At 35.7% G+C, this 72,089-nt stretch overlaps 1 protein-coding gene and 1 pseudogene across 2 annotated transcripts; one reads left to right on the forward strand and one right to left on the reverse strand.

The window, feature by feature from the left end:
- Positions 1–21,526: 21,526 nt before the first annotated feature.
- On the forward strand, positions 21,527–50,525 carry LOC149542092 (uncharacterized). 2 transcript variants are annotated; one of them, XM_089797141.1, is made up of 4 exons: positions 21,527–21,821; positions 47,700–47,987; positions 48,820–49,213; positions 49,345–50,525. In XM_089797141.1, the coding sequence occupies exons 2-4, from the start codon at positions 47,819–47,821 to the stop codon at positions 49,709–49,711; spliced, it is 930 nt and encodes a 309-aa protein (XP_089653267.1). In that variant the 5' UTR covers positions 21,527–21,821; positions 47,700–47,818; the 3' UTR covers positions 49,712–50,525. The 2 variants fall into 2 exon arrangements, with proteins under 2 accessions (XP_089653267.1, XP_089653268.1); XM_089797142.1 differs by having other exon boundaries at positions 21,538–21,821; positions 47,709–47,987.
- On the reverse strand, positions 41,855–45,175 carry LOC149542093 (putative cysteine protease RD21B; annotated as a pseudogene).
- Positions 50,526–72,089: the final 21,564 nt, after the last annotated feature.

Raw genomic sequence — 72,089 nt, forward strand, 5'->3', positions numbered from 1 at the left:
TTCACCATTCCAAATTCATCAAATGGCATAAATTCTTGACTTTGACCCTGGAGTTTGACTTTATTCTTTGACTTTTAGTTGAGTTGTCTTTTTTGGTTTTGTGGGTATGTGATGATTTTCTATTATAATTAAATCAAATTAAAAGATAATTCAATGATTTAATTTAATGGAAATTTTATAAAGAAATTTGATATTTAATCATATTTAATTAATTGAGAAATTAATTAGATAAAAGAATTAAATTTAAAGATTTTATTAAAGTTCTATTTTTGGCGTATTTATATTTATTTAATTTAATAATAATTACTTAGGAGCAGGCAAGAGCCTACAACACAATGGTAAATTGTGAGCCTCTTATTTGAGAGATCTTAGGTTCGACTCTACACAAGCTTAATAAATAATAATAATTAATTACATCACATGATAATAATGAATCTTGGCTTCGGCCTCTTACCAATAAAAAATAAAAAATAAAAAAAACTTAGGAGTTTTATTTTAAATAATACACTCTAAATAATATTATTAGTTGAATTAATAAAAATATTATTAAAATGTCTCGTGAATTAATTAAATAAAAGAATTAAATTTAAAAGATTATATTAAAGTTCTATTTTTGACATATTTATATTTATTTAGTTTAACAATAATTATTTAGGAGTTTTATTTTAATAATAAACTCTAAATAATATTATTACTTGAATTAATAAATATATTATTAAAACGTCTCATAATTAACTTGAGAGAGCAAACATAAAATTTATAAAGTTTATTTTTATTAAATTGCATGAAGCGTATGCAAGAAATTTAAAGATAAAGTTATAGTTCTAATTGTGGCATAGTTGTATTTATTTAATTTAATGATAATTATTTAGGAGTTTTATTTTAAATAATAAACTCTAAATAATGTTATTAATTAAGTAAATAAAGAACACAAAGGTTGCCTCCCTTTGGTGCTGAGCGTGCGTTCAGCTTGGGTGTGGCGGGTGAGGGGACGTGACTGGCGTACAGGGGGTTTGTGCTGTTCTTGACCACGAGATTAGGGTCTGCTGCAAGGCGTCGGGGTTTTTTGTGGCATCGTGAGTGGCTGCCCACAGCTGTGTGGGATTGAGGGGCCTTTGTCCCTTCTTCCCCTAGTTGATTTGCCAAGCCCGGGCTCGGGGTTTATGGGGGATCACGGGGTCGCCTTTGCCCGGCCTTCTGGCGAGGATTTGGTAATGGGTGAGCTAGGTTCGGGGGGTGCATGTCAATAGTAAGGGTTTGAAGGGCAATTCCCAATCAATGGAAGGAGAGCCCTCTTCGAATGGAAATTTCCAACTTCAAAAAATTGATGGATGTTTACAGAAAGCTGAGGTACGCCCTATTCTTGTCGTTCAACCTGAATAGGTTTCAGAGGATGTCGAGTATTGGAGAATTCATGCTCTTATATGCAAATTTTTGGGCCTTCGTCTTTCATTGCCGGTGTTGGACTCCTGGGCCCGTAGGGTGTGGAATCCAGAAGGAGATATGGAGATTCTGATTGCAGCCAATAATTATTTTGTGGTTATATTCTCTTACATGTCGGATAGAAATAAGGTGTTTGAGGGTGGCCCTTATTTCTTTAACCAGGTGGGGTTATTTATCAAGCCCTGGCACACGGGCTTTAATTCTGCTAAGGAAATCCTCTCTTGTGTTCCTATCTGGGTTCGCCTACCGAGATTGAGTCTGGAATTTTGGAGGGAGAATATTCTTCATTCAATTTCGATGCTTCTTGGAAAACCTGTGGGATCGGCTACTCAGACGCAAGATCGTAAGGTAATTTCTTTTGCTCGTATTTGTGTTGAAGTTGATTTGAATAACCCATTGCCAGATTACATGGAGATTTGTATGGGCTCAGTTTCTTGGATTCAACAGTTGGATTACGAGACTCTCCCATTTAGGTGCAAAATCTGCCATGAGTATGGTCACCTACTGCGCCGTTGTCCCAGATATAAGAATCCTTCCTTGGATACCCCAGCTCCCCCTAGGGAGGACAAGGGTAAGGCTAGGGCTTCCAATGGAGCTGTTGATAGTGAGGGTTTTACATAGGTTAAATATCGGGACAAGGGCAAAGGTAAGAAGAGAGCCTGGATGGACAGGCAAACATATGACACCTTTAACAGGTTTGATGCTCTCGGTAGCATGGCCCAAGAGGAAGGTATCCCAGTTGAGCCCTCTTCTGAGGCCAATATTTAGCAAGAGATTCATGAAGATGTAATGCAGAGAGAGGATCAACATCATAATACAGGTGACCTACAGACCGAGCAGGTAGATATGGATGTGCCTCATCCTGCTCAGATTATTGGGGATCTTTGTGGAGCACGGGGATCAGAGGGACCAACAGGGGTGTCCAATGACTCTCATTGGCCTAAGGGGGCATTTGGCTCTAGTAAAGACAATAAGGCTCCTCTTGCTTTAGGCATTCATCAGAAGCCCTTCAAAAAGGGGCCTCTAGATAAGCCGATAAAAAGTGGTAGAAAGACTGATCAAGAGAAAGTGAAGATAATGGGTGAAAATTTGGTGGAGTTTGGGTCAGTGCGTCCCATGGACTCACATTTCTCTCACCCCCATAAATGATTGTGATATCATGGAATGTAAGGGGATTGAACAACATCCCCAGGCAAAAGGCTGTTCGTAGATTAATTGAATCTCAATCTCCTGATATGGTTTTTATTCAAGAAACTAAACTTTCTTTGGATGGTTTGGCCAAGTGTGTAGCATATATCTGGCCTCATGGCGCTTGGCAGGGGGTGGGTGCTTTGAATAGTTTTGGAGGGGTGGCTTGCTTCTGGGACCCAAGGAAAGTCTCCCCATTGTGGTGGTTATCCAGTCGGTCTTCCATTTCTTTGATTGCTACTAGCTTTGAGAATGGCGAAAGGTGTTTCTTATCCAACATTTATGCTCCAATGGACTTTGCAGGTAAAGTTCTGTTATGGACCCATATTAGATTCATTCGCTTCCTGGAACCTTTTCTTCCATGGATTATGGCAGGAGATTTCAATGCGGTCATTAGCCTTGAGGAAAAAAGAGGCGGGCTTGCTAGGCTGGATCAATCATCTAATCTACTCAGAGAAATGATTGGCTTTTTATTTCTCATTGATGTGAAACCAAATAATGGAGTCTTTACATGAAATAACCGAAGATGTGGTGGTGAGGCTATCTCGAAAAGGCTTGATAGATTTCTGGTTTCCTGCTACTGGATGGACAACAGGTGGACTACCAGCTCTGAAATTCTTGACTGGAGGGGATTAGATCACTGGTCTGTTAAGCTTTCCATCACTTCATACCGGGTCACCAAGAATCCCTCTTTCAAATTCTAGTTGATGTGGCTAAGAGACTTGTCTTTACCTTATCTAATGGTCGATTGGTGTTATGAGGGGATGTCGGATCATGGTACAGCTATGTATACTTTCAGCAAGAGACTTCAGCATGTGAAGTACAGGCTTAAGGGACAGAACAAACAATGTTTCAGTTATCTACATGTTCAGAAGAAGGCTGCCCAAACCAAGCTAGATAACATCACCCGCCAGATTCGGGACCTTGGGTTGAGTTTTGAGAGGAGTGAAGCTGAGGTTCTTGCCCTTAAGGAGCTGGATGAATGGGAACTTCGTGAGGAGATTTTTTGGAAGCAAAAATCTCGTATTGATTGGCTTCAGGAGGAGGATAGGAATACTACTTTTTTCCACAACTCCGTTAAGGCACGATGGCATGGGAATTCTCTATCCTCTCTTGTCTTATCAGATGGATCCCAGATCTTTTCCTATGATGCTTTCTTTAGGGAGGCAGTCAAGTACTTCTCTGCTCTCTTTTCTAGGGAGGAGCCTGGAGCTAGGCCTGAGGAGCGAGACATCTTGGAGTGTATCCCTCATCTTGTTTCTGCAGATATGAACGAAACCCTTCTAAATCCTATCTTACTTCCTTAATTGGAGAAAATTGTGTTTAATATGAAGAAAGGTAAGGCCCCATGGTCCAGATGGGTTTCCAATTGATTTTTTCCAAGAATTCTGGGAGATAATAAAGTATGATCTTCTAGATATGGTCCAGGAATCATACAGGAATAAACAGATGTTGAAGTCTCTGAACTCAACCTTCTTGGCTCTCATACCTAAGAAGGAAGGAGTTGATAGGTTGGATCACTTCAGACCCATAGCATTACGTAATGTGGTATATAAGATCATCACCAAGCTAATTGCAGAAAGGCTCAAGCCATTCCTTGGCTCTTTGATTTCTGCGGAACAAGGTGGCTTTGTAGATGGAAGACAAATTTTGGATGGAGTTGTGATAGCAACAGAGGCAGTCCACTCTATGGCTAATTCTAGGAAGAAAGCTATGTTTATAAAACTTGACATGGCCAAGGCTTATGATTGGGTGAGTTGGGAATTCTTACAAAAAATTCTTTTGACTTTTGGGTTTGCGGCGGAATGGGTCGAATGGGTTCTTAGCTGTGTGACCTCGACCTCTTTCTCTGTACTCATTAATGGAGAACCTTCTGAGTTGTTTGGGGCCTCTCGGGGTCTTCGACAAGGTGACCCTTTATCTCCCTACTTATTCATTATTATGGCAGAAGGGCTTGGTAGATTTTTAAAAGCTCAGGTTCAGCAGGGTACTATCCATGGATGGAGTTGGAGTAATAAACTTCCTTCTTGCTCTCATCTTTAGTTTGTTGACGATATTGGTCTTATGGGCATGGCTACAATTAGTGAAGCAGTTAATTTCAGGAAAGCTTTGGATATCTATCTGAAAGCCTCAGGTCAGAAAATTAATGAGGATAAGTCTTCTATTTATTTCTTTAACACTCCTCAAAGTATTCAGAATAGGATTGCTAGAGTTCTTAGATTCTAGATCAACTCACTCCCCCTGATGTATCTTGGGATCCCTTTGGTCTTGGTGCTCAGAAGAAGGATTATTGGTAGGGGATTTTGGATAAATTTAGGAGTAACGTGAGTCATTGGACATATAGATGGTTATCTTCTGCTGGGAGATTGGTTCTGCTTAAGATTGTGGTGCAGTCCCTTCCCATTTACAGGTGTTGTATCCAGGTTCCTCCGTCTAGTTTTGTGAGCGACTTTGATGTTGTTTCTCGGCAATTCCTCTGGTCTGGTAATCTACTTTCTTCCAAGTGGAGTCTGGTTAAGTGAGAATCGGTGTGTAGGCCAAAGCATGCAGGTGGCCTCGGGCTTCGGTCGATGACTCTTGTTGTCACTGCGTTGGCTCCCAAATTATACTGGCATTGGTGTATTAGCCAAGATCAAGAGTGGGCCAAGATTCTTTCCCATAAGCATCTTCTTGGTGTGGACTGTTTCGAGGTACCGCGACTTCCTTTGATGGGGAAAGGTTCCGACATTTGGAATACTCTTAAGAGGGGAGCTCAACTTGTTAAGGAGGGGCTTTTCTGGATTTGTAATAGCGGTTCAGATTCTTTTTTTTGGCAGGACTCATGGGATGGCCATCCTCCTATTCTTTCTAGCTTTCCCCAACTTCTTCCTCTTTCCCAATCTTTTGTTGATGCTGGTTGGCTTAAGGTGGAGGATTTTAAGACTGTTAAATGCCTGGGCAATGTTTTGGAGGACAGGTTGTGTAGCTCACTCAGTGGGAGGGACAACCTAGCTTGGAGTCCAAGTCCAAGGGGTAAATTTACAGTGGCTCAAGGATATGCTATTCTGGACAGGAACCTTCATGGTTTGGCTGAAGTGTACTGGTGGAAGAAAGTTTAGAGCAACTATTCGTGGCCCAAGTGTAACTTTTTCTTATGGTTGTTAGCTCAGAGGAAATGCCTTACTTGGGAGAATTTGCGCAAACGAGGTTTTCAGGGTCCCTCGATTTGTGTTCTTTGTTTGCAAGATGAGGAGTGTATCTCACACTTGTTTTTTCTTTGCCCCTTCTCAAGAGAGATATGACATAGATGGTGGGAGGCTTGGGGTCATGGTTGCATCCATGCTAATTCCCTTATTGATTTCTGGGAGAGCTTGGGCTGACCTCCAGCGAAGACTTCTTTCCTACAGGTGGCCTGGTTGGTCGGCCCAGTCTTTATTCTATGGAATCTTTGGCTGGAAAGGAATCGTAGAGTTTTCTATGATGTCAAAACTGGCAACTCCCAATTGTGGAAGTTGATTCTTAATAGGCTCCAGGAAACGATATATGCAAAGTGTGATATGGTAGTTAATATTGATTCTGGGGATCAAGGTATTGTGAGGAATTTGCATCTGAATGATAGCTGGTGGGGAGGCAATCCAAGCAAAAGATCGAGCCATGGTAAGCAGTGGGTGTGTAGAGATGGGAGATGGTCCCCTCCCCCGATAGGTCTCTTGAAGATCAATACAGATGGGTCTTCTCGGGGGAATCCTGGGCATGCTAGTATTGGGGCCATTGGTAGAGGCGATGATGGTGGTGCAATGTTTCTTTTCTTTGCTTACAAGGGTCAACATTCTAATAATTTGATGGAGGCCCTGGCTATTAAGGTTGCTATTGAGTGTGGCCTCTCATTAGGATGGCAGAAGATCATTTGTGAGTCTGACTCACAGATTGTTGTGGATATGTTGCACAACCAGAGAGTGGAAGATGTTAGTTGGCAACTTGCCTCTGTAGCCAAACAAATTCTGGATCTTTGTCAGTCGCTAGAATCTATTGCCTTCCATCATATCCCTCGGGAATGGAATAGAGTGGCAGATTGTCTGGCTAAGCGGGTGTCTAAGAATGAGGGTAAATGGGATATTAATAGTAGGGAAGAGCTACCCACTGAGTACCGTGAGATTATTGATCAGTTGATCTTGGAGGACAGTTGTTTATAGTGTTGTGCTGGGCCGTTTGGTCTTTGCCTTGTATCTTGATTGTGATTGAATAAATTTTTACCCCTCTTTTTCAAAAAATTAAGTAAATAAATATATTATTAAAAATGTATGTGAATTTGATTAATTAAAAGAATAAAATTTAAAGATAAAGTTATAGTTCTAATTTTGACATATTCATAATTATTTAATTTGATAATAATTTATTTAGGAGTTTTATTAATAAACTCTAAATAATATTATTAGTTAAATTAATAATTATAATATTAAAAACGTCTCATGATTAATTAAAGTGAGAAAGAAAATTAATTTAATAAAGATACTTTAATTTAAATTGCATAAAGTTGTTGCATGAAAATTGTATATAGAAAATTCAATATTTAATTAATTGAGAAATTAACTAAATAAAAGAATTAAATTTAAAAGATTAAATCAAAGTTCTAATTTTAGCATATTTTTATTTATTTAATTTAATAATTATTATTCAAGAGTTTTATTTTAATAATAAACTCTAAATAATATTATTAGTTGAGTAATAAATATTATTTGATTAAAAAGAAAATAGAGGTCTAAATTTAGAAAATTGGTTGAAGAAAGATTTGCATATGATGTTATTTAATTAGAAATTAATTAAATATATACTTTAGTTTAAAAATATTTATTTTAAAAGTCTAATTTAAGAAGTTGGATAAAAATAGAATTAAAACATTAAAATATTAAAGATTTAATATTATTTTATTATGATTATTTAATTAATAATTATTACTTATTAATTTAAATAATAAACTATGCTTTAAATAATGCTTACACTAATTAATAAAGTGGAGGAAAAGAATATTTTAATTAAAAAGTTCTTTAAATGTGCATGAAAGAATTAAATTTAAAAGATTTGATTAAAGTTCTAATATAGGCGTATTTATATTAATTGAATTTAATAATAATAATTTATTTAGAAATTTTATTTTTAATAAACTCTAAATAATATTATTAGTTAAATTAATAGATATTATATTAAAACGTCGCATGATTTAATAAGGGAGAGAAAGCTTTAATTTAAAAAAGTTTATTTTAATTAAATTGTATAAAGTGTGTGCATGAAAATTAAATTATAGTAATTAAAGACAAAGGGTTTTAGCATAATTGCATAATCAAAGCCTTGATTTGGGGGAAAAACTCTTTATTAGAGAAATTAGAGCTCATTTCTAGATAGACAGGTTTGGAGGAGCCAATTTCTGAAGAGAGGGTTTTTTGAAGGAAAAAGAAGATTCTTGCGTGTCTGTACGTTCATTGTTTTAGCATCAGATCTAGGTAGGATCTTGTAGGTTTTTGCAATAGTTGCTTGTTCTTTGAATTCTTCTCTTCTCCCTGTCTATTGTGTTTTTGTTTTCAAAATTTCTCTAGGTTGAAACCCTTGTTTGAGAAAATTGATTTTCATTATAGAATTATCTATGATTTATTCTAAAAACCTTTAGTAAATATTGAACTTTAGGGTTTTTAAAACCTAATGAATTATGAAATTCACTTTTGTATGCACTTTATGTGATGTGTGATTTATTGGTGTTGGGGTTTTCAGGTTTGACTTAGCTTTGGCCAGTCAAAATGTTTACCAGAAGCTCAAGAGTTATGTTTTGTGATGTCATGATGATGTTTTGATCTTGATCTTTATACTCAACCATGGTAATGTGTCTGGTATGCTTTATGAGATGTTTTGATGCATTGACTGTCATTGCTTTCTAGTGTTCTTGTGTGAAACTGAGGTGAATGGTGTGACCTATCTAATATAACCTTTGAGTCTTTGATTAGTTATTTTTGGATTGCTTTCCAGTCGCTTGTATAGGAATGAGGTGTTTGTATAATTTCTTCTTGGTGATGTCATGTTGTTACATGGATTGGTTTATGTATACTTAATTTTGGGATCAGTCCTATTAGGATGATCATTTTGGTGGAATCTGTGATTATGATCAGTGATTTTTAGTACTTGTTAGTTGCTTGTTTAAGAACTAATGTATGGTATGTGGTCTTTTGTGATCTTTTGATTTTACTGAGCTTAGGGTAGGTTATCTATATGTGATGTCGAAAGTGGCTTGCAATAGAGGTCGGGGCCCAAAGTGGTTGCCATGGTAACCCATTGTAAATTTTTTAATAAGTGAAAACACTACACTAAATGGGAATAAAATGAACCTAATAAGAGTCTTTGTATGTTCTCACCCATGCCTCGAGTGCTAGTACAAACTAGGATGGGAGTAGAGGGAATGTTTGGTTGTGACCATGCATTGTTAGTATGCCTTGTCAGTACGGAAGGATACTAGTGCCACATAAAGTCACTAGGGGGCCGAGGTCAAGTTAGAGTGCCAGGATAACTCTAGCATTGATTCGTGCGATGACACTTGCCCACTTGCATAGTAGATTTCCTACGTGTTGTTGTTGCCACTAGGATTAGTTGATACTCGTGTCTTGGTACCCTTTGAGATAGTTTGCTTTCAAGTGATTCCTTGAACCTACATGTTGGTTTTTGACTTTTGAGTTTGTTATCCTGTTTGGGACTTGAGACTATCTCCTCAATGCAATGGGAGTGGGCCATTTAGGTTCCACCACGGTTGGGTGGTAGTGCTTTTTCTTATACCATTGAGATCTGACTGTCAAATGCCGCTGCTGGATGTGTTTGTGCAGATGTTCCTTTCTATCTGTTCTTGTATTTTTTTGATGGATGGTTATACTTAGTGTATTGTATTTGATTTCATAGATCTTACAAGATGATGTAATTTATTTCATGATGTATATTATTTTGGCCTTTCATACCCTGTGACCTGTATAGTGGATGATTGTGCATTCTGTTTATTGTCAAGTGGCATCATATATAATTGTATATTATTTAAATGGTTTCATACTGATATATTATTATTTAATGTGGATTTATTATTAATTAAAATTAAATGTGACTCAACATCTTGGGATCCTTAAAGAATGTAATATGTTATGTTTGCTTATGTATGATTGTTTGTAATTGCTTTCGCTATGTTATAACTGTTGTTGTTAAGTTATTATCTTTAACTTTAAAAAAAAAATGTTTGGCAAACTTAGTAAAACTTTAGGTTACTTCTTTTGGGTCACATGACGGGGCGTTACATAATCTAGTTTGGATCATAAGTAGATCATATTTGGAAATTCCCATCTTTCCCTCACACATATATTTGAATAGCTTAGTGACCCCGTAAAGTGGAAACCTACATCATATTAAAGTGCTTCCATTTTACCACTAAACATTATGTGGTTAGATAAGCTATATAAAATTGTAAAGTCACTAATACAAAAGGTAATTGATTGAACGCTACTAAAAATGAGCTAACCATGAGTTTAATTTTGGCAAGGCAAGTTGCAAAGTTCATAGCAGTACATCTGTCTCATAATGGAATGGTATGTACAGTAAATGACATCTTGAATCCTAAAGTAAGATATGTGGAGATGATAATAGGACATATAATCTATCACTCAGGAAAGGTAAATGGTATCCCTTGAAGAGAAACATGTGGATCTCATCAAATCATACATGAAAAAGCTAGACTTGACCTAAGTAGATGGTTGAATGGCCAAATTATGGAGAATGTAGGTATGATCAAGACAGATTTTAGTAACAAAGTTCTTAGGTTTGGTTAAATATTAGTATGCATATTCTTTTATTTTAGAGGAGAATTCCCATGGTTTCAAACCTTTAAATGGTCAGTGAAGCAACCAATAACTGCACATATTAGCATAATGTACAAGAGACACAAGGGAAGAGGTAACACTACTCTATGAGAGTATTTCAAGAGCTTTCAATGAGAAACACATAAGTGGGATAGAATTCTTGCTAGTTTTGTGGAGAAATACAAAAAAGATGTGTGTTTACTTATAAACACAGACAAATGTATCATATAATTTGTGCAATCAAGGATTGACTAGTTGACACATTTTCAGTATGAGGTGAGTGAAGAAGTTGCAAGACCATGCATAGAGCAGTTGTTGGCTGTGCTAGAAAGTCCAAATCTACCAAGGTTTGACACCTACATGGAGATAAAAAACAAGCTTCTTAAGCATAAGAAGGAAGAAAAGAGTATGCCATAGAGGGTGACACGAAGTCAAACAACGATGTCATCCAAAGCCATAGAGATTGAAGAAATGGGTGATGATGAGATAGAGACTGAACTTGCCAAAGAATCACCACCAAAGTCTCAAGCATGGATGGAATAGAAAGAATAATATGATACTTCGACTAAAACTGAGGTAAAGAAGATAGCAAAGAAAGGTAAGATGAAGAAAACCTCACCCTCATTGGATGACATTCTTGATAAAATAACAAAAAACAATAATTTTTCTATATTGAAAAATAGTTAGCTATAGGATATGGCTAGGAAAGCACTCATGGAAGGAAGTATAATAGGAATTCATCTTACACTAGTTGCCATCATGATTAGTAGGATTATAAAGATTAAGAGCTTTGACATAATTTTTCATAGACATGATAATATCATTCATATTATGAGAGACATTGTGCAACACATCCACAACATGTTCATTATTTTAAATCATTCTACTCAACACTTCAAGGGGATTTCTTCATTCTTTGAATGTCCTTGACCAATCCATTCCTCAAACTTTGCTAAATAATTGACAAGTTTTTATAATTTATTTGGAGACATTCATTTTAGAGAGTCGTCATCATTATAAGAAGTGTTGGAAGAATGGTTCTCAACAATGTTAGGTATTTCATGTGTAGGCATAGAGATTTCAATTGAATTCCTAAGAAAAATTCTAGACGAATCAAACCCTATACCTTTAGAACTTAAATCTTAGGAAGTTGTAAGGATATATTTCTTCTCATAGGGATACTAGATCTATACAGCTTGTGGTGATAAACTTACACACAAAGTTAAAGATGTCTAAATAATGCAAATTCTCAACAAATTGACATTTAAACATTGCATGGAGTAAAATTTGGATTTCTATATGCATGAAATGTAACAATAAAAAATGTATATGTATGTATATGTATATGCGTGTACATATGTTTATGTACATGTATATGTATATGTATATGTACATGTAATGCATATACACACATACATTCATACATATATTATGTATGTATGTATGTATATTAACATCCAAATCAAAAGAAATATGTAAGTAGTCATGTTCATCAAAATGTATTGTCCATAAATAAGTTCACTAACTTGTATGGAGAAACTAGAAAGCTTAAGCTTCTTTACTCCTTAACTACCGTTATCAGCTCAAGAATTCCTGAGAACAAGGCAAACTCAGTAATCCTTCATGGAGAGTGGAATATTATTATACATATATGGAAGATGGATGAAGAAGCTACATCAAAATGAAGAAAATATGACACTTCTACATATACAACAAAATATAGAATCAAAAAAATTGTGGCAAAAGAATTCCAAGAGCAGGTCACCCTCACGAACTGAGTTATTCCACTCTTTCTCAATTTTGAATCATAGGTCAGTTATATTATGTATGTTTTCAAGTCACCCCAACCAATTAAGTTTGTACACTATTGACTGAAATTTTGATCACAAGTTAGTTATAGTTTATATGTCACCCCAACCAATCGAGTCCCTCCACTTTTGCCTAAATTTTTGATCGCAGATGAGTTATGGTTTATACTTCCAAGATATTCTACTAAAATTTGTATCTTAGTTCTTTGTTTTCTCATATAGGCATAATTGTCAAGTTTTCTTCTCATCTTGACCTAGCTTCTTCATTCATCTTTCACTCCCCAAAAAAGGATCAATGAATCCACCTTGTGCTTAAGAATCCTCGAGCCAAGTGGATCATTCTTCTCATAGTTAATTAAAGTGGAAACAATCCTAAGCTTCATAGTTTTCCCACACAAGCTAGTGTACCCCATTTCCCCACATTACACCATGCAAGTAAAAGATGCCAATACGAGGTTAGATTAATTTTCATTAGTAGCATGGAAGTGATAGATATTAGGATACATTGAATTGAAAGGTTTAGCAGATCAAAGAAATCTTATTGATGGTCTTACGTGTTGTATGTTACACACATACCTTTGCTAGGGATTACAGAAAGTGGTATAGGATTTTTTCTTGTCTTTAAATTTGGTAGTAAACTAAAGCAAAAAAAGAGAAGATGAAATCCCTAGTGTAGTATGAGATGCTTCGGCATTCCTTTTTCTAGTTTGAAAGAAAGGTTTTAGTGAATTAGGCTATAACAAGATGCATATGGTAGGGTACATCCACTTCCTATGTCTAATTGGTCTCTATGTACATGCCTTAATCAATAAGCACTTGTATAGAAACTACCTCATTTTTTGAACATGTTATAATTATGTTCTTGTCAGTGATGAAAGCGAGTAGTCTATAATGCTTTATTTTCATCATGGATAATGATGGATTAAAGGATAGATCCCATGGCATACATGGCATATTATGTGATATGCCAAGTTTATTCATTTGGTTAAGATGTACTTCAGGGCTTATGTGTTAGAGAAATGAGTATCACTTTTTTGTTAGGATTAAGCTCCCATCTATCTTGTAAATCTTATGACATAGTTACAACATCCTTGGAAAGTGTCCTAAGAATCTTAGGGTGTATTGGGAAAATATTCTATACTATTTATTCACACTATTATTTATAATAAATTCATAAAGGGCACGATGGGTTCCACTAGAAACAATTAAGGAAAAATGAATACAATTATTTAATATTGTATTCCCATCATGTGAATGTCTAGAAGGATCTAATCACAACTTTCTACATTAATATGATTTATTTTTAGATTTACATATAAGTTTAAGATTTTCATGTTATAGTTGTCCAAATCTTGTCTCTCATTCTTTCATTAACTTATTGCATAGAGATTGAATTTCACAACCTTTGGTATTGAATTTGTATATTTCTCAACATTATTTTATGTTTGGGTGATCTCCATGTTAACATCTAATGTCCAAGTTATTCACATTGTGTATGTGTGGGGTGCTTGAGATAGCATTATGTATATGCATATATAAGCTATCATATTGTATATATATTACATGTGTATGAGCTAGTCACCCTATGTATAGGTAATGTATGAATGAGCTAACCTTCGTTTGTACTTGAAAGGTATATCAATTAATCACTCATATACATGTGACATAAGAGATAACCAACCATGTTATGTATAGGTGTTGCATAGTTGAGCTAATTACTATTTAATCACATGACATAGTCCCTTTGTATGTGCTATGTGTTGTGCACAAATATTAGCACGAGACCAACACTTGATTGGAATGTGTTTGGTGTCATTCTATTATAATTGGTTTAAATTTGAAAGTATAAATTGTATTTTAAAAGCAAGATCAAAGATCTCATATAAGAGGAGAAAGAATGAATTACTCAGTCTCAGATTTACAAAAAATATAAGTAGACAAAGAAATTATAAATTCTTTAGGTATAAGAGTAGGTTTAGACGATTTGAATATTCTATAAGAGATTGGCATATTTAATGTGAGTATTAGAAATATGACATAAATTTGATGCCATAACCATGAATGATAATATTAATAACCTAAAGTTTATACATTGGATAAAGATAATTGAATTATTTTGTTTCACTAATTTGGATTTTCACTTTTATTTAAATATTTATGATTTTAAAAATAAATATTTATTAATAGTATTAAACAAGAGCTACACAAGTTGTAGCTGGAGTCCCTACCTTACATAGGGAATAAAAAGAAAATTGGGCAATTGTTTTATGGTCAAAAACATTTGAACAATACATAGGAAATAAAGTAGTGTTGCACATCCCTCATTTTTTAGTTTGAAGACAATCTCAGGTTTCATTGAATTCTTATTTGAAGAAAGACAATTTGCAAAACTAAAACAACAATGCCCCATCTCTACCCTGCTTTTGTTAAAATTAGAGCTTCTTCTGGTTTATACTAAGTTTAATATAATGGAATCTATATTGTTCTAAAGTTCTACAAGTAACTTTGAAGCTCACTGAATCCCATTCCTATCGAGCCTCTCATAGAAATGGATAATTGCCAGGTGCACCTATGAACAAAACCTAGAAAGATCTATTTCCACTCTTTTCAAGGTGCACCTATAAAGAAAACCTAGAAAGATCTATTTCCACTCTTTCCAACGTGTAACTAGGACACTTGTAAGCACTTCAAGGTTAGTTCTAAAAAATAGTGACACCTCTCTTATCCACTACAATAACATTTTTGTTCTCAACAGATACATCCTACGATCTTGTCATGACTATGTGTACATGCCAATTAACGCCTTCAAATTGAATAGAAGCTAGACATTTCGATGGCCAATATCAAGTCTTTTGTTTGTGAAGGAAATATATTTACTAAACCACTATAAAGCTAGACATTTTGATGGCTAATATCAGGTCTTTTATTTGTGAAGGAAATATATTTACTAAACCACTATAAATATTTATTATTATTTTAATGAATCTAACTATGTTAACAAATCATTTTCAAACTTTATATATGTACACATATATAATAAAAGTATTGATGACATAATACATACATACATACATACATACATACTGTTGAGATAATGGGTGTTGCACACATTGCATAATATTGTTATATTTTATTATTTTATTTTATTATGTAATGTTGTGCCTAGATGGACGTGCAACATGTAAATATTCCCATGGAATATTCTTGATGAGTTGTATTGTAACATTGTGAAAATATTTCATGTAATTATTTAATATTGGGGAAAAGAATTAAATGCCCAATATTAAATGTGGGGTCAGTGGGTTAGGTAGCACATGGTTTTAGCACATGGTTTATGTAATAACACTTAGTGGTTTTGTGGGACTTGCTACTATATAAGTAGCCACAAGGATCGTTGTTGAAAAGGATAGAGTAAGAGTGACAAGGAGAAGACAAAAGGCAAGAGTCGAGCGGGACAAGGCTTGACAGGTTAGCCAAGGGAGCATTTGTGAAGGTTGGAAGCATGGCATGGGATGTGTGGATTCATGCTTGTTCACATAGTTTGCTCGGTTGTGGCTATGGCCATGAAGACTTCCATGGTTGTATGGCAATGGTATTTTTGCTAAATAATACATGGTGATGGATGCTTTTGGAGGCTGGGTTTTTTCCTCAATGAGGGTTTCCCAGGGTATATCTTGTGTCACATTTTGTGGGTATGTTGTCTATTCTCTTGCATGTGGATTTTAATTCCGTATTTATTTTAGATCTATTATGGGTTATGTGGAAATGGTTATATTCTTTGTTGCCAAGTTTCCTTACACATACATACATACATACATACATACATACATACATACATACATATATATATGAAATAAACTTAAAACCCAAGAAAGAAATAAGATAGATTTGAATTGATTCCTGGGTGATTGAGTAGAGGTGGAGTGCCCATGGAGCTTTGTTTTGCCCGTAGTCCCCAGGATTTGTGATTTCCCTGCTAAGTAAATTACTTCCCAAGTATTGTTTTCTTCAAAGCCTTAGGGTGCATATGGGATAGTGTTTTGCACCATATCAAGTGTCATCCAACTCGCAAAAATAATATTTCCCCAAAAAAAAACCCTCTCTGCTTCATCAGATCCTCTGCTACATCTAACTTTGGCCTCTGAGTGTTCCTCTAAATCCTTCATATTTTCTATCTTTAACCCAGATTCCATTACTTTGCATGGTTTGCAGAGGTTGTAGCTTAGTGTTATTCTTACAAAATACTTGCAGTGAGTATCCACCTTGGCTCTTTCTTGTATTTCAAGTAGATTGTTAGTTTTCAATAGTTCGGCCACATCATTAGTTATATTCTATTTCAATAGTCATTTCCTTAGTAGAATAATTTGACATAATAGGAAGCGTTGCATACAATTGTTGGAGCCTAGTGAGTTCTCTGTCGAGAGCCATATTGAGTACATCAGTATTTGTGTGCAAACTATTGTCTTGGAAGAAAGAATCACTTCCCTCAAGAAATGTGAGGAAATCCCAAGCTTTATTGCAAGTACTAAAAAGCTTTTTGAGATGATATAAATTCACTATCATATGGATTTCCATCATGAAAAGAATGGAGGACACCACCGTCATCTTACCATAATAATTTTCTAGAACATTGGGGTAAGGTTGATTTCTTGATGCCTTTTGGAGTTTATTTACAAGCTAAAAATTTTGATCCACGCATTCACATGCCCTTTTCCTTCTAGATTTAACTATTCAATTTCTTCCAAAACTCGTCAAAATTAAAAGCCTATCTTCAGTTCCTTTATATAATTTTCTTACAAATTTGATTATTTTGATGTGTGTCATTTTGTATCCTCTGTATGTTTCTAGAAATGCTTCATAAGTCTCAAGAAAAATGTAATTATCGAGTATAAAACCAAATTCATTGACCTTTGCTAGAATCCTCTTTGCTAGTGTTGGAATGATGCCTTGAAACATGGTGTGGACATATATGAAAAGATAACTTAAAAATTACTTTTTGTTTAAAAAAAAAGTGCATTGCCAAGCATGTATGTGAACTGTACAAGATAATGGTCCTCCCTTGAAAAATGTATCCCTAATCTATTACTAAGATAAAGGGCATTTACTCTAGTTCGGCAACAAAATCTTTGCAAGAAAATAAAGACAAATCTATATAGTGAAATTTGTCAGGGTTTTGAATAGGATTTAAAGGAGAATTTAAGATCTTTCTAATAAGACAATTGACATTCAAGAAATACAACCCTCTTAGAAAGAGCACTAACCTTTGGACCTAAAAACCACTAGGACAACAGAGCCAACATAAAGGAAAATCACTATTTATGTACTTTTGAGCACCTGTTGTAGGGTATTGTCACATTATCCTCCTTGCAACTACCTGGTAGAGATGTAAGCAAAAGGTGGAAATACAGATGAGGTATTATGTAGGCAAAACTTGGAAGCAAAGACAAAACACGATAGGTATATCACTGTATCCTCCAAATTGCTATCTGGCCAACTTTGTTAGAAACCCTTAGAGACAATGTTTTGAAAATATGAGATGTTTTAAAGAGAACATCATCATTGATATAGTCAATCTAAGAAAGCATTTATTTGACTAACCCTACCAAAAATGCATGCACAATGTGAAAGCATAGGTGAGAAACTTGGATATTTTGAACATTAGCTTGATTTGATAGTTGCCAATGTTAAAAAGGGCTTGATCAGACATTGGAAACACAAGCTAGTGAATATATTAGATTTTTTTGAAAAAAAAATCCATCTTTGCAAGCTACCAGCAAAGACCTTAGTGTTGCTTGAAGTAGACAAGTCCATATCTAGGAAATAGTTGTTTATTGCCTATTTTCTATCAAATTTTTTGAGCATATTTTGAAAATACTATAGGAAAAAAAACCAATTATAAAAATTGAGAATTGAAATATAAAAATTCCACTTAAATAGGAAATCTAGCTCAAACTATAGTATAAACAGGATTTGTTTCCAATTTTCTCAAGTTCCAATACAATAGAAGAGAAGCATGAAAATGTTAGTCCCTAAAGGCAAGGACTAATAATCAAGACTTTAGAAGCTGGTGCTTTTGTTCTCCATCATGGTGCTACTCTAAGATGTCGATGAGAGAAGTAATGAATCCTAAGATTTGATATGATTGTGGTACTCAAAACCTTGTTTGCCACTAGAAAAATAATTAGAAGGTAGTTCTCGATTATCAACAAACTACAAATGTCAATGCAATTTTTTTTCCAGGCAGAAAGGTGCGATATCACATAAAATAATGACCCATGGTCCCAACCATGGTGGTGTCAATATTTGATGTACCTCCTTTTTGTCACTTCAATGTAGTTCCCCAGGTGACACTACAATGATTGATTCCTCTTTTAATGAAAATTAAAAAGGAATAATTATGCCGAGACTTTGAAATCAATATTTTAGGCAAGGAATTGAATGCCATTTGGCTCACCCCTTTAGACTTTGATTCATTACCATACAATGGTTTAATTTGTTTTCTTGAGCGAAATGAAATTTTGTTGGTGACTTTGTGCCCTTGTTTATAAACATGAGGCAATTTACTAGTGAGAATCTTAGGACCGAATACTAAGGGTAGAGTTTATAGAGGTGCATTTGTATAAAAAAAAAGAAATGTCATTTATTATTATTAAATCAATGTTCCCCATATTTCTTTTAATTGAAAGAGGTAAACATCAATTTCACTACTAGCAATATGTATTTGAGGACAGGAAAATAATTGGACTTCAATTATTTTGCAAACTGCGAACCACATTAATTGCGTCTCTGAATTAGTAAATTGACAATAAAATTATTTAATAAAACAAATAAAATCAGAATTTAGAAGCCATAAATTCATTCATCACTTAAATGTAAGAGATTGATATTCGACTTTTGCATATCATAGGAGATAAACACAAAAACTAAACACATCATTATATTACATTATAGGATAATATCATGACCAAATCAAAGTGGGGAGGAGATCCATCAAATTTCGATGCATTAAAAATGTTACATCTTCATAATATTACATGATAGGATAATATCATGGCCAAATGAAAGTGGGGAGGAGATCCATCAAATTTTGATGCATTAAAAATGCTACATCTTCATAACAATAAAGAAATAAATTTGTACATGTAAAATGAAACAACTTTCCCTACGTTATTAGGTTCCTTAGAATCTACCCCCTCATGAATACCATGCATTCTTCAAGATACACACATGTGAACTTGACAAATCATTATTAATCAAAAAAGTTGTTGAGATAACTACAATGCACCATCTCCACCATAATATGCGCCAATCTATGTGCACCCACTACTATTGTTGTTTATTTGATAACTTAAAGACTGCCAAAATTTACAACTAGAAAACTTCCAATTTAGCAACTATTAGAAATTTCCAAATATGGCGATTCCTAAACTTTGCAATCCCAAACACTTTGACAAAATGGAAATCTAATTTCAATGCAACATGTTTCCATATGCAATTAAAAGAAGACTTTGGGTTTTGAATTTCAATAATAATAATAAATAAGGGTTGCACTGCAAAAATAGGTAGAACAGGTAGAGAGACGAGAAAAAAATGATCATCTGACTTGGATGTAAAGCAGAAAGACAAAGATTGGGGGAATCAAGAAAATATAAATAATTATGTTCCAAACTATGGGAAATGTAACGATTAATAAGTGGGGCTGATTTACAGGAAAGAAAAAAATTGAATTCAATGATGTCAACACAAAAGTCTCTATCTATAAAACTAGAACTGAAAAAATAATTGCAATTAAGGATTTTGAAAACTATTGACACTTGATTTGGTATCACAAATAAATATAATTTGTAACATAACATATGGGGAAGTGTTCATGTCTAGTTAATGTAGCCAAACATAAATAATGAATGATTTGTAAAATAATTTTTGCGCTGTTCAACATGGAAATGAACAACGTAGTTTTATAGATTTGAAGGATACTTCAATTTTTAAAAGATTGGCAATATCATCTATTTCTAACTATTCCTGCCCATTCCCTTTCCATGCATACGGCTTCTAATACAATTAAAGAAAAATAAAATTAAAACATCCAATATATTGTAAGAATAGCAAAAGATAGGCATTGCATCATGCTGTAGCCATTTCATAATTACTTACGATTGATGAATGTCGTCACTTGGACTCAAAAAATTAAGTTATATCCAAACATTGTGGCAGGCATGTGGCCACAAAAATAATTCTAAAATGGAATTCTAGTTATAAAAACAACTTATGAAATACAAGTGAGATGAGCTCATTGGAAATTGAAAATTCTTATTGGAGATGCCTTAAATTAGAAAAAGTTTAAAGCTACAAAACGACAGAAAGAAAAATATATTTTACTATACCAAAGATTCTAAATGCCCGCACACCTGAACCAATGTAACTGCTAAGAAGTGATAATATGCACCTATAGATTCAACATGAACTTGAAGCACTTGAAAAGAGGTGGGTATCAATGTATTATGTTCTAAGTTAGAAAACTATTTTATGATCTAAATTCTAAAAGTAAATCACAGAACCTAAATCAATGTCATTCTGAGAATTAACTAACAAAGTAGAGAGGACTGAATAATAGTACATTAAAATTCAAATCATAGTAAAAAATTTCAAAGAACAAAAGCTAGAATGTGAAAACTATAAGAAAGAAAGGAACCCTTCTTGATGGTAACAAAGCTATAAAGGATGATGTCATGCATGTTAAAATAACCTACAGAGGCCACGTCTCTCCATAAGACTCCCTCACTTGCCACTTTTTACTACCATTTGCACTCTTGCCACCACTCCCTAATTTAATGCATATTTCCTTGAGAAGAAAATTAAAAAGATCACAGGAAAAAACAATTGAGCCAATGAAAAAATAGAAATAAAACAATCGAAAATCATTTTAATAGGAAAATGCAAAAGAACCTTAGGTTAAATGATTGTGACACAATTTCCAAATCTATATTAGTGCATAAGATGCAATTGAAAACTTAAATCTCCCTAATAACCAATGAATAATACTAAATAATATAATAAAATTATGTAATGCAATCATTCAAATGTCCATTAATGATACCAATATAAGTAAAACGTAATAGAATGACATATAAATCAAAAGAATTTATTTAATTTAATTTAATTTTTATCAAAGTTAAAAGTTATTAAACTTTTTTTATTAATAAATAAATTAGACTATTGCCCAGCCGTCAAACTCCTCTAAAATATTGAACTTTATATTGGAAGGCAAAATATGGTGTGCAGGTAGAACTGGAAGGGGAGGAAATGTAGCGGTAAGAACGTGGCTTCATTTAACAAGAATTCAGAATAGTAATTGGCGTGCGAGGTTGAGGATGGAAGAAAAGAATCGGATTTGGATTAGTCCTGAAACCGACGGGAGATGGCGTAAATGGGTATGAAGTCTGTATTTTAGGGATTACAGGGCATATACGGCAGGGGATTTATCAATGGTTAAGAGTCTTTTCATTCAAGCAGGAGGAAAACGAACCAGGTATGGCTCAAATTTTTATTTATTTCGGAAACCCTTGTTCAATCTCCCTTATAGTTTTCTCTTTAGACTGACTTGTAGTTGTGAAAGGGAAAATGACGTGCATTTAGAATTTAGGAATGCTGAAAAAAGGCCTTATTGCAGCACTTATAAGTTTTGTGACTATCGTATTTTGTTAATACAGTATCTATGAATTCTAAAATTTATGTGCCTATCTTATTTCTATTATTTTCAATTTTTTTATATTGTTTGGATATCTGATGTTCCAATATTAAATATGTTTCTAAATTAATAGTGAATGGGAAACTTTGTCTTGTCATTTCAAGATTACAGCTGCTAAGATTGTTTGTTGTATGCCTGCAGTCCTTACAACAGTTGGGTATACAACCAACAATAAGAATAAATCATACAGCTAAATTTACAGCTGATAAACTTACCTTCCCTTAGTTTCAGATATACAATAAAAGCCCAAACTGTATATACAAAAGAATAATCAAATAGGCTATGAGTCTGCTTGGTCGGTCAAAACATGGACATCATATGTTTTAAATGCTTGATTTAGCGGTGCCTTGTAGGGATCGAGTTGTAACAATTATACCCTTTACTACACACAACATTAGATATGACATAGTTATATGTTAACAAAACATATGCTGGCTAAAGGCGGATGAAGTTTATTTCCAGATTAAGGGGCACTTTGCAGATTTTAAATTACAATAAATCATTGTATGAAAGACTTGATACTTAGTTATATTTGTTACTGTGTGACAAGAAGTAATAGACCTAGAGTATTAGTACTTACCTGTACCACTTATAGGGCCACAACCCATACTTAGTAGTTGTACAACCTTGGGGCCCAGTCCACTACATGCTGGCTGAAAGGGTATGAAGTTTATTTCCAGATTAAGGGGCACCTTGCAGATTTTAAATTATAATAAATCGTTGTATGAAAGACTTGATGCTTAGTTATATTTGTTACTGTGTAACAAGAAGTAATAGAGTATTAGTTATTACCTGTACCACTTATAGAGCCACATCCTGTACTTAGTAGTTGTACAACCTTGGGGCTCAGGCCACTGTATCTGTAGTTAGTTACACTCCTTTGTATAAGTCATAGTGATCATACAAGTATCAGTTTAGGATAGGGTAGTTAGAAAGCTGATTAATTTATTTACTGAATGATGAATAGTCTCATGACATCGTTATGTCAATATGAACCTTCCACAATTTTACATTGTTCGAAATTGGATTAGTGCAAAAAAAAAGTCTTATTTCCACATTGTTGCTTGTAGCAGTTTATCTTAACAAATAAAAAATTGATCTCTGATGATACAAATAGTAGACAGAGTGGTTAGCTGCAATACTAAGTCCATCACATAGAGGTCTCAGTTAATCATTTTTGCTCACTGGAAATATAAGATATTGGTTATATGTTGATGCTGGTTATTTCCAGAACTCCAATACCTTTCGGGAAAGACTTGAATATTTGTTAGATTACCATTGAATGCAAATCCTCAACACAAGATAAATGTTATTCCCAAACATTACAATCCACTTAGCCAACAGCAAAGAACAGGTCCACCGTGGGGACAGTAGGATAGAATGCTAAAACACACACACACACACATTTAGTTAAGAAAAGTATCCTTATATTGCTATCATTAAAATCTGAACAGTAGGACAGCTAGAAGTATGTGTAATATGGAAAATAGGTAGATATCGTTTAGTAAACTTGGGGTTACAAACCTCATTTCTCCATGAAATGGGATATAATAGTTCAATACCATAATATTATCTGATGTTTTGTTGAGATGTGAGGAGCAATACTCTTAAAAGACTTACAAAATGGGACATAATAGTTCAATACCATAATATTGTTTGATGTTTTGTTGAGATGTGAGGAACAATACTCTTAAAAGACTTTTACAAAAGAAATTGGACAATATCATAGATTGTGATGTACTATTGAGAGAAGACTCACTAATATCTAGGTTGTCATGTTGAGTTGTAGTGAACAGTTAGTTAACTCAGATGGAGAAGGTAATAAATAAATTGTGACAAGGAGAGGAGAAGGATGCATATGTATGGGAATATAACACGCTTGGTTAAATTGTAACCTTGGAACTAGTAATGTTGATTTATAGTGGATGCTCAGGGATGCCACCTCATTTGCCCGTGTGGGTGTATGACGGCGAAGAGCTATTAGGGACAAAGAAAACCCCAAAAGGGTTCCGTTCCCACATCAGTTACATCCAAACAATTAGAAAACCACAACTACATACGAAAAGTGAGCAGTTCAAGGGTCTTGATCTTGTGGATATAGGTATGTAGGCAACCTCTTAGGTGAAGAGATACCTCCAGAGTGCAAATGTCTTGGACATAGCTAGGTAGTTTTTAATTATTATCATCACATTATAAGTTAACGCAATAAATGAATGATTCTCAGGAGGCACCTATATTTGGCTTGATGACTAAAAGGCAAGGGAGTAGTTTGGGACTTAAAAATTCTATAGGTAGTCTACACCTGGCTGTAAGCCCAACACCCAAGGAAGGGTGTAGAGCTTACTTATAACTTGCTAAGAATCCTTGGCACAGGTCTTGGGCAAACTGCAAAACTTCTGGCAAGTCACTCTAGACTCGGATGGTCCTGAAGAGTGTAGGTCTCTAATCAGAGCCTTTTTTATTTTCTATTTGTTTTAAAAATCCATTCTAGATGGATGGACGAGATGTTACATTGTTTCCTATTCCATATGGATAGAGGCTAGGTTTGGATGATCCTCTTTTGTCTTCCAAGACAGAAGAGTCCAGATGGCTAAGTGACAACATTGGCTTGGATGGACAATATTCCTTGAGTATCCAATGACTAACTTTGAAAGAGAACAATTTTTTTAACCTTTGCACTTTGAGTTGATATGCTATGATTCTTTTTAGATTGTTTGTATTTTTATTTAATTAGGACATGATGATCTTTGCATGATTGCAAGGACCATCATGTTCTAATTAAATAAAAATACAAACAATCTAAGGTTGCATGGGGACATTTATGACTATTTTTAAAATAGGGGACGGGGGTACTTGGGTATGTCAAACTTGTTTTTAATTATACTTTTATGTTTATAGAAAATCTGAAACTATTGGTCATGACAATGGTTTTTCAAAACAAGAACAGTGATAAAGTTTACAAGTGTAATGTATTGGTTTCATTTTCAAATTTGCTATGTGTTTGTAATAATAATATATGATGAATGTTAAGATGCATAGCAGAGAAGGCAGACTTTAAACATGAACAAGATGATCATAAATCATATGACAATGACATATTGCAAATGATAAACTTCTAACTTGAACAATGATAAAGTTTATTGTTAATCAATATTGTATCAAAGTTTCAAACTGATTAGGTATTGAATTAAGTTTGATAAACAAGAAGTTGATACGAACAACAACCGTTTTTTTTTCAGAAATCTTAATCAAGGTCCTTAACCAGGATGCTCTCCACCGAGTACTTGGTACTTGGGATACATGTACCTGGTACTTAGGTACATGTACCAGGGGTGTGGGTAGGAGTACCCATGCAACCTGAAGTAATCTAAAAAGAATCATAACATATAAGGGCCATTATATCCTAATTAAATAAAAAAATAAAATCATAACATACCAAGTTAGAGTGCAAATGTTAATCTTTATTTCTCTTTCAAAGTTGGTCATTGATTACTCAGGGAATATTATCCATCTGGGATAGTGTTATCACTTAGCCATTCGAGCATTCGAGCTCTTCTGTCCTGTGCAACTAAAGGGGATCGTTCGGACCTAGCCTCTATCCATACGAGATAGGGAACAATGCCACATCTCGTCCATCCATCTAGAATGGATTTTTAAAAGGACAAGAAATAATAAATGATTTGATCAAAGACTTACACTCTTTGGACCATTTAGATCTAGAGCGACTTGCCAGAAGTTTCACTCTGCCCAAAGATTGTGTCAAAGATTCTTAGCAAGTTATAAATAAGCTTTACACCCTTCCTTGGGTTTCAGGCTTAAGGCTAGGTGTAGATTACCAAGATAATTCCCAAGTCCGATACCCCTCCCTCAACTTTTAGGCATCCGACCGAGTATAGGGGCCTCCTGAGAATCATTCATTTATTGCGTTAACTTATAATGTGATGATAATGATTAAATACTACCTAACTAGAAGCATCTACACACTAGAAGTATCTCTTCACCTACATACTTGTATCCACAGGATCAAGACCCTTAAATTGCTCACTTTCGGTATGTAGTTTCTAATTTGTTTGATGTAACTGTTTCTGAAGATGGAAGCCTTTTGGGATATCTCCCATCGCCAACAGCTGTTCATCACCATACTTCACTCAGGCGAATCTGAAGACATTCCCAAATACTCATTACAAAATCAACAATACTAGGTTCAGGATTATAGTTTAGTTGTGTGATTTTTACCTATATGGATGTATCCTATTCCCTCACCTTGTTTATTCTTGTTTGTTACCTTTCCCATATGAGATAACCAATTTGTTTACCACAAGCCAACATAACAACTTAGATTGTTATTAAGGTAGCCCACCCTTAAATAGTATACCTAAATCTATGATATTGTTCAGTTTTAATTTGTACATTGCTATTATAAGTTAATTTTGAACTATACTGTCCTGTTTTCATGTAAGTAAGAGCCCAACATACGAGTTTGCTTAAAGGCATCCACCTTATTTTTCGGTTTACGCATACTTCTAGCTGGTCTACTGTTCGGATTTTTAATGGCAGCAATGTAAGAATGAACGTTTGGATTACAGAGTATAAGGACATTTCTCTTCCATTTTGGAAGGCATATTCCCACCCTGCAGGCATTACCTGCTCCTGCTGAAGTATCCATTTGTTCCAAGCATGGGTACATACTAAATTAAATAGGCAGGTCAATCATTTGGGAACTGTGGTATAAAAACAAGTTTTTAACAAATATTAAAATCTACCAATAACAGGGAAGAGTGTCTAATATTAATGCAGTACCTATGTTGTAAGGTCCACCCTTACCAATAGCACAACGTAGTTATTCCGTGGACCAGGAGTGATAGCCCTTAAAACTCCTATCTAGTGAGTAGGAAGTTAGGAGTAGATGTACTTAGGCATTAGTTAGCAGTATGATAAAATGATTGCAAAGATATTGGAACTGATCAGCTATAGACATTGACCGCTGTATCAAATATGGACCATAAGAAAGCAAATGGACCATAAGGTGAAGGTTTTGCAAATGGGGTTGCAAGCTTTGGGTTTAACTGTGGAGGAAACTCCGTAGTTAAGCGCGCTCAGGCTGGAGTAGTACTGGGATGGGTGACCTCCCGGGAAGTCCCGGTGCTTCACCCCTGTGAGCATCACCTAGATCCAATGAGTGCTAAGTGTTCCATTTATTCTCATGAGAGATGGATTCATGTTGAATCACTACTCATGAAACATGAGTCGTCGAGTTTGACTCAAAATCACACAGTTAAATCCTGATATTCACATCACAATTTGACTAGCTGTGGAAATCATCTCCTACTTATCAATTGATGAGCTTAAGGGGCTTTCTAATGAATGGTTCATAAGGCACAACACTTGGTGAAGGTTTTGCAAATGGGGTTGCAAGCTTTGGGTTTAACTGTGGAGGAAACTCCGTAGTTAAGCGCGCTCAGGCTGGAGTAGTACTGGGATGGGTGACCTCCCGGGAAGTCCCGGTGCTTCACCCCTGTGAGCATCACCTAGATCCAATGAGTGCTAAGTGTTCCATTTATTCTCATGAGAGATGGATTCATGTTGAATCACTACTCATGAAACATGAGTCGTCGAGTTTGACTCAAAATCACACAGTTAAATCCTGATATTCACATCACAATTTGACTAGCTGTGGAAATCATCTCCTACTTATCAATTGATGAGCTTAAGGGGCTTTCTAATGAATGGTTCATAAGGCACAACACTTGGTGAAGGTTTTGCAAATGGGGTTGCAAGCTTTGGGTTTAACTGTGGAGGAAACTCCGTAGTTAAGCGCGCTCAGGCTGGAGTAGTACTGGGATGGGTGACCTCCCGGGAAGTCCCGATGCTTCACCCCTGTGAGCATCACCTAGATCCAATGAGTGCTAAGTGTTCCATTTATTCTCATGAGAGATGGATTCATGTTGAATCACTACTCATGAAACATGAGTCGTCGAGTTTGACTCAAAATCACACAGTTAAATCCTGATATTCACATCACAATTTGACTAGCTGTGGAAATCATCTCCTACTTATCAATTGATGAGCTTAAGGGGCTTTCTAATGAATGGTTCATAAGGCACAACACTTGGTGAAGGTTTTGCAAATGGGGTTGCAAGCTTTGGGTTTAACTGTGGAGGAAACTCCGTAGTTAAGCGCGCTCAGGCTGGAGTAGTACTGGGATGGGTGACCTCCCGGGAAGTCCCGGTGCTTCACCCCTGTGAGCATCACCTAGATCCAATGAGTGCTAAGTGTTCCATTTATTCTCATGAGAGATGGATTCATGTTGAATCACTACTCATGAAACATGAGTCGTCGAGTTTGACTCAAAATCACACAGTTAAATCCTGATATTCACATCACAAAGCAAGGCTTGTCAAAGATTCCATGTACACCCTTGGAGGGACTAGCTTAGGCATTGCATCTCGGTCAATGGACTTGTGAATAAAAATTGCATTGCAGGCCACTAAATAGTAATTAAGCTTAAATGACTTATGGTCCTAAAGCCTAGTTTGCACTATTAATCTCTGGAACAGAATTTTCGGAGGTCTGATATATACATATATAACACAAGAACTTTCAGAGAGCAAGGCATGCCTAACTCAGTTTTTGGAGAATCATTCTTCCAAGAAATTAAGAGAATATTATAAGTGATTAGGAATATAACCATTGTAACAACAGCAATTTTTTTATCGGCATATACTGTATATATAATGGCAACACTCCTCGCATATATGACTTCGTAGATATATGTTTTTTTTACCATTATCCAGTAAGTCTCTTATTTATTTCTATATTTTTCCTTTGAAAGTATAAGTACACAATTGAATGGAGCTTTTCGATTTGGATTTCCTAATGAAATTTTACTACCATAGCATTTCGAATATACAGAGATTTCATTAGAACCCTATGCTTTCAACTTCTGAAATGGTTATTACATATGAGAGGAATAAATTTTTCAATAGAAAGATGATTTAATTCTTTGTAAGACAAAGAAGATAAAAATTAAAAACAAATACTAAAAACAGTTATAAACAATCAACATTTGAGAACAGTCAATCTTTTACTCAGCACTACATAATTTATTCAATGAAATAAAATGGTGATTGCAATAGACGTGAGAGCTGTGCAAGTAGGAAGTTTCATTTAATCTAGTCCATAAATCTTCTGGCAGTTTTTAAAAAAATGATCCTTTGTTAAAGCAATTGATAACAGCAGATTTACTTCCAATTTTGATTCAGAAATGAACAAATAAATATACCACCAGGTGATTCATTATCTAGGACACATCATTTTGGCAGAAGGGAGCCTGTAGCCCACATGGAAGGACCATCCTGTCCTAATTAAATAACAACACAAATAATCTAAAAACTCATAACACATCAACTCAGAGTGCAAAGGTAAATTTTTGTTATGTTCTCTATCAAAGTTAATTATTGATTACTTGGAATATTTGTCCATTTGGGACAGTGTTATCACTTAGCCATTCCAGCTCTTTTGTCTTGGGCAACTAAAGGGGATTATCTGGACCCAACCTCTATCCATATGGAATAGGAAACAATGTAATATCTCATCCATCCATCTAGAATGAATTTTAAAAAAGGACAGGAAACAATAAATGCTTTGATCAAAGACCATCTGGGTCTAGAGTGACTTGCTAGAAGTTTCGCAATCTGCTTTTCCATGAAGACAATTGTTAAGAAATTTCATCCAACTAATGATCACTTAACATATTAACCACAATTCGTCAATCAAACTCACAAATAATCCTATTCCAACCTAAAGAGCACCCTCTTTCAACACCATGTAAAATAGCTGTGACCTGCATCAAATTATTTGAAAGTTGTCCTTTATAAATGGAGAAAAAGAGCGTAACATTTCCATCTACTCTTGCCAATGCCACCAATTTCTTCTTGTCCAAGATTCTATCTAGAAGCACATCGGTATTAACCTTCAAAGTTTCCTCACATTGAGGGATCCATCTCCCCTCTCTATGAATTTTTTGTTAATCTTGTCGCAATCTCTTCCTATAAGAAGAATCAATACCATTTAAAACTAAATTAAGATCCTAACTGCAGCTAGATCACAAGTCTCACAAGAGAATTCATGTCACACTCTGTTGAAATAATCTTTTGAAGTTTGCTAGTAATATTCCTCTACATGAAGAAGCTCCCAATTTTAAATCCTTGAGACTTTCTTTGATGCCTTTCTAATAATATATTCCAAATAACAAAAAGCTAAGAGCGCAAGCAATCTAGAGAAAATAAGTGTTTGATGGAGGTCGACACAAAATTTCCTAGAAATCAATCAAAGAGGTAGCATTGACACAAGCGCAGTTCCATGCTTCCCACCATAGATGCAAGATCTCCCTTGAATAAGAACACTAGAAGAAAATATGGGAAGTAATTTCTCGCCTATTTATGTAGGGAACACAAGTTGAAGAGTCTTAAAAGCCTCTCTTCCTCAAATTGCGTTTAGGCCAAGAAAAACTATTCCAAATCTAATTCCACTAGGGCGCAACTCCGTGACATGCAACTTACCATCCAAAGCTAAGTAACTAGAAGCAACCAAATCTTTTACCTTTAGGTCTAGACTCCAAGCCAAAACATCCCTACAATCAAGTACACTGCAAAGTCTGCTAGCTCCTTAGAGCCCCCAACGGGCCATTAATGATGGTCTTCCACCAAGTAACTTCCAAATGTCCTCTAGGCTTGGTAGTTTTAAAATCTACCACCTTGTTCTAACCAACATCACTCAAAAAATTATACGAGGGTCAAACATGAGGAAACTAAGAAATAATTGGGGGTTGGCCATCCTAGGATTCATGCCAGAAATGAGGATCTATACCTCTATTGCAAATCCAAAAGAGACCCTCTTTGATAAATTCTATACCTCTTATGAATGTCCTAGATCACCAAACTTTTTTCCTAGTAAACTAATATGGGGAACATTAACACTATAAACTCTCTTGAGGTACTTCGAGTTAAGAATTTTAACCCAATCTTGATCATGACCATTACACCATTCCAGTATAACTTTGTAGCCAAAACTGTTTGGGTTAACTACAGACATAAATAACAGTTACATGCAAATATAACCAATATCAAAATATAATAAATCACACAGAAGAGAATGTGACAAAAAGATTAATGTGGTTCCTATGCCCACCAACATCAAGTCCAATATTATTATTATTCAATGATTACAATCTGCAATCCCTTATAGCTCAATACCGCCGCAAGAAGCTACAATATCATCATACATAATGAAATCTCTAACCCTAAGCCATTATATACAAGCTTTTTACCGCTTACAAAATTAGGCTAGAATAAGTCGTCCAATAAGAAAATAACAGTCGACGCCTTTTACAACAGTAGAGTCATTTTTGGCTTCAGGGGCATTGCCTTCAAAAACCCTCGTTGGGGGTGTTGCCCCTCGACTTCACCCTGTATTGCGACAAGGAGTGCACCTAGGGCATTGCCTCAGGACCCCACAAGGGGCGCCCCTTGACCCCGTCTTGGGGGCGCTGCCCCCAAAACCCCTATAGAAATAATCTGGGGATAAATTGCGTCGAATAAACCTCCGAGTCTAATTAGGCTCCACATCACAACAATCTCCACATTCTAGTATAACCTAGTAACCAAAGCTTGTCTAATCATACCTGTCGCCTGAAGAGAAAGATCCCCTTCTTATTTCAACTTTCAACCTACAAACTAAATCCCATCTAACTAGACTCCATTTAGAAGAAATAGAATTCCTTGTCCAAAGCCATTCCAACTTTTCGACAAAGAACATAAAATCAAGAGAGCCCTAATTTCTTCATCAAAATTAACATTCATAGAAGATAATTGACTAGTAATCGTATTAAACTCATTTAAATGATTTGCAACAGATCCACCTTCTGCCATCTTCATATTAAATAAACGCTTCATGAGAAATACCTTGTTTGAAGCGAAGGGCTTTTCATGCAACCTTGCTAGCATTTCCATCAACTCTTCCGCCGTCTTTGTTTTTATAATATTAAATGCCACCGATTGCGCTACGCATAAACGAATACTTCCAAGTGCCTTTCGGTCTAAAACCTCCCAATCCTCATCTGTCATTGTTGTCTCTTTCTTGGACTTTCCTTGTAATGGTCACCCTAAGTCCTATTAAAGATAGTCCTCCATTTGCATCTTTCATAACTGAAAGTTCTGCCCATCAAACTTCTCAACCTTTAGCTTACTCTCATCTGCCATCGCTCCTACGCAATTGTGAGACTCCCACTCAACTGTGAGACTCCTACTCAACCGTGAGATTTGCCTGCATAGGATAGCTAAAAAAAACGACGACACCTTGCTTTGATACCACTTGTTTGGATTAACCACAGACAGAAATAACAGCTACATGCAAATATAACCAATATCAAAAAATAATAAATCGCACAGATGAGAACACAAGACACAAAGATTTAACGTGGCTCACCCAATCCCTAGGCTACGTCCACCAACAACAAGTCCAATATTATTATTATCCAGTGATTACAATCCGCAATCTCTTACAGCTCAATACTGCCGCAAGAAGCTACAATATCATCATACATAATGAAACCCCTATCCCTAAGCCATTTTATACAAGTTTTTTACCGCTTACAAAGTTAGGGCTATAATAAGTCGTCCAATAAGAAAATAGCAGCCGATGCCTTTTACAATAGTAGAGTCATTTTTCGCTTAAGGGAGCGCACTTGGGGTGTTGCCCCAGAACCTTGCAAGGGGCGTTGCCTCTTGACCTCATCTTGGGGGTGCTGCCCCCAAACCCCTGTAAAAATAATCTGGGGGGAAATTGCTTTGAATAAACCTCGGCATCTGATTAGGCTCCACATTACAACAATCTCCACATTCTAGTATAACTTTGTAGCAATACTTCTCCAATCATACCTGTTGACCTGAGAGAAAGATCCCCTTCTTATTTCAGCTTTCAACCTCCATACTAAATCCCATCTAACTAGACTCCATTTAGAAGAGATAAAATTTCTTGTCCAAAGAAATTGATGTGCAAGGGCATCAAACTCCTTCACAAAACTAGAGGGGGCAACTTGCACAAAACATTTTTAAAAAGGGAGAGCTTGTACCACTGACTTCAATAAGTAAACTTTTCAGCAAATGAAAGACATTTACATGTCCAACGATTCTCTTTTGGAATTTAGCCAAAATCTTCTACCAAAACCCTCTAATTTAATATTCCAATCCAAGGAGAATCACATCATACACTAAAGGAAGAGACCCCATTTTAAATTGAGGATCTAAACAATCTTGTTTTGAATAGCCCAAGGAGTATTGAAGGAAAAACTAAAAGACTTTGTCTCATTAATCTTTTTTCCAAAGGAAGCTAAATAAGTATCCAAGTTTCTTCTCAAATCAACACCTTCATTGATTTTGGCGCTAGCCATCAAAATATTGTCATCGGTTAACTGGAGATGAGAGCAAGGAGGTATTAGAATATTATAATGTTTATTTAATGGTCATCTTAGTTAGTCTTTAGTTTATTAGGTAGTTTCTATTTTTGTCTTTAGTTCATGATTCTTTCTTTTAGAAACATCGTCTTTGTAAATCTATATAAGGAGCTTTCATCTCCTTCGTTTAATACAACCTCAACAACATTGATTTACCATAACATGGTACTAGAGCAGGTTGATGGGATTTAATAAAATTTGATGGTTTACTAGAGATGAGAGCATGAGGTATTAGACTATTATAATGTTTATTTAATGGTTATCTTAGTTAGTCTTTAGTTTATTAAGTAGTTTCTATTTTCGTCTTTAGTTCACGAAACAATCGTCTTTGTAAATCTATATAAGGAGCTTTCATCTCCTTTATCTAATACAACCACAACAACATTGATTTACCATAATATGGCACCAGAGCAGGTTGATGGGATTTCATAAAATTTGATGGATTTTTTAAGGAAAATTCGAGCCTCTTTTGATCTGGAATTTTTTCCAAAAATTTACTTTTGATTTTTAGAAATAAAAATCGTTAGAGGTATTTTATGAAATTTTGTGGTTCATCTCTGAGGATTTTTTTTGGAAATTGCAATCCTAGTTAAGGGTTTTGATCTCATGAGTTCTTGGTTGCAGCAAAATTCTCTGATTTTTGAGGGTTGCATGTACTTGCATGTGCTGGTTTACCATGCGAAGTCCCATGTTTTGCCGCCCTTAAAAATTCTGGTGGGTTTTCATAAATTTTTTGCATAAAAAATTTCTTATGGGTTTTCATAAATTTTTTGCATAAAAAATTTCTTATGGGTTTCTATATTTTTTCCCTTAAAAATTTCTCATTTTGTACTTCGCAAAGTTGTGTGGGATTCCTTTATGGGTTTATAATTTTTTCCTCAAAAATTATCAGGTGGGTTTTATCGTTTTTCCTAAAAAAAGAAGCTTTGTATTGTTTGGTTTTGATTGATTTTTCACCTCAAAAATTGTGTTCGGTTTTTCTGATTTTTTTCGTAAAAAATCATGCCTTTTTTGCAGTTTGTTTTGAGGCATCATGCTCATCTACAAAGTTTGGAGGGTTTGCCGATTTTTCCTCAGCATCATGCTAGTTGTTCCCAATGTTTGTCTCTATAAATGTGAAGAGTAGCTTCATTATTCAACTTTAGGTTGGATATATTTTATGATGATTTCTACTCAGACGTTTTGTTGATTCTGGGAGGGTTAGTGACAGACTCATCTCAATGGCAGAGTCAGTGGCAGGCTCTTGCCTCTTATTGCAAAGCATTCTGAAGAAGGGGGCACCCTTCTCTGTTATTTTATAAGCGGATTTTGGCTTCTTGGTCATTAACATTTTGTAGATCCAACGAGGGTCTCAGCAGCAACAAAATGTTTTGAAGAATTTGTGACCAAAAGACAATTGTTAGACAATGACCATTAAGGGAGGGTATTAGAATGTTATCATGTTTCCTTAATGGTCATCTTAGTCTTTAGTTTATTAGGTAGTTTCTATTTTCATCTTCAGTTCACAATTGTTTCTTTTAGAAACATCGTCTTTTCATCTCCTTCGTTTAATACAACCACAACAACACTGATTTACCATAATAGGAGGTAGACTATTACCCCTACTCTAGCCCATGATAGTTCCTTATCTAACATTGTCCTTAAGAAATCTACCCAGCCCCTCAGCCACAATGATGAAAAAATAAGGAGAAAGATGATCCCCTTTCCAAAGACCCCTAAAGCCTAAAACAACTTAGAAGGATATCTATTGATGAATAGTGAATACTAAAAAGGTGGATGAGACACAACTCATGACCACTCCACCTATTACCCACAAAATCCAAAAGCCAAAAGAATACTTTGTGAGAAGGCCTACTTATCTCCGACGTAAGATTTTGCTGTGCCTACTTTGATAAACTTTGTCTTTTCTTTGGAAGTTTCCATAAAGTGAATGGTTCTCATAGCAATTACTATCCCATCAAGAATTTGTCTACCCATAACAAAACGACCCTTCTCATTAGAGATCAAATATTTGAGGTATATCTTGATTCTATCAACGATGAATTTTGCAAAGTGCAACTTGTCTAAACTAATCTAATCTACTCACATTCTCTTTCTTTGGAATTAGAGCTATAAAAGTAGCATTCACATTGTCATGTCCCCTCTTTAGCTCCTTCTGGCAATGATATGTGAGTTAGCCTATCAAGGAGTCTCATAGGCTGGCAAGAGTGTTTAGAGGCTCAATCAGGGTTACAGTGTTCGGATTTGAAGTTTCTGACAGTGAGGGCATGATTTAGAGGAGTTCCTTAATTATAGGAGAAGACCCCTACTTTCTAGGAGGTGGAGGTATCATCCAGCATTGAGGTTATAGGAGACCGTCCCCTGGTTTCAATTTCGGGAGATTCGGAGGTCTTCCTACTTTTTAGGGTTATCCCTAGATTTGAGGGATGAGACTATCGATTATTTCTTGATATTCGGCATCAATCACAGTTGGTGGCAAGTTCAGTTTCACCTTCTGATAGTGATCTGGCTATTAGTTGGCTCTTGGGGAAATATTTAAATATATTTAAATATTTCCCTAAGTTAGTAATTAAATATTTAAATAAGGCTAATTTATTAGCCACAAGGTTGAAATAAGGAGATTTTTGGCTCCAGTTGGTTAGTTGTGTTGGGGTGTGATAGTCCGTTGGAAAGTGCCAGACCTCTACTATTTGATTTTCAGCTATAGGAGCTTTGGTGATGCTTGATACTTTTACCATGATTGAAATAATATTTTTTTCCTCTATGTTGGACGCCAATAATAAAAATAAAACATTATAACCCAAAGTTTCCACTTAAGTCATGTTAGGTCATTTTTAGGGTTCGAATGCCTAGTAGGGAGTTATAAGGAGAAGCAAAGGAAGGAAAGATTATCTTTTACATTATTCATCCATCATTTTGGGCGCTTGGCTCTGGTGGAGCATTCCTCCAACTAGGACGCCAACCCTAGGTTGAGAGAGTAAACTGTTTGGGACGTAACCCTCAAGCAGCTGTGATTCAGCAAGTCTTCAGTACTATATTCAGGCAAAAAGCAAGCAGTTTCAGCAATGGCAACCCTTCTTATCTGATCTTCAGCAGCAGCCGCCATCTCAGATCTGAATAAACAAATCTGCTGCAGACCTGTAGCTGGCCGCCTATCCATATCTGGCGTTGACTGTAGCTAAGGTACTGGGTTGCTTTTGTTTTTGTAACAGTTATTATTGGGTTCGTTTGGGTATTCCCAGCTTTCAAGTGATGTGGTTTTGGATCATTACTATGCTGTTTAAATATTGCTGTTACTAGTAGATATTGTAACACATCTATTTTGAAGAGAAAATTTCAAAAATCAAACACCAAACTTCTGCACTTCTGTCTACTCTGTAAGAACACTTAAAATTGCAGGAGAATTCTATTTATTTAAATAAAATTACAGCAGATCAGTGAATCGGTCTGCTAGGGATATTTCACACATCTCTTAACATCTGCCTGTTTTTGTGTGACTCATGAACAATTGCTACGATTTGAACCTTAATGATTTTCCAAAACTCTTAAAATAACTCAGTCGAGAAGCCATCAGGACCTGGAGATTTACCTTTTTTTACTATGAAAAGCAACATCATCCACTTCTTGCAGCCTGATGGGGCAAGTGAGAGCTGTATTCACTTCATTGGAAACCAATAAGGGAGTGCAATCATAATAACAGATTCATCCTCTTTAGCAGGAAGGGAATTATTTACAAATAGGGAAGAAAAATACTAAAAGTCTTCTTGAGAGATTTCTCCTAATGAAGAAAGATGAGCTCCTTTTGAAGAAACAAAAGAGGTAATGAGATTACCATTTCTTCCATAGAGTTGTGAAAGAAGATAGTATTCTATCTCCTTTCTGTAGCCAATCAATTCTGGACTTTTTGTCTCTAGAATATCTCCTTCTAGAGTTCCCATTCAACTAGTTTTGTAATTTCCATAGATTCTTCCATGCCAGGGTCAAGGGAAAGCCCTTGATCATGAATTACAAGAATGATAGAATTAAGTCAAACTTGCACTGCCATTTTGTAAGTGAAGATTTCCAAAACATTGTCTTTTCCATCTTTTATGCTTATACTCCACTTATTGCAATCTTTTAACAAAAGTATACCTAGTTGCTCCATAAGAAGGATTCCCCTCATACCACCAGTCTTTCAATCCTGGAGAGAATGGTCTTGTGGTCATGTAAATTAAAATTTAAAATAAGGATTCTTTGAGATTTTAAGAGGCAATAGAGATTTTAATCGGACAGTGACCAGGCCCCTCTCCAATGGGAAGCTCTCATAGGAGATGATTTATTTCTGGGGCATCTTTGCTATAGATGACCATATTCATGACATATCTGATCTGAATGGTAGAATCTGTTAATGGTTTATCTAGTGGTTGCCAGAAAATGCTCCGTGTCAGAACAGTTGTTGGCAATTCCACTTCTTGACCAGCGGTGGACATACTTCTTTGTCTGTTGAATTTGTTGATATAATGAAGCAATTGCAGGCTCTATTTTATTCAGCTAAAACGTTTATTAATATAGACAACTAAAAAGCTATGTTGTACTAAGAATCCGAAACAAGTACTCACATGTCTTTGGAACAAAATAATGAGATTGAGGGTTGATAGACGACGGACAACTTAATTCTGGTGGACTAGTTAAATAAATAATAGAAGCCTGAAGCAACTGTCAGAAAATGTTAGTAAAAAGTAATAGCAATGAATCTATTAAACAATATAAACTCTGATTTGTGATGAAGCATTTCAGTGTTTTTATTTGTAGAAAGAAATCAAGAAATATGTACACCCAAAAAAACTTTATGAAATTTTCAGTTCCACTGAAAACTGGAAAACTGAGTTCCAGCTGCATAATTTTATCAAAGTTAAGATTCTGTTATCAGGAAGAACAATAGGTAAAAAAGTCAACTGAAATTAGGCCAAGCTATTATCAACATATCTGAAATGATGTATAGCTTAAACTGAACGCCAAGCTCTGTTTTTCTTACAAAAACTATAACATTGCCCATATAAGTTTATTCAACTGGTGGGTTTAGTGATTTCGACTTTTGAAAAACAGTTTTCTGGAAGTTAAGCAAAATACAGGAAAAACTGACAGCTGGGTATACACTTTTCCAGTGTATCAAAAGGAAACAATTTTTGCTTCAAAAGTGAAAAGTTATGAATCCAAAACAACACCATTTATCCAGGATTAGTCAATTATATAGAGAGACAAAATAATAGATAAATTTAAGAAGTTCAAATCCTGGAAGCAAAGTAATAAGATATTCTTAATTAGGTTAGCAATACACCAAAAGCGGGCATTGCATTGTCCAATTGGGTGCTCCCACACAAGTAAATTTCAGAGCACAAGAATGGATTTGAACAAGAAAATAAACCAGGATGGTAAAAATATAACAGAACAATAAATAGTAAACAAGGCCGAAGAAGCACCCAACATTGAAATCTCCATGATCTGTTTGAATTTCTCTCCTAAGAAAGTAACTTACAACAATTAGCTTCTTTGTTTTGGAGGCTAACTATAGAGTTTAACTTACCATCTAAATAAAAGGTCTGTTATAGGCACATGGTCTGTAAATCAAGTGGTCACTTTGGCTAAGTTTATGAGGCACTTACTACTAAGTTTACAGCTGTGCTGATCTTACGGGTTTTTTACTTGATGTGAACTTATTCTTTGCTAGAGGGATCTGGATTCCATCTTTTTCATAGGGACTAAAAGTTGTGTATGAAACGGTGGCATTGGAGCAGAAAAAAATGTTTCCTTTCCTCTCTATTCTTGTTCTACCTTCTTTGTATCATTTCCTTTTTATGAATTATAATGTTCAATTTTGTTTATTGCTGTATATTTGCATGCCCTTGCTTCTGCCATCAGAACAGCTAAATTTTGATTCATTTCTTGAAATTCTTACAAACAATTATCTCCAATGTAATAATTACGTTCTAACTGATCTTACAAATACCTGATAAGAAGTGATAGCTTGACGAGCTACATAACTTCTGTTCGCCTATTGGCTATACACTTGCACCCATGCTCAGTGCAAGCTCTAGTTTAAATAAGCTTATAAACTAATTTGTGCATAAGAAATTACGTTTTAATCCCAAGTTTACATAGCCAAACCCATAGGTTTCTGAGAAGTAGCAAGATTGAGTGAAGAATGTCATTCCTCCAGAACTCCAGTGGAAGCCTCGATAGTCATATCCACATAGGCACTCTCAAAGGGGAGTTCTTCAATTGAGTTGAAGCCTACATACCAAGGTATAATCAAGAGCCCCAACTGTTTAAAGAGATAAGGCCCCCTTTGAAAAGCTCTATTCCTATCCATCATGCAAGAGAAAATCACCACAAAAGAATTTTTGACCCCCAACAGTATTTTCATATCTCTTTTTGGATTCCAAACCCAACATGCGTAGGATTCTAAAATTGGTAAGGAAAATTAAAGATCCATGAATTTGCATATGAGGGCACGATTGTCCCAATATGAAGCATTGTCCGAGACTTCTTCAAGTTGAATAACTAGAACTGAGCAATCCTGGCACCTCTCCAAACAACCGTTCACTTTCTTGATTCAAAGAGCCCTTTCTTAATAGGAAAACCCTTCCCTAGTTTGAGACTTACTTAAGTGTTAAGCGTGCCTTGACACCACTGCCAATTCTTCAAGCCCACACAAATCCCACAACCATAGGCATATAAACCCAACCAATTGCACATACAAACCGAACTTGAAAAAAATGCAGATGAGCACCAAAAACCTCCGCTCAAACCAGGCCTTAAGGCCCTACACAACCTCTATGTACATCAGACAACTGCGCCAAAACAAACCTTGCTGTATAGCTTCAGTTGGATCTGATAAATCTGATGCCAGTATATGAAACGTATTTACACATACATATACATATGTATATAATTATATACATACATGTGTGTGTGTATATATATATATATATATATATATCACATACTGACATTTGTATATATATATATATATATATATATATACATACATACATATATACATATGTATATACATTTGTGTGTGTGTGTGTGTGTGTATATGTTTGTTTTCCTTCACATACTGACATCACAAGCAATTTAATGCATTATGATCATGCCTAGATGGGGCGGCATATATATATATATATGCTGTGGCTATTTTATCTCATACATCAAGAATTGATACATGACAGTAATGTCATACATATTATTGACAGATCAATATAATATCACTGTGATTGCTCAAGACACACACACACACACACACACACACACACACACACACACACACACACACATATATATATTTTATCTCATACATCGAGCATTGATACATGACAGTAATCTCATACATATTATTGACAGATCAATATAATATCGCTGTGATTGCTCAAGACACGATCGAACTTGCACTAAATATGAGTGCCCAGAATGATATTGGGCCTGCCCTGATATTGCCCAGATTAAGATTGGGCGCTTGCAAGTATAATGCCCGTGACATATGTTAATTGAGTTTAATTAAAGTCAAATCATATCTATGTAGGGACATTATCCTACATACTATGTAGAGTTATGTCTCTACGGAGATGCATCTATTCCTTATATATATATATATATTGAACCAATGCAATGGAGAACATATCAATCACAAGGCAATATTACTATCCATTGCATCTTCTATTACTAGCGATTATTTCCTCTATATCTGCAGTCATCATAATTGGAGATTGTTAATATTGTGCTATATAAATTACAGATTGGAATATCAGAGAAATACAAACATTAGATGTATATTCTTGCAGTCATATGATTACATAACTGTAGAATTCATCAGAACTCAAATCAGTCAATCTCTCATAACTGATTTATAAATAAATCTAAAACTCTATCTCAGAGCCTAGGTTCCTTAAAACCCTGCACATGCATGGCTAACCCACAGAGGGAAAAAAAACCTTGCTTTCATTCTCCTGTTGATTACTTTTCCAAATATTACCCATATTTGGAAGCATAAAGTATAGTAAGATTACTTAATTCTATCTTTTATAATTAGTTTGGCTCTCAATTTTTTAATTTATTAATGTATTTTGTTGGCTATATATCCTTTAAACTATATGCTCAATTTAACTATGCCTAAAAATAATTTGAAAATCATTACTCTAAAAGTATTAAAATTTTATTTATAATTATATCTCTCCAAATTTACTTTTCTCTTTGCTCTATACTAGTTAATACAATCTTTTCCACAAATATTCAGTTAATTATAAGCAACATAGAAACATTCAAAATCTATTTACACTCAAAATGGTAGAAATTTACTTGTTAAATGGAAGATAGTGTGGGATAACTAGAGATGAGCTTCAAATGCTAAAATTTATGAAGCTAAGACAAGACAGTCCTGTAAAATGGATCATTAGCAAGTTTATAAAAAATCAAAAATAGCATTTGTGTTTCCCCTGTTTCCCCCTTCAAGAACTTTTAAATATCATCAGCTGAATAAGTTTGTAGAATTCAAGTATTCAGATTTTTTGCCCCTCATGTTTATTATACAGTATATAACTTCACTTTTTAGCCTGTCCTGCAAACTGGGGATGTATTACTGCAGAATCATAGACATCATCATCACACCAAATGCATCCTTGGGGCTCTGTGAATCCAAACAACAATAACAACTGTGTAAGTTTTCTACTGAAACATTTTCGTACTGAAATACATTCAGTCAAAGAGAATGCTGTTTTTGGATTCTATTGTGTTCAAGATTTTTGCATCAATCTTTCGGATCACATTCTGTTTATGATTCCTTTCACACTTTTCATTCTAGATCACAAACTGTGGTCAGTAAACAACACTTTCTTTATAGAATGAATTATATATTAATCATTCATTCATTTATTACCTTGAGAGCTACCAGCCTTTAGGTCACATATGGGGCTATCCTGTGGGCAGCAGTGTTTATTATCAGCACAACAAACAGCAGAAGGCACTGGGCAACATCCCCACATGAAGCAGGTGCCACCCATTGGATACATACAGCAGAAGGTTGTTCCTGATGTGCAAGCATATGTCTCATCACAGATTGATGGGGAAGGGTGAGGTGGAGATGGTGATGGTGGTGGTGGGGAAGGCTTCGGGGGATTCGGTGCAGACCTAACAGGGAATGAAGCCATCTTGTAATGTCCACACATTCCCTCCGTCTTGCCACTTCCTCTCTGCAGTCTGATGTATCCAACTTCTCCCCAATGCGGACCCCATGAAGTTTTTACAATTATGTAGTCCTTGCCATTTTCACTGCCCTACCCAACAGCTGCAACTCCACGATCCAAGTTGCTTCCACAGGATCCTTAGAATACACCCTTCAATAGCACAAGCCCACATGAAATTCTTGATTATATAATTAGGAAGAAATTGGAATAGAGTAAAGATAATCATAGCAAAAGCATCATGTCCTTAACCCCCTTGTAAAACTGAAAGCCTCTTCCCGAGGCCTGGATTGCCACACTAAGGGGCTGGTTTGCTAAAGCTTTCATAAGTGCTTCCTCATTGTTTTGAGGCATGTCCTTGTAATTATCAATTGAAACATTATTGGATTTCTTCTGTAACATGTATAGTGACATATATAGGCTCAATATAATTTTTGAAATGAATCTTCAGGGCAAAAATATACAACCAATGAGACGAGTTGAGGTAACCCTATTCAATTCTTTAGGCTATTTGGATCCAAAGGTCATTTAAAAATTCCATAGAGTTGCCTAGATGAATGTTTCAATAAGTTTGGGTGAAAAACTAAACTCACTAAGTTTGATGTTGAATGTCTCAATGTAAGAGCTCATGTAATAGCGAAAATGTGTATTTCTGTTCTATAACTGACAGGTCAAAAAAGTGGGATATATCAAGATTTGGGGGGAAGTGTTACAAAGAACATACCTTTTTGTTATTACAGCTAGTTTTGGCACTCTTTGTAAGGATAATCTGATTCTTCATCAATGCCACCATTGGAAATGACGAAGGAGAAGGCACTATCCATGATTCCTCCATTGTAACCTTGGTTAGAGTTGTCACAGTCCATAAGTTCTTGCTCAGATAGGTATACCAGATTGCCAGTCGTGATCTTATTGATGCCTTCTACAGCAGCAACTGTGGAGCAGCAACTGTGGAGAAAGCACAACAACTCCCTGAAAAAATGTAGGACCCACACAAAAACCAATTCTAGTCAAAACTAATTAGAACAAAAATTCTATTTTCATTTTACCATTTTACATTGATTTGGAGATCCAGTACTGCAATAACCATGCAGAGGCCTCAATTGCAATACAAGATGTGAATAAAGACATAAAACAATGCTGTACTTATTAAAGTTAAGTCCCCCGCATAATCATTATGAAGGACTACATATGTCAGCTCGATATTCTTAGGATTTAATACAGAGGTTGAAATATTGCTAGATCTTAATTTAATCAGAATTTATAATTCATAAGTGCATCATTTAGCTGATTTTGGATTCTATTGTGTGTATTGTTTTCATCAACATTTCGGATTACAATTGGGAAAATCATTATCAGGATGAAGAGTGCCAGGAAATATACAATCATCAACTTACAATTCTACATCTGAAGCAATCTATCATTTGATGATGGATCACAGAGAATGATAGGGGCCAATTAGTATTAGACAGAGATTGTGAGAAAATTATTAGGGCAATGATACCATAGAATAGTATGGGCTGCCCATGTTACATATAGAATCTTGCTGGTTTGAGTCTATAGGAGCCGGCATCATTACTTCCTTCCTGCTGACTGAACCTTTGTGTATGGAAAACTTCCTCACTGGGTATGTAGTGATGATACTATTGGGTTTTGAACTGTTTGTAGAGCTGAGTTGATTTTTTCTTGGTTAGTTGCATTCCCAGGTCATAGTGATCACTTACCAGGCAAAGGTTGTGTATTAACGGATGCAGAGCTTCCTGAAAACCAAATATCTCAGGGCAACAAATAAGCATATTCTTGTTTGTTTCTTGAGCCTCAGTAGCTCAGGATTTAAAAATTAAATCAATTTAAATATGACGTTAGCAGTAGTTCTAACAAATTTGAAAATTTCTCACCAAGCATCGAACTTGGGAGGCTTTGATTTCAAGCATGTATACATATTTGCTTTGAGCTTCACAATTCTAAATTGATGGAAAAAAACACTTTCTTTCCCTCTTTTTTGCTTGTTTTAGACTTTACTGAATATGGGCTTGCTTAAGTTTATCTTAATAATCTCTATATTTCTGTTTGTGTTTTTAAACAAAAATTGAGCCATGCTTATTGAACTTGACAGGGTTTCAATGTGCAGATTTGTTTTTAAAACTTCTTGTTTATGGTTATGAGTTGTGTTTAGAATAGATACATAGAAATGGTAAGTTCAAGCTGCAGCTTTTAGATTTCAACCTGGATTGCGCACAGAGTTGTCACATTATACTTGGGATTCTCGGCGTCTCGCAGACATAACCCACATTTGTTACACAAAAACGTTGGCACATCTTTGCTGGCACAGTGAGCTGCCGTACTGCTGAGAATTTTGTAAGATCAATAGGCTCTGGGTTTCTTAATTTTTTTGAGCTGGTGATCATGCTGGTTTTTTAAGTACATCTTGTTTAGGGTTATGAGTTGTGTTTAGAATAGATATATAGAATATGGTGAGTTGAAGCTGCAGCTTTTAGATTTCAACCTGGATTGTGCACCAACACGGCACTTTAAACTTGGGATCTTTTTAAACACAAGCCATATTTGTTACACAAAAAATGTTGCCGTGTCTTTTCTGGGACAGTGAGCTGCCTTACTGCTGAGAGTTTTTAAAAATCAATCAGCTCTTGGTTATTTAAAATTTTGTGCTGGCTATCCATGCTAGTAGTGACCTAGGATTTGGTTTCTATTCTTAATTGCTAGGTGGTGTTTTCATGACATTTCTAACTATTAGTGCTCTTTGTACGAGTTCTGGCATTCACTTTCAATCAGGATATTTTGTAGGGCACATTTCTTTTTTTTGTTTTGTTGCAGCTTATTAGTCCCTGCCAGGGAACTAATGTTTTCATTTGCCCTCCCACATTAATTTTCATGACAGGAATCAATTTTTAAGGCTAAGGGTTGGGACTGTATTTTTTAATTTATTTATCACAACCAAAATCTTAATTTCTGATTGGTCCTAAGCTATTTTCCTGGCCATAAAGCCTATTTTTTAATGCAAAAATATAGAAAAATAGAAAGGATAAGTATGTAATTAATGTTCTTACCAGTATTTATTTTTGATATTTGATCCCAACTTTGATAGGTGTCAATAGACACCAGAAGAAAGAGTATACGAATTGACATTTTAACCAAACATTAGCAACGTATCAAGCATTCAAAACTTTCATCTGCCGGAAATGGATGGAGGCTCTCAAAATTCGCAGACAGTTTCAGTTTCAAGATAAATGTGGAAAAGCAATTTTATTTCGATCAAATGCCTTGGACACACATTACTTAACTACCTCCATATTTCAAATAAAAATAAAAATGGTGGCTGTTTTAAATTTGTGTTGTCAAGGTCTTGAACATTTTATATACATTTCATCATGCGTGAGAGTTTGACTTTATAAATAAATAATTCATTGTGATATTGCATTTTAATTAAAAATTAATTTTGATTGTATTATTTACTTTTTTTACTTTATTATAAATAAAGATTGTCTAAACATTATGTTTCCTTCTTTTATTGTGTTGTGAATTATTATGTTTCGACATAGAATGACTTTCTTAGAATACATATAATTAAATTTTATATTTGACAGTATTTTTTTTTATAATTATGATCATAAATATGTTTTTTTTAAATGTGATTTTAAAAAAAAAAAAAAATTTCTTAGAGGAAAATTGAAATTATAAGTTACTTATTTGATTGATTAAAATAAGTAAATAGATTTAGTATGCAGTAATCTGATTTTTTTAACATGATGGATCATGTAGTGTGATTAGAAAAGTGGATGTCAAAGTTCTTTACAAACTTGAATCTATAAAGAATCAAGATGACTATAGACAATCAAAGTTGACATTTTTGAATATTGTATTTTTCTATTTATCATTCTCAATTTAGTTGAGTTGAATAATGTGTATTGAATTTGAATTTGTGGAAAAGTTGCAAAGTTAATAGAAGAATTGATTCTTATGCTCACACTTGTGTACTCATAAATCTCCTAATGTTATGTAGCATAGCTGAACTTATTTAGTTAGAATGAGCAACATGCCACTTTGTTTATATATCTATTTGAAAATCATGACAAGTTGAGTATTTTATACAATGAGGAAAACACATGAATTTCAGAGTCCTCATGGAAATTTTGTGTTTAGATATAACAATGAATATCAACAACATACAACTATATTGTCTAGAAGGAACATGTTGAGTTACTTTTTGTTAAAAACGCTCTTGCTTAAGTTGGCTACAATTTTGTGACCTTACAAGAAGGAGTACTACTTGAGTCAAGATTGTAATTATAGTCATGGGCTATATTATGCACCCAAAGAAATAATTAAAAAATGACAACATGACATGTGACATGACAAATATTCACACACAATGTTCTAATCATAAAAAACATTGATCTTTCATTTTGAACAAAAAGCAGGGACTCCAGCTCCTCAAGAGCTCTTGTTTCTATTTTGTTGAGTTAGAAACTATTGTGAAATGTGACGTTCATCCTTGCTTTTGAAATTCTTAATTTTCCTTATCTTGTTCTGACAATAGGAATGCCATTCCATACCATTGGTAAGGAATTTCAAGTTTATATCTGCTTTTCTCTTCTGTGGATGCATTTGTGTGCTAGAGAATAAGTGAAAATGATAAGGATGAATCTGCCTTTCTTCATGTGCTTGGCCTTCAAGTCTTGTTCTATTATATAAGAGGTACCTGGTTTCGGTTGAACCTTCACAAGCCTTCAACCCCTTGAGTTCTCTATTTAATAGTCCTACGAGAGCCTTGTTCTTGGCAACTTAATCTTGTTTCTTGGATTTTGTTGTAGCAAGTAATAATTTTCAGTCTTAGTTTATTTGACTTTGGTAGAGTATGTTTCTTTATTTGCAAAGCATTTAAAGGTTTTGAGACTGATATGGATGGTTCAGTTGGACCAGGATCCTGCTATGGAGAAACTCTGGGAATTGATGTCATAGAGGATAAGAGGCTCTTTATCTTTAAAAATTACCTGAAGCTTGTTCTGTAGACAGTACACTTTGCATGCGCTATGGACCCTGACACTGAGAAACGGTTAGCAGCATTAATCATGGAAGAAGCAAAATTGTTACGCCTACAAGCTGAAAAAGAAGGTGTGCACGCTTATCTAGCCAAACCAAAGATCCGTGGACGACCCAATTCACAGTTTCTAACTGCAACAGTGCGTGGTGTCCAACAAGGTTTGTCATCATTCACTTGATGCCCCTAAGGATAGTTGGATTTTGACTCTTTTGAGTATGTGTCTGCCATTGCAGGAGTAGCAGTTTCATGTTGATTAATGACCCCTTTTCTGGTTGCTTTTAGTATTAATCTATTTATCAGTTATATAATGGTTTTGTTTCTTGAACCCCACTCACCTGCATGCATCCATTTTCTTGTACTGAAGCACTTTATTTTCACCATATCTATAGATAATGACTTTCTTGTACAATGTCTTTGACCAGATCTAATTTGATCATTCAGAACTATGAACCAAGATAAAGTTCATTTTTCTGATGGTTAGATGAACTGAATATGTTTTATTTATGAACAGTGTCAAAATTTCCACTTTTTTGAACCCTCTTACAACATTTCACTATATCCTTTATCTTTGGTTTTACATTTGGCTATTAGGTAATGAAAAGCAGTAAGAAAAAGTAATGTAGTTGCTTTTTTGATCTCCTGTTTCTGCAGTACTGTTTTCATTTGTTATATATGCACAATTTGTTAGTGGATTACTATGCGTATATTTTTCAGGTACTATTTTCTAATGCTCTTTGTGCAGCTTTATTTATTTTTTCTATTCTCGTTTGCTACACTATATCAAAGTGAATTTGGTTGCTCTTTGAACTTTGTTTTAGATATTTGTTTGCATTTTCTACTCTCTTTTGCTTCATTGTATCAAAGCAAATCTGTTTTTGGTTTGAACGTTGTCTTGGATATCTGTTCGCATTTTCCATTCTCTTTTTCTATTATAACATGAAGGTTTCAGTTTGAATTTTGTCTTCAATATTTGTCTGTATGCAAATGCAGCTAACCGCATGGCAGATGTAAATGAAATGTGGCGCCTAAGGGAAAAAGAGTTGGAACTTGAGCAACAAATGCATCAGAACCAACAATGTAAATATCAGAAAAATATACCATCCAAGAGTTCAGAGCATAACATGCGGGATTCACAGTATAAAGCATATTCAAGTTCTAAAGAGGCAAAGGGCTCCAAAAATCTGTCTAGTAGCTCAGAAATTGTTCGTTCGTCTGAATTGTCAGACTGTTCTGAAGACAAGCAATACTATTCAGTTAAGAGGAAAAGGGTTTATGAGAATGCAATAGATTCAGAAGATTCAGCACATGACTACCAAATAAATCGTCATGGCCTTAGGGATGAAGGCCTATCCGATGAAGAGATTGAGGCCTTCTTACGGTCAAGGTCTGTAGCACGTCTTCTCCCAATGATTGTTTTTTGAGGATTGTCTCAAGAGATTGTTCAGTGTTACTCTGGCCATTATTGAAGATATGTTCATTTTAACTGATTAAAGAAAACATTGTTGTGAATCACAGAGCCAAAAGAGGTAGGGGAGCTGTAGGGTCACGGATGGATGAACCAGGTCCCTACCTCATGTCTCCTGCAGGGGAGTCATCCTTGGCACCTTCAGAGACTCGAGTAAAGGAGGACTGGGAGCAGCATATTATTGGACCAAGCATGCCATCTTCCAGGACCGATGCTGCTTTTGCAAGTCCAGATAAAATTAAGTATTCTAGAAACAAAGAGAGCAAGGAAAAGTGCAAACGACATTCAAGAATGGCCAGTGATGTGGATAGTAACAGCAAGTACAAAAAATCAAAGAAAAAACATGGAAAAGGAAACAAGGTGAAAAAGGGAAAAAGCAAAAAGAAGAAAAGGAAGAAGAAAGTGGATGAAGAATGAGTCAATATTTCTTTTTTTTCCATGTGTCCAGGATTCATATGCCAGGCTATGTGATATGTGTGCCTTAGCAGAAAAGCTTTGCAGCATCTGGAATGATTGTGAGTTGCATTTTTAGGGATTTATATGGGCAAAATTTAACATATCGGCAATTTTTTATAGCTAATGTTAGACTATAGAATAACATCTATAATACATTTAGCCAGAGAAACACTAAGCAAGAAGAAAAAATAGTGGTTTACAAAATAATAAAAGGGAGCACTTGATTGTGTATTTACTTTGATAATCCTATAAATTAACTTTTCACCTAGGGATTTTTCTGCCATGGTAATCAAATTTAGGATCTCGAGTATCATATTTTGAGATGCAGATTAGAAGGTATGGCCCTGATAAGTTGACTGTTTGGAAAGCACTCTTAACAGTATTTCCAACTCAGTGTGAACTTGACACCAGCAGTTTGTCTTTAGCCAACACATCATGGCAGGTACTGATGGCTTCCAGAGTAGTCACATCAACATGTTTGATAGCTCTTCAGACTCTTGAGGCAAAAATTCTCTTCATCTTCTCTTTCTATTATTTTCATTTCTCACCACACAGGAGTATATGAAAAACAGCAGCTGCTTGGGGAAATTAGATATTGGTAGCTTGTACAGATCTCTTGGATCAGCAAAGTTCTTGGTTCAGTCCTCATTGCAATTATTGTACTTTCTGTAAGTGAATATTTTTTTAGTACCAGTTTAAAGTTTTGCCATTGGACCCTTAAAAGTGAGGGCATGTTCTTTATAGAAATCAAAATCATCTGTTCTTTTGTTGAGTACTTGTGATTTGAATGCCCATGTATTTTGTGACAATTAATTACAATGCATTTTTTTGTTTGTGCCACAAGTTTTTAAATGGAATTGTCAATTGGAAACTTAGAACCATCACGATGCTTTTGTGCAATGTTAAAACAGTATGACTAAAGTAACCAGTATAAGTTTGAAACTATTATGATGGAGTTTTGAAAAGTCTATTTTGTTGAATTTTGTGACAATTAATTACAATGCATTTTTTGGTTGTGCCACAAGTTTTTAAATGGAATTGTCAATTGGAAACTTAGAACCATCACGATGCTTTTGTGCAATGTTAAAACAGTATGATTAAAGTAACCAGTAGAAGTTTGAAACTATTATGATGGTGTTTTGAAAAAGTCTATTTTGTTGAATTTTGTCTATTTTCTTTAACTTGCTTTGAGATTTCAATATTGAAGGCAGACTAGAACAAATATTCAGATAGTCATTGGACGCTCAAATTATCGTGCATTGACCATGTGTGAGTAACTTCTAGTGAGCTTCAATTGAAGCGGATGGTTAGGATCGAGGGTCTCTCTTTTGGTGGAGGTGTGTTTATTTGGTCAATATATTAAATTTTCTGTTAAATAATTTAATGTATATGTAGACAATGTATATTGAACTTTCTTTTTAATAATTTAATGTAAGACAATGTTTCTTGAGTTCGTCTTATATTTAAGATTGAGAAAACGTACTTGCTGCCTGAACTGTAACATTGCTTAAATCAAGGTGCTTGTCAAGCTACTAGGTGTGCTTGTCACACAGTTAAATTCTGATAGCAATATCACAATTTGACTTCCTGTGGAAATTATCTTCTACTTATCAATTTACATTATTGCCAAGATTGGAAGTGTAAGAGTTTCAATTACATCGGTTTAAAATAGATATCACACATGAAAACACCGTAAATTAACAAGTGACAATCTTCATAAAAATAGCAAAATTTAAAATAAAAGCTTGTATTATCTGATGAAAATAATAGCTTGTAGACATCAAAGTTATAGCACCTATGGTGAAATGCCAAGTATGGGTAAAAAGAGATTTAAAAAATAAAAATAAAATGATATTCAATAATATCAATCACAGTTTGCAACCTCTGTGAGTACTCTCTGAGTTGCCTGAGTAGTCTCAATTTTTTTACTAGGTGAGTACTCACAAGGCTAACTCTTGTTTTAGGTAAAAATGTCGATGCAGGTAAGATGCTGGTTATTAGTGCTACAAAACAATGTATTTTCTCTATTTAGATGTCAATTTTGAATTTAATACATTTTGTAATTGAATCTTTAAAAAAAAAACAAATGTTTCTTTAAGAGATTTTTTTTTTTTTTTTTTGTACTTTCTAAGTCACCAAGTTGAAAACTTTGGGCTTGCCCATCAGTAAAGCTCCACTTGAAGATCCAAAAAAAAGCCAATACATTTTTTTTAAAGAACAATCATGTAATCAAACACATCTACATGTAATTGATCAAAAGATCGCAACAGAAGACTTAACCACACAATCTAGGCAACCAACAAATCTCCAAGCGTCAATACTTACTAATGCGTCCAAAACCAACTATGGAAGTTTATGCAAACGAGAAACCAAAGATCTCTGACCTATCAGGACCTAGGAAGGGGCACATTGCAAGAGGGTACCCAAGGCACCCTTCGACTCTCGACCAAGTCTGGAGATACTTGTTGTTTGCCTGAGCAAGTTTTGGCAAAGAAGTTACGTGATACTTTTGTAGTATTGTATGACATTTCACAGTTCTACTAGGTGATACATTTCTAGTATCGCGTGATACTTCTTATAACTATTGGGTGACACTTTCAAGGATCGCGTGATAGACCTTACTGCTATCGTGCAATACTTTACCAGTGTCACACGATAGAACTTATAGTTGTGCGATACTTTCCAGTATCAAACGATATTTCTTCTTAAGGTGTGCGATACTTTTCCAATATCGCCCAATGTTGAACTTTTGTCACCCGAGATTGCAAAGAAACAACCTAACGAACAATTAGAAGGGGAAAAGAGTTAGAACCTCCACATTGGGAAGTACCAGATCCACAATAATCGAGGTTCGTACACTCGAATGAATTTAAAACAACTAAGCATGCTAAAAGGGATGAATCAAACATCTCATCACCTAATCCATAACATCTAGTAACAATGTAGAAAGGTAACATCGCAATGACATACATGAGCATAAATCAACTATTTGTACGAGCTGAAATAACATAAATCACATGGAAACATACTCCAGAAGATACAGAGAGCCATGTAAGCATCCAGCTTCAAAACTGAACATGAGAAAGGCCAACTTTGTACGTCGGTTCCCAACAGTGGTAAAGGTAGCCACACCTCCCAACCATGTGGAACCAATAGGCACACTCTCGCTGTGCTGATGGAGATAGTGATCCAACCTTAAACACACATAAGACAATCATCCATGGCTAACACTCACGCCAAACAGTATAGAGAACTGAAACCAAGATCATGAGACAATGCAATACAACAGGTCCTGGTCGGACACTCTATGGGTCTACTATGTAGGGACTCTGGTAGAGAGTAAGGTGCTTGGTGTTCCCAAGCTCAACATCGTTACAGACCGTACCCCTCAGGAGGTCAACTACATCCTTGGATGAATTGTGCGGACAATATGATATTTTCTTATCTTATTAATTACCCATGAATTTATTTAGTTATCACTTAACTAGAAACTTCTTCACATACACCTCATGACCTGGGGTTAAAAGAGAAGCCCCTCCACTCTGGCCTACCCTACATACCCATGCCCATCACACAATGAGTGCCCGTAGGCAATGCAATTTTCCAACCCAACTCTAATGAATATAACTCAACTAACAAACAACTAGGAGCTCGGGTCTCGCAAGAACCCAACAAATGCACACTCGCGTGCTCATGTGTGGGCACACCAATTATATGATCATAAATAACAAGGGTTGGATGAGAAACAAAAAGACGAGTAAGCAAATCACTCAACCGACCTATATCCCGGGGTGCAGATTCAACATGTATCACAATGCAATAAAATACAAGTGTCGAAAAGATATCCCTATCGATAATCTGGATCCACAACCAAGTACAATGCCAAGAAAACTCGACAAATTAGGTGACGCACAAATTGAGGTGAAAACCCAGAAAGTCAAAAAGTTCAAAATTAAAACCCAATTTGCCTTTGGGTGCAAAAGCCACAAATATCGAATAAAATTTGGGATTGAAGTCCATATGTGAAAACGACCAGCATAATGGTGCAAAACCTCAAACCCTCATCCCGAAAAATATGAAAATGCTCATACCCGTCCAATTGGGTAGAGCTAGCAACTAGAAACAGAGGGAAACATTAGTTCTCAACCTCGTAACAAACAACTACTAGAAACAAACTTGAAACAGTAAAACAAGAAAACCCTACTTGACAGCCAAAAGGGCAAATACAGGAACCCGAATAGTAAAATAAAAACCTAGCAGAAACTGCCGAAAGTCATGACAATCCAAGGTCTCCTCGAGCTGTATCCAACGAGACCAACCTCGTGACGATCCAACGCCTGTAGCTCCTACAACAAACCAAACAGTATTTCCTCTTGAAGAGGATTTGGAATTTGCTCTCAAATTCCGATTTTAAAAGTCAAAAGTGAGGAATAAAACTCCTTTTTTGGATATATATATATATATATATATATATTCACTTTTTGAAATGAATAAAAAGGATTACGGTGATTAACCAAATCACCTAGTTAAACCCTTAATCAACCCAAACAAAAATAAGCTATTTCAAGTAATTGGAATTCAACTACGACAAAACTACTGTGAATTAAATAAAATTAGATAAAGCTCAAAAATTCCCTTTAACCAATAAATCACAATGTTCCAAAATAACTTCTGCGACAATTGTGAACCTCTAAGCATACAAACACGCTCATTGGTCTAATCACATAATGCAAATAAGTCTGGATTTATTAAATCACCAGTGTTTAATTAATTAATTAAACATGATACGTTGACCATATAGGGATGACATTGGCTAGGTAAGAACAACCGAATCACTAACTCTATATGCCATTGTCGGAGATATATATTTCTGCACATTGAACAACACGATCAAGTGCAATTGCATATAGTAGTTATATAGTCAAAGCGATAAATGCATTAAATCACATTAAATAATCAATTATTTAAATCACTCACTGCATCATAAAACATCTCAAAGCAAGAATGAAGTAAATAGCCATAGCAACAAATCAAAGTATCCAAAATCTAATAAGTTCATCATATAATCAATAACATAGTATATGTCTGAATACAAAATAACCAGATATCATCATAAAGCATCATGTCACATCAATAAGCATCATCATGCAGATATGTTCAAACTTGACAACATAGCATCTAACATCTATGATACTGGTAAATCAAAATAAAGTATTTGACCATCAGGTCATCTCAAATGTTCTCGAACATGAGTATCAAGTATCTCTCGAAACCAAAATAAGAAGGTATAGAATGCAAACATGGGAGGCACTACATCCTCCCCCACTAGGTATAGGCTTACTCCTGGAAGCTTGCAAATAGATAAGGGTACAAATCTCTTAACCGTGTAGCATTTTCCCAAGTAGTAGAAGTCTCATTGTTTGTGTTCCACTAGACTATGTCCTGACCTCTGAGGATCAACCTCTGATGTTGAAGGATACAGATGGGCTCCAAAGAAAGCTGCCCGTCCTCCACCTATAAAGCATCCCAATCAAGTGCATGGGTCACACCGGGAATATACTGCCTCAAAACAAAAACATGGAAAACATAATGGATGCGCAATAGGCTAGGTGGCAACACTAGTCAATAAGCAATAGTACCATTCCTCTCAAAGATTTCAAATGGTTTAACAAAATGTGGTGCCAACTTAGAGCCTTTCCCATAATGGATGGGGCTCTTCCTTAGACGCACTCTCAAAAACACCCTGTCACCAACTGAAAAGTGACGATCCAACCTATGGGCATCTACATACTTCTTCTGCTTGTCTTGAGCAGTAACCAAATGCTCCCAAATATGAACAACCTACTGCTCCATATCCTGAAGCATATCTGGACCTAAAATCACTTGGTCCTCTAAACAATCACAACTCAAGGGGATACGACATGGTCTACCGTACAAGGCCTGAAAAGGTGACATGCCAAGAGAGCTATGGTACCTATTGTTATAAACAAACTCAACAAGGTATAGATAGTCCTCCCACTTCACCTGCCTATCCATCACATGCAAAGCATGTCTTCCAGAACCTGGTTCACTCTCTGTCTAACCATTGGTCTCTGGGTGGTATGCTGAACTAAAACCGAGTTGCATACCCAAAGCATGTTGGAGAGATGTCCACAGTGATGAAGTAAACACTGGATGTCTATCCGATATAATTCATCGAGGGATTCCATGCAAACAAACAATGTCTTCCAAGAAAACATGCGCTACAAAAGAAGCTGTGTAGGATGCTCTCATGGGTGAAAAATGTGCTACCTTGGATAGCTTATCCACTGTCATCATGATACAATCATGTCGTCATGACGACATTGGCAACCTTGTGATAAAATCAAGGGATATAGTATCCCACTTCCACTCTGGAATGGTATGCGACTGCAAAAGACCCGTAAGATGCTGATGCTCTGCTTTCACTCTCTAGCACTCAAGACATCGAGCAACAAAATCAACATCACGTCTCATCCTGCCACAAGTACAACTGTCTAAGATTGGCATGCATCTTTTTGACACTGGGATGTGCGGAATATGGTGAACGATGTGCTTTTGACAAAACCAATGTACGAAGATTGCTAGACGCTGGCACATAAATGCACCCCAAGTGTTGCAACAACCCATCAAACTCTAGAAAATAACCTATAAACCTCCCCTCAAGGGTATGTCCAAACTCAATCTCCATCCTCACCTCCTGATACCATGTGTCACTAGGTAAGGCCTTTAAGATACAACCCTACAAATCCATTTCCAATGACAAAATTGATATCTCATGTTGCCTCCTACTCAAGGCATCCATGATGACATCTTTCCCTTTGATGTAGTGAACATCAAAATCATATTCACATACGAACTCCATTCAGCGACGTTGTCATGCATTCAAGGTTAGCTGAGAAAAGATATACTACAAGCTACGATAATCGCTATGCAACTCAAACCTGTGTCCCAAAAGGAAATGTCTCGAGTGCACAAGCGCATGCACAACTGCCGCAAGTTCCAAATCATGAGTGGGGTAGTTAAGCTCATAGTCTTTGAGTTTTCTAGACTCATATGCAATCACACGACCACCCTACATCAACATTGCCCCCACACCCTCCAATGAAGCCTCTGTGCAAACCATAAAATTGCCTATGGGTTAGGCACTGCAAGGATTAGTGCACTGGTCAATCTCTCCTTCAGAGCCTCAGATAATGACTCACACTGGTCTGACCAAACATACTTCTTCCCTTGCCTCTGTAGAGAAGTGATAGGATGAGCCACTTGTGAGAAGTTCTTTATGAATTGACGGTAGTAACCTACCAATCCCATGAAGCTATGAACCTCAGAAACATTAGTGGGCGTCGACCAATCCAAGATAGCTCGGATTTTCTCCGATTCCACTGCAATACCATCACCTGTGATTACATGCCCCAAACACTTCACCTCATATTGGAAGAATCTAGATTTACCCAGGTTGCCATACAACTAATGGTCTTGTAAGCATTGCAACACCTAGCGTAAATGGACCTCGTGCTCCTCAACAGTCTTAGAATAGACCAATATGTCATCCAATTAAAAAAGGACACATCGATCGAGATACGTGTGGAATAATCCATTCATCAAACTCATAAACATCGATGGTGCATTGGTTAACCCAAAAGGTACAACCGTAAACTCATAATGTCCATAATGCATACGAAAAACTGTTCGATGAGTGACAACCTCATGATTCTGAAGTTGATGGTATCCCGATTTCATATCAGTCTTTGAGAACAACCTTGCTCCCTTCATTTGATCAAACAAGTCATCAATCCTTGACAAAGGATATTGGTTTTTCACCATCACCATACTCAATTGTCGATAGTTAATACACAATCACAATGACTCATCTTTCTTCTTCACAGAGATGACTGGTGCACCCCATAGGGATACACTAGGATGAATGTGGCCCTTGGGCAACAATTCCTCCAACTGTAATTTGAGCTCACTCAACTCTTGAGTAGTCGTATGAGAAGGAGCTCGTGAAATAGGCTTTGCTCCTAGAATGAGATCTATACGAAAGTCAATGTCATGTTCCGACGATATTCCCGGTATCTCATCAGGGAATACGTTCGCATACTCATGAAGGAGTGGGTGATCATCTAGTGTCACCTCATGGCTCTCAACCTCTTCAAGGTCATTGATAGAGACTACAAACATTTGACATCCATGTCACACAGTCTGCTTCAACTACTTAGCTGAGATCATTCGAATTGAGATTAACCTCTAGACCCCTACAAGTTCCACTTGCCCACCTGTGTCATCCACACACTATACCAACTCACATTGGTAGTCTATATTCCCCTGATGGGTGGCTAACCAATCCATACCCAACACAATGTCATAAGATCCTAAGGATAGGATGCAAAGATCGACTATGGTAGTGAAGGTGCCCAAGTCCAACACACAACCACTGACTATGGAATCCACAATTATCTTGGAACCTGTAGCTAACTCAACCTTCCACCTATTAACTTGTCATGAAGCCACTAGCCGACATTGTTGAACAAGGGATGGTGAAATAAAAGAATCTGATGTACCAGAAGCCATTAAAATAACAAAAGATTTACCATGCAATATACCTATAGCCTCAACTATGGTACCGTGGTGCTCAACTTGACAGTTTTCAACCACCACAAATACCTTGTGGGATCTGCCTACATCACCCACGGTAGGTTCAAACAAGGCCACACCTTTGCTAGGTCCTGAAGATGTCTTTATGGGACACTCCGCTGATTTATGGCCCCACTGACTACATGAAAAACATGCTCCTCCAAAAATGGAACCAAATCCATGTCTACCCTAGGAAACATTAGAGTAGGGTGCACTCCCTCAGCTAGAGTCCTACTGATTACTTTGGGATGGACGGCTCTGCTAGGATTGTTGACCTCGACTCTGGTCACGACCCTTTTGTCCTATGGTACCTGAACTTTGTCCACCCTTTGGCGGATAATGTTGGCATTATCGCTCCTGACAATCACAACCACTCTATGAAGGTGTTGATTGAGCTTGACCTTGCCCAACCCTAAGACCCTGATCTAACACTGAACCCCCTAGTCACATTACTCTCGACAATCCTTTCCTTCTCAGTGGCAAGTGCAACTATCCTAGGCTGATGAAGATAGACATCCCCAATGATAAACTCATTAAGACCCCTAACAAAATGTTGTGTGAGGAGTACCTCGTTGTAATAATAACTGGAGTACTGTCTCATCCCAAAGAACTGCCTCTCATACTAATCCATTGTCATATTCATCGTTTGAGGTCATGGAACTCATCAACACGAGCCTCACGATACTATGGAGATAGGAATTCCTCCCTGAACCTCTCCTCGAAGATCTCCCAAGTGAAATTTGTTATACTGATAAGGAGCTTCTCACTCTCCATATCCCACAACATGGACCCATGTTTTCTCTCAATTGAGTAATGACACAATAGGCCTTCACATTGCTTTCATACGGATGCAAGGAGAAGCAATGCACCATATCTAGTAACCATGTCTCATCCTTTAGACCTCCTCCTAGGCCATCAAACAGTTGTGGTTTAGACCCCAATCATATCTATTCAGATGGAATCTCCATCATCCTGACCACGACCTCTTCTACGGTTACCCCAACCACCAGGTGGTGTGCGGGAACACTCATGTTCATGCCCACACTCTTCTTCACCTCCATGCTCTGACAAGTGGGAGTCTCCATGGTGGGATCCCTCTTCCTGGCCATGATCCTGTTGGATTTCCTCAACTCGAGGTCCCAACCGAGCTATAATCTCCTATAACAAAGGTAACAATGCCTTGACATCTCCTTGATTATTATCCCATTGTCTTCCCCCAACTTCCTGACATTCTTCCTTCTAGTGTTCATCTTCATTGTTATTTTGTCAGTTGTTAGCCCGACCACTAGGTCTACGTGCAAGAGGCATCACTAAAGGAGCAACAAGATAAGGGTCAGAGTCATACATAAACAATCATAAGTGTCACAAGCATTAGCTAAAATAAGATACCAATGTACACAATAAAAACAATATCATAGTGGGAGCATAATACATAGATCCCGATGTTGCAACATGGGCTTTGATACCAGATGTAATGCCCCACTTGGAGATCCTTGGAACAAAGATAAATAAAAGACAATACATTTTTTTTTAAAGAACAAACATGGAATCAAACACATCTACATGCAATCAATCAAAAGATCACAACGAAAGACTTAACCACACAATCTAGGCAACCAAAAAATCTCCAAGTGTCACTACTCGCTAATGTGTCCAAAACCAACTATGAAAGTTTATGCAAACGAGAAACCAAAGATCTTTGACCTGTCAGGACATAGGAAGGGGTGCATCCCAAGAGGGTACCCAAAACACCCTTCAACTCTCAACCAACAAGTCCAAAGATACCTACTGTTTGCCCAGGCAGGTTTTTGCAAAGAAGTCAAGAGATACTTTTCTAGTATCGTACGACATTTCATACTATTATCAGGCGATACTTTTCTAGTGTCATGCGATACTTATTATAACTACTGAGCGACACTTTTAGGGATAACACGATAGACCTTACTACTACCATGTGATATTTTATCAGTGTCACATGATAGAACTTATAACTATCCTGTGATACTTTCTAGTATTGCACAATATTTCTTCTTAAGGCATGCGGTACTTTTCTAGTATTGCCCAATGTTGAAAATCTATAGCCCAAGATTGCAAAGAAACAACCCGATGAACAATTAGAAGGGGAAAAGAGTTAGAACCTCCACACCGAGGAGTACCAGATCCACAATAATCAAGGCTTGAATACTTGAATGAATGTAAAACAACTAAGCATTCTAAAAGAGATGAATCAAACATCTAATCACCTAATTCATAACATCTAGTAACAATGTGGAAAGGTAACATCACAATGACATGCATGAGCATAAGTAAACTATCTCTATGAACTAAAATAACATAAATCACATGGAAACATACTCTAGAAGATACTGAGAACCATGTAAGCATCCAACTCCGAAACTGAACATGGGAAAGGCCAATTCTATACGTCGGTCTCCAACAGTGGTAAAGGTAGCTATGCCTCCCAACCACGTGGAACCTGTAGGCCCACTCCCATCATGCTTAGGGAGATAGTGATTCGACCTCAAACACACGTAAGAAAATCATCCATTGCTAACACTCATGGCAAACAGTACAGAGGACTGAGACCAAGATCATGAGACAATGCAATACAACAAGTCCTGGTCAGACACTCTATATAGACGCTATGTAGGAACTCTGCTGGAGAGTAAGGTGCTGGTGTTCCCAAGCTCAACATTGTTAGAGACCGTACCCCTCAGGAGGCCGTGCTGCATCCCCAGAGGAACCGTGCAGACAATATGGTATTTTCTTATCTTATTAATTAGCCATGAATTTATTTAGTTATCACTTAAATAGAAACTTCTTCATGTACACCTTGCCAGGAATATGACTCGGGGTTATGAGAGAAGCCCCTCCACATTGGCCTACCCTACATACCCATGCTCATCACACGATGAGTGCCCGTAGGCAATGCAGTTTTCCAACCCAACCTCAATGAACATAGTTCAACTGACAAACAACTGGGAGCTCAGGTCTCGCAAGAACCCAACAAGTGCATGCTCATGTGCTCATGTGTGGGCACACCAACTACACGGTGATTATAAATAACAAATGTTGGATGAGAAACAAAAAGTCACAAGTAAAGAAATCACTCAACCGACCTATATCCGAGAGTACAAATTACATGAATCCTAATGCAATAAAATACAACAAGGGTTAAAAATATATCCCTATGGATAATGTGGATCCACAAGCAACTACAGTGCCAAGAAAATTTGAGAAATTAGGTAGCACACAAATCGAGGAAAAAACCCAAAAAGTCAAAAAGTTCAAATTAAAACCTATTTTGCCTTTGGGTACAAGAGCCACAAATATCAAATAAAATCCAGGATGAGTCTGTATGTGAAAACGACCAGCATAATGGTGTAAAACCCAAAATCCTCATCTCGAAAAATAGGGAAATGCTCATCCTTGCCCAATTGGGTAGAGCTAGCAACCAGAACAAAGGGGAACACTAGTTCTCAACCTCCTAACAAACAACTACCAAAAATAGAAGCAAAAAAAAAGTTGAAACAATAAAACAAGAGAGCCCTACTTGACAGCCAAAAGGATAAATACAAAAACCCAAACAGTAAAATAAAAACCCAACATAAGTTGCCGAAAGTCACGACGATTCAAGTTCTCCCTTGACTGGATCCAACGAGACCAATTTCATGACGATCCCATGCTCGTAGCTCCTACAACTATTAGAATAATATTTTCTCTTAAAGAGGATTTGGAATTTGCTCTCAAATTCCTATTTTAAAGTCAAAATTGAGGAATACAATTCTTTTTTTGGATATATATTCACTTTTCAAGTGAATAAAAAGGATTAGGGTGATTAACTAGATCACTTAGTTAAACCCTTGATTAACCCAAAAAAAAAAAGGCTATTCCAAGAAATTGGAACTCAACTACAACAAAGTTGCCTAGAATTAAATAAAATAAGATAAGCCCAAAAATTCCCTTTAACCAATAAATCACAATGTTCCAAAATAACTTCTGTGACAATTGTGAACCTCTAAGCGCACATACATGCTCACTAGTCTAATCACATAATGCAAATGAGTTTGGATTTATTAAATCTCTGGAGGTTTAATTAATCAATTAAATAGGATACATGGACCATACATGGACGACATTGGCTAGGTAAGAACAACCGAATCACTAACTCCATGTGCCACTACTGGGGATATAAATTCTGCACACTAAACAACACGATCAAGTGCAATTGCATATAGTAATATAGTTGAAGCGATAAATGCATTAAATCATATTAAATAACCATTTATTTAAATCACTCACTGCATCGTAAAACATCTCAAAGCAAGAATGAAGTAAATAGTTGTAGCAACAAATCGAAGTATCTATAATCCAATAACTCCATCATATAATCATAAAAATATAGTATATGTTGTAATACAAAATAACAATATATCATCATAAAACATCATGTCACATTAACAAGCATCATCATGCAAATATGATCAAACTGAACAACATAACATCTAACATCTATGATACTAGTAAATCAAAATAAAGTATCTGACCATCAGGTCATCTCGAATGTCCTCAAACATGAGTATCAAGTATCTCTCTCGAAACTAAAATAACAAGGTACAAAATGTAAACACGGGAAGCACTACAGAATCTGTGAACTATGATATCTATATTTCACAGAGAAAAAACCAAAGTTCTTTGGTAGTTTTTTAAGTAAAAAATGTTGCAATTGTTGAATAAAACATGGTTTTCTATTTGCAGTTTGTACTTGTTTAAGACATGATCTTATTGATGCCTAGGAATATTTTTTGAACTTAATTGCATTATTGTCATGTTTAGATGCTGTAGATTGTGCTATATAATAGAATCATATTTGGGAATCCTGACGTTTCATTCTTACTTTTCCTTAGTATTGGTAATAAGGAGTTGTCAAAGCATGGAATATAAATTTTATGAAAGTAACTCAATAGTATTTTGTAAGGGTTACTGGAAGGAGAATAGGAACTACAATATTACGATCACCTTGTTCAAGACTAGTATGCCAGTGATTGATTTTTTGTAGAAATCCTATCCTACATACTATTGTTTGTGTGGTTCTTAAGACATCAATAAAACTACCACATGATTCAGAGGCTTTGTTTATGAAATGTTTGATATTTCATACGGTAATTGGAGTTATTCAGGTTTTCTGGCCACTATGCTTACTTTCGTAAAGTGATGTATTCAACATACATTTTCTCTAAGATGGGAATAACAATAATTTATCTTCATTGAGAATTTAAAGATTTTTTTGTGCAGATGGACAAAACTACCTCCCAATTGAGAGTTTTTTTTCCTAAAGCTCTGTAATAAGTGCACATCTCTTTATTTTAAAGTTTAAACTATCATATTTCAATAAATCATCTATTGCAAATGGAAAGGTTCCCCAGGACTTGTAGTGTAGCATGACTCGAACTAAAATTTCACCATTGGGTTCAAGAGAGCTTCAAGGATGAGAAACATAATATTCCTGCTAATTTGGATTAAAACAAACAGTTTACAAGGTCGCAAAATTAGTGCCAGGTTTGAGAGATGTTTCATGAAGTGCAACTTTCCAAATGGTGAACTCTTGTCAAGTTGCAGAGACATACCATGTTTTAAATCTTGAAGCTTTAGTTTTTGTTAGTCAGCAATTGTGTAGGTAGTAAATCATGTCAATGCTTGGAATTTTGGAGTCATTTCACCTTCCCCAAGTTCATCTTCCCTCTCGTGACAAAGCTAATATAATATATTGTGTCGAAGTCAAAGAGAGTGAGTGGTTTTTGTAACAACTTGGAAGAGAGATTGCTGGAATATCGAGAATTTAAGATAAGGTGTAGATCACGTTTTTGCAAATAAAGTTTGAGAGTGTTATATATAGATGTGGCTTGTTGATTTATTCCTTTGAAACAATTGTTGTGAAATTTCAGTAGTCAAGGTCTGGAGTGCATTGACAAAATCAATGGAGTGAAAAATTCCTTGAATGTTGTTTTTTGCTTCTGAATTTTAGTTTTGTACTCTGAACTTATTAAGGTGTTACTTTTTTAGTCTTGTATATGGTCCACAAGGATGACGTCATTTGTTTGCACGTCAAATTTGGACTGACCATTGTACCATTGGAGGTGAGAAGTTTTGAATATTGCCTTCGATTCAAGAATTGAAAGACTAAGAACTCTGATTGATGACAATCATGTCGTAGCACGTGATCTAATGGACAATTCTTCAGTGCATGCTAAGCTGAATCTGCTTATTAGCTCCTGCATCTCAGGTTCATTTTCTATCTTCAGAGTTCAAACTTAAGTTTGTTGGTGACCTAGACTTGAGTAGATATCTAAAATGTTATCCCTTGATTCTTGTTTTTCCTTGGTCTAATGCACACGCCCAATAGAAATTGCACCAGAACTTATTTTGTGATGTGCCACAGGGAATTTGGTGCAGGAGCACCTGGCACAAAGTCACAACTGGAGGTTAAAAGTCATGTCACAAGCTTATATGCTCCCCTAAATGTATTTTGAGTCAATATGAATCGATATGTATGGCTAATTAAAGTGACTTGTTAAAAGTGGTCAAAGTTGTCTAGTGAGGTCTTGAATTGGTCAAGTCATCCAAATAAAGCCCAAATAAGCCCATGGAAGGGTAATAATGTTATAAAAAGATCATATTTAGTCAATTGTGTCAAAATGTAAAACTTGTCACAAAAGTTGTAAAAGGGCAACATTTGCAAAATGCAAGATTTTACAAAGTTCAAACTTTGGAAAGTGGAAGTTGGTTGGTCTTATGGGTAGTTGAACAATTTTAAAATGCCACAAGCATTATGAAAGGAAATGGAATGGTTGAGTTCAACAAAGAAGGTAAGTTTTAGGGTGGATTCGAAAAATCAATTATATTTTACCTTTGTGTGTCACTCCATTTTTGCAGATTTGGAGACAATAATCAAGTTTTCTATGCAAGGTAAATGGAAGTCTCCATGTGAAGATGAAACATTTCAAAGGTTTTGTTTTATTATAAGTTTAAATAATTGAAGACAATTTTGTTCAATTGTTCTTGATTCAATCACAATTTTCTTTTTTCAATGAACATTTACTTTAGTGAAGCATATTTAATGTTCTCTAAGATCAATTGGAACTTGACGAGTGATGAGTAAACTTTGATTTGAAGTTGAGTGAAGCATGTGGGTAGTGATGTAAGGGAGGGTGAGTTTTCCACAAATTGTCATTAAACCCTTAGTCTTTGAATAGTCCATAAGGTAATGTGCATGGTAAGTTGTTGATTTATGTATGGATACACCGATGGATCAATGACTGAGAGGATGGATTAACAATTGCAAAGATGATTTGATAAAGATGATAGTTGTGTTGCTTGATTGTTGATTATGCCTCATAGGTTGTTTATGGCAGTTAAGATGAGTTAAAGATAGGTACTCCATGGTTGATTTGAGGTTCTTAAAGGGCTTTACATCAAATTGGTATCATAGCCCAACAAAGATACGAGTGAATAAAGATGTTGTTTTAATGTTGTGTATATAGGCAGACAAGGAAAGGTTTTTCATGACCATTCTCTAATGGAGGTTAAGTTGGGTGATAGAAGGCACAAGGTGGAGAGAGACAACTTCTGGGATCTATTGTTGCATAAGATGGATGGTCTGTTGATTGCCAAAAGACTAGGGAAAGAGGCAAGGAAAGGACTCCTAGGTTAGGTAAAGGGAGTTGTGTGAGTTGAAGTAGTACACAAGACAAACTTTTAATTGATAAGGTACTTGGGTTGTGACCATTGCATACTCCACTAGCAAGAGTAACTAAGAAGGTGACTACAAGGGTAGTCATGTGTCCTTAAAGGTAAAGTTGATGGTAACAAAGGCATAAATAGGATGCAAGACAATGGAAGAGGCAAATATATGAGAAGAAGAGATTTCCACTCTAAATTTTTTCTTGCAGGTTATTATTCTATGATTCCAAGAGGCTTGGAAACTTTTTAAGGTTGGGAGTATGGTGCAAGAGCACCTAACACAAAGGCACACTAGGAGATTTGAGGAGGTTAAAAGTCATGTCATGAGCTTGTAATGCCCCGCCAAGGGATCCAAAGAATTTTGCTAAGTTTGCCAAACAATTTTTTTTTTTAAACATGAAAGATAAAACCATTCATAACATTTGCGGAAGCAATAGCAACAATTCAAATGAAAATAAACATAACATATATACATAACAAGCTACATTCTTTAAAGATCCCTTAACGTTGTATCACATCTAAATTAACTAACATACATGAATCCATCTAGTACAACATCCACATGAATAATAATGATAAGTCCAATGTTCCTACATTACATTTCCAAATGCTCAATCATCCACTGTACATGTCACAGGGTATGAAGGCTTAAAAGAATATACATATGTGAAATAAGGTACATCATCCAATTCCAATTCCATGATACATCAAAGTAGAGATAATTACATGATACATCATCATAAAAGACATATACATCTATCATAAAGATCAAACAAAATAAACTAAGTGCACGGTTCCTCCCAACCGTTAATAGCATCATTAGACCATCATGGATCCTAGCCATCCCTCCGTGCGTAACATCCCAAAGCACCGAAGAGATCATTGGCTATAACATAGTAGGAATGTCACTCCTAAAACATCCTACTAACATGCAAAGTAAAGCATAGGATACCATCATCTAACATATGAAAATCATCAATATAAGAACATACCAGTAAATACATCCATCATAAGGTATATCATCTATCATAATGCTCCAAGAACATAATGAAGATAAATACCAACCAAGAATGCTCCAGCCACGGTGTCTCCGACGGATCTCAAATGATAAGAGTGGAAAAATTACTACCACCCGACCGCGTGGAACCTAAGTGGTCCACTCCCACCGTGCTGAGGAGATAGTCTCAAGTCCCAAACAGGCTAACAAAATCACATAGCACAATCTCTAAAGTCCAGGAATCCTAAAAGTATATTAACTCAAAGGTTCCAATCACAAAACAGACATCTACTTCCCAGAGGCACAACAATGACATGTAGGAAACCTACTCTGCAAGCGGGAAAGTGTCATCACATTTATCTCGTACAAGTTACCTTGGTAGTTAGCTAAACTCCACGGGTCCATACAGATCTCATGCGGCCACTAGTATCCTCTCATACTGACGAGGCATACTATGGAATGCAAGGTCGCAACCATGCGTTCTCACTACTCCCATCCTAGCCTATACAAGTGCTCAAGGCATGGGCGAGAACATCAAAACAATTATCTTTTTAGGTTCATTTAATCCCCATTTAGTGTGTAAATGTTATCACTTATTAACCGAACTTACAATGAGTTACCTTGGTAGCCACTTAGGGCCCCGGCCCCCATTGCAAGCCACTTCCCGACACTACAAGTAGATTACCTACCCTAATGCTCATGGAATCATAAATCACCACAGTCCTGTACAAGCGACTGTAAAGAAAATCCATAAAAAAAAATCATCAAATATCCATGATAAAAGCATCAAATATCCATAATAAGAATCATCAAATCTCCAAGATAAGAATCATCAAATCTCCATGAGCATTCGAAAAGCATATATAGAAAATCATGATCACAACAGTTCTCTATTGGCAACTGAAGGCATCACTGATAATCATAAGTATCCATCGGTTCTCAATAACCAAAATATATCATCACAATCCATTGGTTCTCAATAAGCAATCAATAATATCTTAAAATCATATTGATCGAAGACTCCAAAATGGTTGAGTCAAACATGTCATAACATGAAATCATCAAGAAATAAATCAACACTTTAGTCCCATCATGGCAACTACAAGCAATCCAATGATAACTGATCGATGACTCAAAAATGATTAGCTCAAGTGTCTCATACACATACATCTCAGCTTCACACATGAAGACTGATGAATAATAACAAACATTTCATAGAGCATATGATCACATAACCATGGTTGGGCTATAAAAATCGAGACCAAATAGATCAACATACCATCACATCTCATAACCCCCGAGCCTCTGGTAACAACCTAGGACTGGTCAACACTAGTCAACCCAAAACCCAAAACAAGAAGCATATAGAATACACGATGCAAACACATGTTTTGGTTTTGCTATCTTACATAGTTGAATCAGTGAAGAGGTTTCCTGTTTTCTGTTTGCAAGTATATTTTCAAGTGTCTTAAGTTTCATCATTTGACCTACAAGTCAACCCATTTGTTCCCCGATAGCATTATCCTTCCATTATTAAGAATTACATTCTAAGAATAACGTAAGGATAAGTATTTACTTATTGGCCCTTAATTAAATTGTTCTCTTTATTTAACTATGATCCACATTCTAATTAATTAACCTTTCAACTTTTTTAGGATCATTATTCGTTATATTATAAGAGGACCAATTATCATTCTTCGAATAAGAGATTATAACTCTATTTATCTCAATCCATTAAAATAGGTACACCATCCATGACCTATTAACATCTTAATTAAGTTTCTAATTGAAAACTAATAACATGTTAATAGGTCATGGATGGTGTACCTATTTTAATGGATTGAGATAAATAGAGTTATAATCTCTTATTCGAAGAATGATAATTGGTCCTCTTATAATATAACAAATAATTATCCTAAAAAAGTTGAAAGGTTAATTAATTAGAATGTGGATCATAGTTAAATAAAGAGAACAATTTAATTAAAGGCCAATAAGTAAATACTTATCCTTAAGTTATTCTTAGAATGTAATTCTTAATAATGGAAGGATAATGCTATCGGGGAACAAATGGGTTGACTTGTAGGTCAAATGATGAAACTTAAGACACTTGAAAATATACTTGCAAACAGAAAACAAGAAACCTCTACATTGATTCAACTATGTAAGATAGCAAAACCAAAACATGTGTTTGCATCGTGTATTCTATATGCTTCTTGTTTTGGGTTTTGGGTTGACTAGTGTTGACCAGTCCTAGGTTGTTACCAGAGGCTCGGGGGTTATGAGATGTGATGGTATGTTGATCTATTTGGTCTCGATTTTTATAGCCCAACCATGGTTATGTGATCGTATGCTCTATGAAATGTTTGTTATTATTCATCAGTCTTCATGTGTGAAGCTGAGATGTATGTGTATGAGACACTTGAGCTAATCATTTTTGAGTCATCGATCAGTTATCCTTGGATTACTTGTAGTCGCCATGATGGGACTAAAGTGTTGATTTATTTCTTGATGATGTCATGTTGTGACATGTTTGAATCAACCATTTTGGAGTCTTCGATTAGTATGATTTTAAGATATTATTGGTTGCTTATTGAGAACCAATGGATTGTGATGATATATTTTGGTTATTGAGAACCGATGGATACTTATGATTATCAGTGATGCCTTCAGTTGCCAATAGAGAACTGTTGTGATCATGATTTTCTATGGATGCTTTTCGGATGCTCATGGAGATTTGATGATTCTTATCTTGGAGATTTGATGATTCTTATTATGGATATTTGATGCTTTTATCATGGATATTTGATGATTTTTTTTTATGGATTTTCTTTACAGTCGCTTGTACAGGACTGTGGTGATTTATGATTCCATGAGCATTAGGGTAGGTAATTTACTTGTAGTGTCGGGAAGTGACTTGCAATGGGGGCCGGGGCCCTAAGTGGCTACCAGGGTAACTCATTGTAAGTTTGGTTAATAAGTGATAACATTTACACACTAAATGGAGATTAAATGAACCTAAAAAGATAATTGTTTTGATGTTCTCGCCCATGCCTTGAGCACTTGTATAGGCTAGGATGGGAGTAGTGAGAACGCATGGTTGCGACCTTGCATTCCATAGTATGCCTCGTCAGTATGAGAGGATACTAGTGGCCGCATGAGATCTGTATGGACCCATGGAGTTTAGCTAACTGCCAGGGTAACTTGTACGAGATAAATGCGATGACACTTTCCCGCTTGCAGAGTAGGTTTCCTACATGTCATTGTTGTGCCTCTGGGAAGTAGATGTCTGTTTTGTGATTGAAACCTTTGAGTTAGTATACTTTTAGGATTCCTGGATTTTAGAGATTGTGCTATGTGATTTTGTTAGCCTGTTTGGGACTTGAGACTATCTCCTCAGCACGGTGGGAGTGGACCACTTAGGTTCCACGCGGTCGGGTGGTAGTAATTTTTCCACTCTTATCATTTGAGATCCGTCGGAGACACCGTGGCTGGAGCATTCTTGGTTGGTATTTATCTTCATTATGTTCTTGGAGCATTATGATAGATGATATACCTTATGATGGATGTATTTACTGGTATGTTCTTATATTGATGATTTGCATATGTTAGACGATGGTATCCTATGCTTTACTTTGCATGTTAGTAGGATGTTTTAGGAGTGACATTCCTACTATGTTATAGCCGATGATCTCTTCGGTGCTTTGGGATGTTACGCACAGAGGGATGGCTAGGATCCACGATGGTCTAATGATGCTATTAACGGTTGGGAGGAACCGTGCACTTAGTTTATTTTGTTTGATCTTTATGATAGATGTATATGTCTTTTATGATGATGTATCATGTAATTATCTCTACTTTGATGTATTATGGAATTGGAATTGGATGATGTACCTTATTTCACATATGTATATTCTTTTAAGCCTTCATACCCTGTGACATGTACAGTGGATGATTGAGCATTTGGAAATGTAATGTAGGAACATTGGACTTATCATTATTATTCATGTGGATGTTGTACTAGATGGATTCATGTATGTTAGTTAATTTAGATGTGATACAACGTTAAGGGATCTTTAAAGAATGTAGCTTGTTATGTATATATGTTATGTTTATTTTCATTTGAATTGTTGCTATTGCTTCCACAAATGTTATGAATGGTTTTATCTTTCATGTTTAAAAAAAAAAAAAAAAAAAAAAATTGTTTGGCAAACTTAGCAAAATTCTTTGGATCCCTTGGCGGGGCATTACAGAGCTTATATGTTCTTCTTAATGTATTTTGAGGTGATATGAAGCAATATATAAGGCTAAATATAGCCATTTGTAAAAAGTTGTTAAAGTTGCCTAGTGAGGTCCTAAATTGGTCCATATGGTTCAATCAAGTAAATAAGCCCATGAAAGGGTGAGAATGTTGTAAAAGGCCATATATAGTCCATATTGAAATTTTAGGAGGGTTCATACAAAGTTCTCAAGTCAATTCTGTCAAAATGTACAACTTGAACAATTTTAAATTGTCAAAAGCATTATAAAAAGACATGGAATGATTGAATTCAATTGAGAAGACAAGTTGGAGGGTAGATTCCAAAGATTAATTCTATTTTACCTTAAACTCACTCTATAGATTCAGAGACAATCATGAAGTTTTGTATTAAAGGTAAATGAAAGTTTCCATGTGAAGTTGGTGAAAGATCATGGTAGGAAGGTACTACCATGCAAAACATTTCAATTTTTTTATTTTATTGTAAGTTTATAATATGAACATAATTTCATTCTATTGTTCCTGATTTAGTTGCGTTTTTCTTGTTTCAATGAGCATTTACTTTGGTGAAGAAGATTATATGTACTCTAAAATCAATTGGAACTTGATGAGTGATGGGTTAACTTTGATTTAAAGTTAGTAGAGCTCTATCCATGGACAATGATGTAAGGGAAAGTGAGCTTTCCAAAAAT

Source organism: Cupressus sempervirens, chromosome 8 (genome assembly GCF_028749045.1).
Source record: "Cupressus sempervirens isolate cs-2001-9-10 chromosome 8, ASM2874904v1, whole genome shotgun sequence".
Taxonomy (NCBI): domain Eukaryota; kingdom Viridiplantae; phylum Streptophyta; class Pinopsida; order Cupressales; family Cupressaceae; genus Cupressus; species Cupressus sempervirens.

Bases quoted from the DNA above. Each gene is read 5' to 3' on its own strand.
- LOC149542092 (XM_089797141.1), top strand. From the start codon at position 47,819: ATGGACCCTGACACTGAGAAACGGTTAGCAGCATTAATCATGGAAGAA. The intron at 47,988-48,819 runs GTTTGTCATCAT...ATGCAAATGCAG, and splicing joins AGTGCGTGGTGTCCAACAAG to CTAACCGCATGGCAGATGTA. The intron at 49,214-49,344 runs GTCTGTAGCACG...TGTGAATCACAG, and splicing joins GAGGCCTTCTTACGGTCAAG to AGCCAAAAGAGGTAGGGGAG.